Source organism: Amblyomma mixtum, chromosome 2 (assembly GCF_055824585.1).
Source record: "Amblyomma mixtum isolate Tamu chromosome 2, ASM5582458v1, whole genome shotgun sequence".
NCBI classification, from domain to species: domain Eukaryota; kingdom Metazoa; phylum Arthropoda; class Arachnida; order Ixodida; family Ixodidae; genus Amblyomma; species Amblyomma mixtum.
The window spans coordinates 215,853,550-215,914,497 of NC_143013.1; the positions used below are offsets into that span (position 1 = coordinate 215,853,550).

At 44.9% G+C, this 60,948-nt stretch overlaps 1 protein-coding gene across 3 annotated transcripts; it reads left to right on the plus strand.

The window, feature by feature from the left end:
- Positions 1–13,713: 13,713 nt before the first annotated feature.
- LOC149362549 (monocarboxylate transporter 12-like) lies at positions 13,714–60,217 on the plus strand. 3 transcript variants are annotated; one of them, XM_089573094.1, is made up of 6 exons: positions 13,715–14,078; positions 14,346–14,512; positions 47,415–47,658; positions 49,714–49,857; positions 54,217–55,068; positions 59,342–60,217. In XM_089573094.1, exons 2-6 carry the CDS (start codon positions 14,450–14,452, stop codon positions 59,830–59,832), a joined length of 1,794 nt encoding a protein of 597 aa, XP_089429220.1. In that variant the 5' UTR covers positions 13,715–14,078; positions 14,346–14,449; the 3' UTR covers positions 59,833–60,217. The 3 variants fall into 3 exon arrangements, with proteins under 3 accessions (XP_089429222.1, XP_089429220.1, XP_089429221.1); XM_089573095.1 differs by lacking the exon at positions 13,715–14,078 and adding an exon at positions 14,090–14,237; XM_089573096.1 differs by lacking the exon at positions 14,346–14,512 and having other exon boundaries at positions 13,714–14,078.
- Positions 60,218–60,948: the final 731 nt, after the last annotated feature.

Genomic DNA, 60,948 nt, shown 5'->3' on the forward strand with positions numbered 1-60,948 from the left:
TGTCTCTCATAGCCTGAGTCACTTTGGGACGTTAAACCCGAATAAACCATAAACCATGACTACTTGTTTTCTACTTGCCGCTGACTGCTCTAGAAGCGTTGTGTTTTGTGTATCTCTACAAGGTTTTGTATGCCGCTTGTGGGCGCGCTGAGCCACCGACGTCCTATGGAGATTGCTTTGATCCTGTTTGTGATGGAATTTGCTTTATGTGCTGCCAAGAACTAGAAATGGTTTTCATTCTACCTCACCGTATTCCCAAATTGCTTAGACAACGTTTATCCGAATGTTTTCATCTAAATGTGAGGATTGAAAGTGTCGTAATTGCTGACAAGAAAAAAATAGGTTCGCGAGTCCAGGCTCACCTGTTACCTGTTACAGATAAGCTTCAAGCTCTTCAAAGCCAAATCGGGGCTTTATATCAAGAGCTGGATGATCTTTCTTCGTTGTGACTTGATATGAATTGTCTCTACGGATTCCTGCTAAAATCGATCGACTTCTGGGACTGAGATACCAGGTGTCCCAGCTAAATGTAAGCAAGCTTTTAAAAAACACGGGGTGTCCTAGCCGTCTGAAACCAAATGAGGGTTGTTTAGAGTCGCGTGACCTAGTCTGCAGTATTTTTTTTGTTCTTCAAGGTTGACTAATTAGTTAAGCTTAATTAACTATCTTTTTAAATATTGACTTGAGGAACAAAGTGTCAATGGAAATGTTGTAGATTGCTTTGAGAAACAGCTTACTGAGACATTTGCAGCAAAGTAATATTTACGAAAATTAGTTTTTTTACCGGCCTTTAAGCATAGCCCGCACAATAAGAAAAAGCTTCCACATGACAACTGTGCCACTTCAACGTCCCAAGATGCGCCTTAAAGAATAAAATCCGTTTTTTCTGAAGTCCTCTCCTCGATGAGACTTTGGGTGCACATTGGGCAGAGAAGTGAGCGAGCAGCTGGTCACGTGACAACTTTCTTTTAAGGCCAATAAATGAAGCTACGTAAATCGTAACTTGACGGAAAGAGCACTACTAGCGGTTTTTCGGGGTGATATAAAACTTTTTCATGGACACTTTCATCCTGAAGTGAGTAATTAAAGAGTTAGTTAATTAAACCTAACTAATTAATTAATTTTGAAGAGCGAAAAAATACTCAAGACTAGGCCACGCGCCTATTAACAACCCTGAGTGAGTTTCACTGGACTAGGACACTTCGCCTTTTTAAAAGTTTGGTTACATTTAGCTGGGACACCTGGTATATTGTCGACAAGCTCTAGTAATCTGTGAGAGAGACACTGAACGGTATCGCATTCACGTCCTCCAAATACGACGACTTGCTCGTTAGGACAGAAGCAGGTAAAATAGAAATAAACAAGGCAAATCTGAGGTTTAGTCACTCAAGCTCACGATGTCAGTGCACGTTAAAGAACCCCAGGTGGTCGAAATTTCCGCAGCCCTCCACTACGGCGTCTCTCATAGCCTTAGTCGCTTTGGGACGTTAAACCCCATAAACCAAACCAAACCAAACTCAAGCTCAAATTGCCAACGTGCAGGAGTATGAACGAGATCCAAGCTTTGAAAGCTCAGGTGAATAAACAGGAGTTGTGCAATCGCCGTCCCAACATAGCAATCATGGTCTTCCTGCTACTGCTAAGGAATACTTGTGCGCTGTTGCGGCAGATCTTGCAAATGTTTTAGCATCAAAGCCTTCTGCAGCTCTGACATTCTTGCTATCCATCGCTTACCGCGCCAACATTGAAGCTAACTGATATGGAATATTTACTTATTATTAATGAAGTAAAATTTTGTAGTGACAACATCAACATCAGCACGGAGGTTGCTTCAGTTCACAGTGCAGCATTACAGGAAAACAATGCCTACCATTACTTTATTGGTGGCCAGTTGCGCTTTCCTTCTCTTTCGTCATGATCCAGACCTAACACTCGCCGGTCGGTGAAATACTGCCACTTTTGATAAATCCTGTAACTTTGTTCGGCTCGTGATGTATGCTTGAAATCATCGAAAAATTCGAACTATCTATTGAATTTGCGTGTGCGATGAAAATTCTTTACAAATCCAGTGAAAGCAAATTTTACGTCTGCCAACGCCACTCGTATCAAGTCATCTTTATTTCAACATCACAAGGATGCTAGGGGCGCAGCCAAAAAGCCTATTAAAGGCTTGACGAGGGGCTGCGCCCCGTACAGAAACTTGGTAACTTCGGCGTAAGAGTTGACTATGCAATGAAATATATTTTTAACAGAAACAACAGCGCGAAATGGCACTTTCACATAATGTTTAACTAAAGACTGTAGAAAAGGTGACATACGATTGCGGCAAAGAAGAAAAAACATACACGCAGTGTGGAAAACATATTTACAGAAATGCACACTTTCAGTGAGGTAATGAAAATAATAATAGTGTTATCTGCACATTATCACTATTGAATTGTGTTTAGAAGAAGAGGCAAGGTGTAACTAATGCTCTGCCGTCCGTAATTTGTTCGGGTTTGTGTAATGACGAAATGATTTTTTGTACGAGTGCTGTAATTGTGAGACTTGCGTTCAAGTCTGTAGGGCACCTTGAAGAAGATAGCTCTGTTTATGGCTGTAGTCCTGTAGCGCCTTAATAAGGTTTGTTTTTATTGCTGCGGGATTGGAATTATATTCAATTTACGAAAAATCGCTTCTGTTGGTGCGTCTCGAGAAACGTTGACGATGATTCTAAGGGCTCGTTTTTGTAATCTATGAAGCTTGCTAACAGTCGAAAAGGTGGTGGTACCCCAAACCAAAAAGCAGTATCCTATAAGAGAAGAAAATAGGGACTGAAAGATAATTTTTTTTACACATTGCGGTAAACAATACCGAAGCCTGGAAAGAATACCCACTACCTTAGCTATTTTGGTAATCGTAGTATCTATATGTTTATTCCATGATAAATGTTCATTGAAATCCACTCCAAGGCTTTTAAATTCCGAGACAAGCTCAATTTTTACCGAACCTAGCCACAGCGAATATCCCAGGAAATCAATGATCTTATTTCTGGGACGGAAAAGCATTGCTTTGGTTTTTTTGGTATTCATTTCCAAGGAGTTAATGGCTGTCCTTTCATGGAGGGAAAGCAAACACTGATTCGCCTGCCCAAAGAGATCATATGCATTAGTTGATTTAAAAAATAGGCTGGTGTCATCAGCATACATTATAAATGTGCATTGGCTATCTAGACTAGTAACATCATTCATGTAAAGATTAAATAGCAGTGGACCCAATATGCTGCCTTGAGGAACACCAGCTCGTAGAGGCCGTATATCGGAAAGCTGATTGTCAATCTTGAGCTGCTGACAACGAAAGGTTAAGTAAGATCGGATTAACTGAAGAAAGACGCCCCGAAAACCGTATATGTCTAGCTTGGCTATTAAAGTCTCATAGTTGATCCGGTCGAACGCTTTTGAAAAATCAACGAATATGCCCAGAACAAGCTCCCTCTTTTCAAATGATTCCAGTATTAATTCTTTCTGCACAAGAAGGGCGCTCTCTGTCGACCTGCCTTCTCTGAAACCGTGCTGACATGTAATTATTAGGTTGTGTTTTTTACTAAAGCTAGCAATACGTTTAAACATCACCTTTTCTAGACATTTTGAGAAAACGGGAAGTATCGATATTGGACGATAATTAGAGAGGTCGTTTCTGTCACCGCTTTTATAGATAACAGAAACCCTAGCCATTTGCATCCGCTTTGGAAATACTCCTTTTTCTAGGCAGATATTGAATATGTACTCTAATACTTGGCTGATAATATCAATGACATATTTAAAGGGTTGCACCTGGAAGCCGTCTATATCACGAGACCTGCTATTACGAAGGGTTGCGAAGTGACTTTGAATTTCATGCTTATTTGTCGGCGACAGATATTTTAGATATTCTGCAGAGCGTTGATCATGAGCACTCCTGACAAGTGGAACAAAGTGATCGTTGAAGCGATTGGCCAGCTGCCTTCCGGATAACGCGCAGTCGCCTATTGTGATCGATGTTACAAGTTTGGGGGTCTCTTTGAGGGTTTAAGATATTGTTAATTTCCTTCCAAACAAGATCGCTTCGTCTTAATGTATTGGAGTTGAATAGCTTATTCATGTAGTCTTTCTTTGCTTGGCGAAGAAATGATGTTACCTGGTTTCTGAAATTTTTAAAAGCTTTAAGGTCTTCGGGAGCTCTTGAAGAAAGGAAACGGCTGTAGAGTTTGTTTTTCTTTGTTATCATTTCGAGGCAGTCTCTGTTGATCCACGGTTTACGAGCTTTCCTTGGCTTTTTGCAGGTTCTTTCAGGAAAGCACTCTAAATATATGCTTGTAATTATCTTTATGAAACTATCGTACGCTAGATCTGGATCATTAATTTCGTACACGCACTTCCAAGACACTTCCTTAAGTTTGGCTCTGAATAGTTCTAAGGTATCTGGGTGTATCGTTTGGTATGTTTGAACTATTTGCTTCTTGCGTTGACGCTTGTTCACACGATCAGCAAAGAGAAAAATTGGTAAATGATCACTCAGTTGAGCACAGATTACACCAGATTGTGTGAATGTACACTGAACATTGGTGATAAAAACATCGATAGATGAGCCTGTATGCATTCTTGTTGGCTCCAAGATGACGTTTCGAAAACCGTTACAATCCAAAACCATATTTAATTCACGCTGTTCATGAGATGAAGTTAAAGAATCTATATTGATGTCGCCACCTAATATCAGGTTCAGCCCATTGTCAGTTATCCAGGACAAAAAATCGTCAAGCAACAAAAGAAAAGAAGACACCTTTCCACCGGGAGGACGGTAAACCACTGAAAACACATTTGAGCCACAGCTATAAGAAGGTATTTCATAGTCGTCCACTATCATGGAGAAACGAGAAATAACACAGCCATTAAAAGATTTGTTTAACGTTAACATCACACCACCTCCTTTCTTATTAACTCGATGCAGGGAAAATGTATTGCGATCTTGGAGGGTTAGAACTTCTTCATCGTCTCGATACCAAGTTTCTGTTATCATAATTACATCAAATGAGAATTTTAGCGACTTGAGAAAAGTAAAGACCTCATCTTCTTTGTTGCGTAATTACTGAGCATTCAAATGAAAGAAAGAAGTGACATTTTTGTTTTTCGAATGTAAATTTGAAACATCAGCGGGCAAGAAGAGCTGCGTGGCCATGATGAAGTGAAACAAAATCAACGGGAAACGTACTTTCCTTAAACTATTTTATCTAGGTCACCTACACAGGCAACGCGGATCGCATCGGACAATTCATCCTTTCTCGCAAAAATGCGTTCATTTCTTGGCCAGACGAATTTCCATTTTTTTCTCCTTTTTTCGAGTGACAGTCATTCCCAGCAGTTTTTTCAATGTGGGGCAAAGGTGCTCGTTAACATAAATTGCTGCACGAGTCCGGGACAGGCTGCCGTTTGAATCACCTTCGGAGTTAGAATTGCCATCGGCAACGCTTGCCTGTGCAACTGTTTCAAGGTGAAGACTGTCAGTGGTAATCTTTGATTGTCAGGCTTTATCAAGTACAGCATCACGCTTTGACCAATTTCGGTATTGTACGATAATGTTTGGGCATAGGTTATTCTTTGTCGGGACAGGATGACAAACTTCTATATCCTGCATTGTTATCGGTTTCTTGATAGCTTCGCCAACCTTCAGAAGTATCTCAGGCAGATGTTCGTTCTGATCGAAAGGAAGACCCTTGATTTCCACATTTTTTTGCCTTGAATATTGTTCAAGCTCAGTTAGGCGCTGTTCATAGCTAGTTAGCAGTTTTTTCAAAGAAACCTGCTCAGTGAACAGTGCTGCATTTTCAGCTTCCAGCGCCTTGTTCTTCTCTTTTAGAGCAGAGTATTCAGCCTTCAGATCATCAAACTGGGAGCTACAATATTCGACGCATGTAGTCAGTTCTCGATGGTCTTTGCGGAAATCTTTTTCGATTGCGCTTCGCAATGCAGCAATGCCCTTCTGAAATTCATCTCTCAGTTCATCCCGCAACTTTTCAAGTTCCCGCGGCATATTTTCAAACACACTTGACTCAAACGCACTTGGCAGCGGCAACAGCAACAAGCAAGATTATTGGGGCTAATAAACAGCAATAAATCAGACCTGTGAATAGCAGAAGATACGTATGAGCCAACAGCCTCTGTCGCCGCCGCCGCTACCAAGTGCTGGCTGGGGCTTGTTCCGGGGCTTTTATATCTTTTCTGGGGCCTGGCGGTGAAGCTTGGAAGCGTCGGTATTGCGCATGGCAGTTTCTCCAGCGATGCCAAAGCAGTCGGTCAGTCGGTGGGACAGGTGACAAGGTGCACAGCAGTGATCGACGATTCCTGTGAATAGCAGAAAATGCGTATGAGCCAACAGCCTCTGTCGCAGCCGCCGCTACCAAGTGCTGGCTGGGGCTTGTTCCGGGGCTTTTATATCTTTTCTGGGACCTGGCGGTGAAGCTTAGAAGCGTCGGTATTGCGCATGGCAGTTTCTTCAGCGATGCCAAAGCAGTCGGTCGGTCGGTGGGACAGGTGATAAGGTGCACAGCAGTGATCGACGATTCCTGTGAATAGCAGAAGATGCGTATGAGCCAACAGCCTCTGTCGCAGCCGCCGCTACCAAGTGCTGGCTGGGGCTTGTTCCGGGGCTTTTATATCTTTTCTGGGACCTGGCGGTGAAGCTTAGAAGCGTCGGTATTGCGCATGGCAGTTTCTTCAGCGATGCCAAAGCAGTCGGTCGGTCGGTGGGACAGGTGATAAGGTGCACAGCAGTGATCGACGATTCCTGTGAATAGCAGAAGATGCGTATGAGCCAACAGCCTCTGTCCCCGCCGCCGCTACCAAGTGCTGAATGAGCACTCTGGATGAGCAGCCAGCCTTTGTCCGCTCTTATAGGAAACGACCTAGGGCACCGCTGCAGATGTACGCCTAGTGGCAATATTCAGGATACTGAGTTTAGACATGATGAAATGATTCTAGCACCAAGACGTACAACACACTCTTGTGTTTTGGACGTTTTGGCCCTAGAATTATTTTATTATATCTGACAACCAAATAGTCCAGAAGCTAACTTTAAAGTGAGTGTAAAACTTCTCGAAATAAAGTAAATGCCTTCATTCGTGCGGCAAAGAATTCTTACAACAGAAACAGCTTGCATCAATCTGGTAATAATGCTAAGAAAACGTAGTCTCTGAAAAAAGAGGTGAGGGGCTCCTCCTGTTTAAATGCGGCTAATAATATTCAGACCAATTTTGATCTACATTTATCAACAGTCGTTACAATTTTAAATAATGCCAAGCACTTGTGTTGCACGGCTAATGCAATTAATCCAGTAATTTAATCCGCTTTTTTCTATCTGTGAAAATAACTTCACTGTTTGTTAGGAAGGTTCGACAGACATCAGTCGCCAAGAATTTATAAAATTCATATGTTTTATCTTTACAGGACTTTAGACACTTTGAAGAAGGTCTTATTACCAATCCTAACTGGAGTAACTGGAAGCGAAAGTTTTCCTGCGCGGTTAAAAACCGCTTTAGTTCACCCATTTCTTTAAAGTTGTGATGTTAGGAGTGTGAATAATTGTCGTCCTATTTCCATACTGCCTAATTTAGGGGAAGCTTAAGAAAAACTTATATTCTTAGTGATGAACAGCTCTTTTAGAAATCGGTGTGGTTTTCCAGGCGTCAATAGGGTTTAAAAAAACGTAAGTTATTGATGAGCCGCTATATATTTACATATTGGTGCGCACATCCGAGTGTACGGTTTCTTGGAAAAGCATGTTCTTAGTGACGAACAGCTTTATTTTCAAATCAGGGGCCTTCCGAGTATCAGTATGGTTTCGTAGTAAAAAGGAGCGCTTAAGCTAGATTACAAGAAATCAATGACCATTTAATTTCTTCACTTCAAGAAAATGTGGTAGCATGTGCACTTTTGAGATGCCAGAGAACCATTTGAAACGGTTTTCCATGTAATATTGCTAGATAAGCTCTACAATTCAGGTTTATGCCGCCGTTTTTATTTTTGTCTTTGGCTATTTCCTTCAAGATCGTTCCAAGCTTCTTTCTATTTCAAACATTTGCAGCTGGAATGTTTTTGTCAAAGCTGGTGTACCACAATGCTCCATATTGTCTCCTTTAATCATAATGAGTTCGTTATAAAATTCTCTAATGTGCTACCACCTTGAAACCTATTTCAATCTGCACATGATAGTGATTACGTCAGAAAATTAATGCACTAGTTAGATACGGATTTGACTGATATTGATCGTTCTAAATTAAAGCTAGTTTGCTTCCACAGACCATTAATGAGTGTATCACTTTTAGAACGAAAAGCCCTGCTTCTCCCCTGCTGAGCCTGAATATAATCTGGCTCTCAGATTCGACCTCTTAACCGGAGGCGTGCCGCTCGTGCAAAATCGTGTGCGTCGGGTTGCTCGATCTTCCTCTCACCTTCGTCGCCTCAGCTGCGCGCGTGGTAGTCATGTCCGCCGCTGCGCTGGCTGCTGCTCGGCCGCTCCTCCTCGCCAGTTGTGGCATGTGATGCCTCAGGTGACTCGCTCTTTTGCTTGTCAGTCCCGTATGCCACTGCGCCGATCGCCACTCTGAACGCTCGCTCTTGCACTTGTGGAACTTGGTGCATCATGTGATTTGCTCTCGCTGAAAAAATTTCCTATCGCTGAAGTCTTGAAACAATAAAAATGAACCAAGGACAAATCGTGTCTTAGAGGCTTAGCAGAGGTTTCGCTCTGTATATCTTGGCTCAGAATAGTTCAGCCACAGCCACTTTTTAAGCTCTTTCTTGAATACGTCTCAATGCTCCAAATCTTCTTTTCCTCCAATAAATTTCTGTGGTCCTGCAAAGTATTTAGGCATATGGTTGAAATCCGGTCTTTTTTTTTCATTCGCTTATCCTACAAATGTGCCAAAGCGCAGCAAAGGCCACGCGGGAGGGTCCTAGCTCGACAGCTGCAATGGTAATCACCACATCAAGGTAATGAAAATGTTGGCTAAACTACGTAAAGACCCAGCTATACAGGGTGTTTCACCTAAGACTTTCTGCAATTTTTAAAAATAAGCTATTTGAATTAGATGCGCGCTTTTTCTGGCATAGCATTGTCAGTGGTGTAGACATCATAATGCAGCTAAGCCGTGCTAACTAGCAGGCTTGTTAGTCAATTTTTAATAGTTAATTTTTAAACTATTACCGTTGGGCTCATTAATTATTGAGAGGCATGTAGCCCACCGTAAGTAATGTCCATATCCGTTTTTAGAATTTCGAGAACGCGATTATCCTCGGCGCTGTGGCCCAACAAATTTTGGCCATTTCGACGAGTTAGGTTCACTGGAGAGGTTGCTTTGCCTGCAAGCTTCTCAAACCGCATGTATTTTGGCGCGGTGTGGGCGAAATTTGTTGGGCCACAGCGCCGAGGATAATCGCGTTCTCGAAATTCTAAAAACGGATATGGACATTAATAACGGTGGACTGCATGCCTCTCAATAATTAAGGAGCCCAACGGTAATAGTTTAAAAGTTAACTATTAAATATTGGTTAACAAGCCTGCTAGTTAGCACGTCTTAGTTGAATAATGATGTACTACACCACTGACAATGCTATGCCAGAAAAAGCGCGCATCTAATTCAAATAGCTTATTTTTAAAAATTGCAGAAAGTCTTAGGTGAAACACCCTGTATAATCTGCGTTATGCACGGCTGGGCGTTGGCGGCAGCTGCTTGGCGCTCACGCTCGCTCTGCTCTTGCTCGAGCGCACCCCTCCTAACGAAGAACCTCGTCCGAGAGAGATGGCAGTTCCGAACGCGCCTTTCCCGGCACTCCCGCTGTTGCGAGGCCTTTGTCGCCCCTGTTCATCGGTCGAGTTTTGCCACCTATCGGCTTCTCGCTCGACAGCAAACACAAGTTGTTCGTTTCTACAGTGACGTTGAGAATCGTGAGCGCAACGACCTTCGTTCTGCATCACCCATAGCATTAAGGCATGGAAGCTACTGCGCCATCTACGTCTGCTGGTTTGTTCGTTTGTTGTATTGCTTCCCCGTCACCCGCAGAGGGAATCTTGGCTGGGCTCCCTCTCACTGAGAACTTTGGCTTCCGAGTTGCAGCCACTTGGAGAGAAACACAGATACACAGATTCGATTAGACCGGCTCACGTCGGAGATGGCCTTAGTGGTTCTGAGTGCCAGCGTCATGCGCTCTTCTTTCTCTGTATTCGCGACCGCGTCCAATATATTTCTCTCCTATTTCGTCTCTTCTTTCTCCCATCACAGTTCGCCTTTTCGTTTTTTCAGCTTTCCCTCTTGGACACTTTTCTTAGTTTCATTGGATGTACAGTACCCATGTGATGGATTACAGTGGACGCCGGAAAACGGCTCATGCCGTAAAAAAATCCTCAGCGGGCGGGATGGACCAACATTTGGACGGACGCCACAACCATTGCCTGCAAGCAAAAAATACACATAAAAGTTTCAGACAACTGATGGCATCGTTTTGAAAACTTTAGCGAAAGTGAATCCTGGAAGTAAAGAACTGCCCCCAGTCATAGCTGCTGAATGTATTGCAGGAGCAAAAAATTCATGTAACCCTGACGAAGCTGCCCGTTTTAAGTGCTGTTTGCTGAGAAAACACTGTGAAAAATCGGATCGTTGCAATGGCCGCAAGAAGCCCAAGCAACGCTTTACCTTGCTGTTTTGTTGGAACGCTGCAAGTACAAAGAAGTTGAAACCACTTGTGGACCGACGGTCTACGATACCACGGGGCTTCAAATGCGCGCGCTGGCTCCCAACTGTCTATTAGGCCAGCAAAAAAGTCTGGATGATGATGGACTTGTTTCTAGCATGACTGTTATATTTGGAGAAAACGATAGGTCTGCAAAACCGAACGATTTTTCTAGTTGTTAACTGTTGTGCCACACACAACCTAGTGCTAGACCTTGCTAATGTACTTTTCTTGCCACCGATTCGCATCTCCGTGCTGCAGCCGCTAGATCAAGGCATAATATGCTCTCACACGGCACGGTACTGCACAAGAATGCTGCAGCAAATTCTGCTAAACCTCGAGCAGAACGTTGAGCGGCCAACTGAGGTACTACATCATCGCTAAGCCATTGTAATGACTGCCTGTGCTTGCTAGAGCGTGCGTAATTGCTGGTTGAAGGCTGGATTTGTTACAGCACCTGATAGCGCCAGCGGTAGAACCTGACGTAAGTGTCGATGACAGCGACTCCTCCAGCCCTGGTGTACAGCTCCAGGAATCGCTCAAGTCATACGCCGCTTATTGCAACACTGCAGCGTATGTGACGACTGACGAATACGTCGTGGTTCACGCCGACGCGATGATCTCCTCGGAACTGTCAACTGATGAAATCTTCTAAAGGAATAAAATATGCAAGGGGAGCGGAGGTCCGCGAAGTTAGCAGTTATGAAGAGCCTTCAGGAGAAAGAAGAATTTTGAAGAAAGAGAGTAAGTATCGGCATTCGACGCACTGCAGCTGTGTCTTGCGTCGCTCCCGAGTTTCCGCGCGGGGTGTGACGTTGACATTGGTGTGATTAGGTTGGCTGCCGTTGCACATTTCATTAGACCTAGTGTCCAGATGGAAATTATAGAACTCTTTCAATAACTAATTCTTCCGTTCGCGTTAAATAAACGCTTACTTTTGCTCAATGTACTTAGCTTGCTCTTTCGCGTGCGATACGGTGAGCGACTTTTACAACGAAGTTACCTATAACATAAGAGTAACGCAAAACCAGGACGACGGACACAAGGGGAGAGAACACAAACCAACAACACAGGCGCCTGTGTTGTTGGTGTGTGTTCTCTCCCCTTGTGTCCGTCGTCCTAGTTTTCCGCTACTCTTATGTTATGGATCAATACTGACTTGCCCAAATTTCCACCCTGGTGAAAGTTACCTATGTAACAAAAGATTTTCAAGGTCTCTAGCGCTTCGTTATAAAGGCGCTTGACTGTATCCTGTTTTCTGGTTTACTTACTTTTAAAATTTTTCTTGACAGGAAAATCATCGCTTCTATTCTACGCAAGAAATATTTGTTTTCTAGAGCCATTCTGGGGAAAAATGTTATGAGGAACCGGTCTGTGGACTTTTTTTTCTATTATACTTAGTTCCCTTTGCCAGCTGGTAAGGTTCATTGAATCCTGAGAACTAAAAATAGGTGTTCACGTTTACAGGACTCTCTTAACCAATAGTACGGTAAAAATAAAAAATCATTACACAGTCTCGTTCATTCCGCATTGTTTTCCAGCGACGATTTTCGCAACAGAAAATGTTTGTGATTGTTGACCTTTCATAATTCCGCATAAAATCAACATAGATAATATTTGTCAGATAGGGCTCCCCAGTAGTACCCGTTTGCACCCTGCTAGCTTTATTAAAACGGTCAACTGATTTAAAAGATAGTTTTATTGAGTTAACACTAGGCATTCCAATCCGTCACTTAGCCCTGCTTTGTGAGGTCCCCCTGTCCACTGGTTTTTGGCAGCCCACCGTAGTTGCCCCTCTTAGATGGTGGATAGGGCTTGGTGGGCAGGCAAGAGACCTTGTGACCTCATCACAACCTGCCCACCGAGGCAGGTGGCAGATTATTAATTATTGACTGGTCCCGAGGTGTCAGCTGCAAACAACAACCTGGCTGTCACAAGCCTCTCTGATGGAATCGCATGCCATTGGAGGGCATTGCCGCATCACTTAATCGCTGCCCGACTGCTCCAGGACTGTATGAGGACCATCAATTCTCTACGAATGGTATATAGACAATTAAAATTCTAAATATATAGGCATTAACTACCAATCACAATCTCAACAACTTACATGCTCGAAGAATTGATCCGAATATCGGAATCGAAGAGAAAATCGAAGTGCTCACGCACTTGATTTGCATTTCGACTCACCTCGCTAAACGACCGGCCATTTTTTTCCCTTCTTCGTCCTGATGATCTCTAACGCTACGCGTATTTTTCACCACAGTCAAGATGAGCTCAAGTGATCGACAACGAAAGCCATATATGACCACTCGAGAACGCCAGAGAGAGGCCGAACAAGAAAAACCAAGGAATCGCGCTTAAAACATATGAAGTATTCAGATTGTATTAAGTTACATTTAGTTCCAGAGTATTGTATTCAGATGGTTCGCATCAGAGGCGCGTAAAGGCGAATTTGCCCACGCCTTCTATAATAATGCCTTTAAACGGTGAGTAAAGGGCTCGCATCGTTTTATAGAGATATGGAGCTTGTGTGGTACTGTGTATGCCCGACTACAGGGACAGAAAGCAGAAAACATGGCATCTTGACTTTCGTATCTTTGTTTCGCCAGAGTTATTATCATAGAAAGCCAGAATCGCCTTCGAGACAGTTGAGTGAAATTTAGGTCTCTTCTCGCTGCGTTTAGCATCATGCTAATCATGGCATAATTACGAAGGTAGGTCGTTGTTGCGACCAACATGTGAATATTTTGACCTTGCTCATTTGGCGCCCTGAGCCCTGCTAAGTCGCCCCTGAGAGTCTCCGCTCGCGATTTGGCTGCCAGCGTGCGGCGTCTCAACTTATCGTGTTTTGCTTCCATGAGTACCATACCGTTGTTTCGATAGGAAGAACAGCTGCAGCGCATCCCGTGCGGGCACGCAGTAGTTTCACCGCTGTGTCGCGTTTTTCAGCCCGAAAGCTTCGTCAGTTCCGGCTAAACAAGAGAGGCAGCACCTGGACGGCGTACAGGTATTGGAAGGCAGCAAAAACAAAAGAAAGCAGCATCCGAAAAATACATAACTTGAATCGCGCCGCATTTTCCAGATGTTGGATTACAAGTGGCACAGTGGATGCTTCAGAGTGGTTTGTAGTCGGGCGCTCACGTTGGAAGGAAACGCTCAGCAACGTAGCGGCAACGTTGCACAAGAAAGCTGCGTTTGGTTAGGAGTAGGCGTACCCACTACAGGATATTGCTGAGCATGCCAGAGCTAGCTGCCGCGTCATTCGCTGATAAAAGGACTCAGTACATCAGCTGACACCAGGTACTGCTGCCGGCGGTCTGCATCGGAAAAACGTCATTGGTAAGTAGGTTGCATTGTGGACGGTACTACTCTATGCGTGACTCGCTTTGCCTTGCCACTGAATGTGCTTCATTAACAAGAAGAGTGTTGTCAGACAAGCAAATGCTAATTCCCTCGACGAGGCATCCTAGGAGATAGAGTGAAACAAGAAGAAATAAGGTAACAGGGTGCAAAATTATTGCAAGCATTTTTGAGATATTGTCATAGCAAATTGTCAGGTATAACCTCTCTATTGACGTTTTTTTTTTTTGCGCGCGTTTGTTGCAGCCTTTTGATCTTTCAAAGATCTGCTCGGCTTGCTTCCAAACTGCGGGCTGAAAAACTCTGAAGCTCAACGCCACACAGTTGATTGTCATCGCAACACTGTGTATATGAGTTGCATTCAGCAGGAAGGGGGACTGTACGGTGGGCCAAAGAAAACTCATGGCGGAACAGTGAGTAGTGAACGTTTGCTTTGAAGGCTGTCTTAATCACAAAACGGCTTCTTGCGAACCTCCTGTCCGCTGTTGTATTTGTGCACTCGAAACACGGGCTGGAGTCGGAATGTAGGTGCTCCGCACGCGAGCAACGCAAGCAAATCTTGAAAACGCGCTAGGATTAAAAAAATAAATAAACGGCATAATAGATGGGGTGTACTCTGTTAGAACAAATTTATCAACTACTCATAGAGTTGTTTAATACAACGCGTGTATATTTTGAAGACAAATAATAATGAGTGTTCAGGATTCCCATCCCCATGCGCATAGAATGGTAATCAAAATGGGATAGAACGGGTATCACTGCAATCTCCACCGTCATAAAATGCCATGTGTACTAAAAGCAATACATCATGGAAAGGGTGCCATCGATTTTCCTTTGGAGAAAATGCCATGTGTACTAAAAGCAATACATCATGGAAAGGGTGCCATCGATTTTCCTTTGGAGACCCTGCACGCTTTACTAGCCGCGCATGTAATTCGATTATCTTCCTATCAAAGATGTCCCTAGGGAGACAGTGACAGCTCCGCTAGCAGTCCGGCGCATGTTATAAAATGTACCTTGCCGAAGAAAGGCACCTGGCGCAGTCGGTATTGCGTTGTCATTTTTATAAATTGAGCATTAACAGAGAAGCGCACATATGAAGTGTTATCAAAACGCTGTAGTGAAGGAGAAACCAATGCTCGAGGTGCAACAGATTCATTACACGATTGCTTGAATAAAGTGTAATTTTAAAATGCAGCTGATCAACGCTCGTCCTGTTGCCATGCATCCTGAGTGTACTTGACCGTCGGTGCGTAGTTATTCTAAACCGAAAGTTAGATTGCCTTTCTGGCACAAGCCATTATATCTCTGTCGTCAAGATGTCTTCCGATTGCCCGTATCTGTTGTGTAACGTCTTAACCTGGTATGAAGTTGCTACATATTGGTCAACAGAATCTTGTTCAAGTAAATATTCGGTATATCCATGGTGGCTTTATGGTATACTGCGGATGTAAGAATGCTACTGAAAATCTGTACCTTGTTATTTGAAGGAGCAGCACATAAAACAAGTTTATAGTGAATGTTACAGTGATATCTGTAGCTCGGGCGTCTATAAAGCAACCATACGTGCGCAGCTCAACGGTGGTTCCTTGCTTCACGAACCCAGAAGCATCGCGGTGCGGTAAGTGAGCGGATATAACTCTCTAAACGTCGCAAATATCCTACGGCGCCCTTTAGCGACAGTGTTACTGTCAGGAGTGTGACGCTGTAACGCTTAGTTAGGTGTATGATTTATATGAACGTTCTCAATATTACGATGCCTACCGGGTTACGTTCCGTTCTGCGGGAACCTCCGAACGGCGAGCAACCAAAAGTGCGAGTCAATATTGTGTACACTTCGTCGCTTCCCTAACAAATATTCCCAATTCATTGAGATAAAAAGTGGTGCCGGGCAGTTCCCTTTGATAACGCGAGCGAGAGATGCCATGCTATCTTTCATACACGCATGCGCTTCACAGAGGAAACAGGCGGAAAGAAAATTGTTTTTTTTTTCTTAGCACTGTGACAAGTTGAGGAAAAGTAAAGTACTAAAAGCTGAAATCAGCAAGTAGTAAAGAGCGCCTTGGTACTTGGAGGCAGGCGGACAGGAGAATATGAAATTATGTTCACTTATCATCGCGATACAAATGAAGATTGCAATGCCAAGCGCTCTGTCATCCTGATCTATCATAACGTTCTCTGTGCGGGCACATGGTCGGCATTACCGTACTGCCTGGACGCCGGAAAAAAAGAGTAAATTCGAAATGAAGCTGCTAAACTACTATGAAAACGTATTGAATTTCAGAGCGATCTGCGCACAGTCAATGATGGTATACACGGTTTCGTGAATCATTAGAAATAGAGCGAGGAAGCACGAAAAGTCGTAAATTTCGAACATGAATCAAATTTTATGCAGCTGCCGTCGCGGTGGCTCAGTAATTTTGGCACTCAGGTGCTGACTTAAAGTCGCGGGTTCGATCCGTGCCGCGGCAGTCGAATTTCGACGCAAGCAAAATTTCAGACGTTGTAGCATGTAAATGGCAGTCGTGTTGTTCTACTAAACAAGTGTTGTCTTCTGTCAGCAATCCTGCGGATTCGAAGCATTAGTTTAGCCCTAACGCTTACCTGTTCATTCTTGAAGAATGTAAACGTATTCATCATGTCAAAAAGATTAAATTTCAGATAAATATCTGCGCTTAACTATTCGGTTTTCAAAACTAACTATTTGTATTCAGTCTGTATTCGAAACCGGAGATATTCTTTCACTCCCAGATACAAGGCATCGACATCGTCATCGATACAGATAAGATAAATTGATGGATTTTATGTCCTAACTGTTTTGTACTATATATCTACGATTATTCGCAACATTCTTGTAGTATAATGAGCGTTTTGGTGACTGTGCGCCCGCTCTTCTCGAACGCTATTCAAACCGAAGTAGTTTTCTCAATCATCACGATATATTCGCAGGGCGTTTGCACAGAGGCTATAAGACGGTCATTTACCAGCAATAGGTGCTCCTGAGTTGTGAACTTGAAAGCTGGTTCAGAAATATTCTCGTATCTCGCATATCGTTGATCGTTAGACTTCGGAATACCGAATATTTTCTTCGACACGCCCCTTATAGGCTTCGATCATTTCTTCTGCTTAGACTTGGCTTGATAATGCGGCGTTGATCAGGGCGTCATTTCGCAGTGTCACATTATCGTCGTGTTCTCATTCTACCTCATCCGGCAAGGAGGAATAGAAACGCGAGAAAAGTTTTCCTTGGTTCAAGCGGTGAGATATCCGCTGTGTAGGTAATAAAACACCTGTAACACACGTGTGAGCACATTGTTGATGTGGGTCGTTCACCCGTCTAGCATGCTTGGGTACTTTGGATTGTCACAGCAGTAATGCTGCATTTATTGCTATTCTAGACTTATAACCTTGTCAAAATAGGCACGTAGAGCCCATATGAGCCGAAGCCAAATTTCTGCGCCGTTTCGGCGCTCCGTATCCGGCAGCTTTCTAGCAGCACACTTGTTCGGGGTCTGTCGTTGTCTGGATAGACCACATCCTTCCACGTGTATGCGTAGCCATGATGCATTTGTGCTCTCTTTCCCGTTTGCTAACAAAGGAAAGTACCCAACGATATATATAGCGAAGAGGGTCATTTTGCCGGCACATGGCTCAAGGTTATCACGGTGCTGTACAGTAGTTGTTAAGCTCTCTATGCAACTGCGACCTGATCGATGAGCAACTTGCATTTCGATGAGACTGTGTCACGTCGCTGCGTAAATTTCCTCCGGAAATAACGAAGCGTGCCAAGGGCAATGCGCATCGCAATGTACAGGTTCTGTTAGAAGCCCAGTCTGCATTGTTTGTTCGTGAGCTTTGCATTGATGCGTTTAAGAAATCTTCGGATCGCAATATTTCTGATACTTGAGGAGGAGTCTCATCCGAAATCTTGAGCACGCAGGTAGCTTCCATGCCGCCATAAGTTTCTCAGGCCACTGCTGAATAAGCAGACCCTGTTGCATGGGGACGTTTAAGCAACTCTGTGCATTTAAAACTGCCTGACTGAAGACAAAGCATATTGGCCATATGTTATAGCTTAAGGTCGTGCATAATTTCCCGAATGCACTAAAATGCCCCTCGAAGAGCAACTTATCAGCCGCGACGACAGAATGCGTAGTTGACAACACACAAGTAGGGGACTTCTGCAGCAGTGTTCGCGTGCGACACAACCTTGCGGCGGAAAGACGCGGAATGTTGGCTGGGTTGCACCATATGGAGCAAATAATGGGCAGGCGAAAGCGTGGCAATCGCAACGAAATGCGGCAAACAACAGTGACACCGTGCGTCACAGCGTGCAGCTACGCTGGCACTCTTCTTCATAGTTAGTTATTGTTCCTTCGTGGAATAAACGAGGGTATGAGTTGTGTCGCCTGTAGTTTTGTGATTCCGAAGCAGCTAAAGCTATCATGCGCGAAACGCGCGTATGTCGTACCGAAGTAAAGGCGGTCAGAGCTTAAGTTTGTTTTAAGTATTTGCTTCTTGTGCGGTGGATATCTAACACAAGAGATGTTTGCAAAACGTCACTCAAAGTTGTCTTTACCTCGGCAATATAAGAAATACGGGGCCATACACGACAAAACGAAGCATGTCAACATATCGATGACCAAAAGCAAGAATAAATCACATAAACGTGAATTCAAAGCACCTAAATGAGGGCAGTGGCCACGAAGGAGTATTTTTCAGAGCAATTTATGGCAACAGCTTAAGGAGTTTGTTTCATGATGAAATGGATGAAAGTAACACTGAGGAAGAAACTGAAGCTGAGCGTTCAATTTGAATCAAGATTTTTCAAGTGTTGTTGGTTCTAGCACGTATGTGTAGTATGTAATGAAATAAAGCAGTTTATAATATATTTCCCGAAAAATTATTACACTTTGACTATCATCTGTAAGGGTCGTATCGGAAAGATATAATAGTAGCTTGACGTAAAACGCGCTATTATTGCGGAAGCGCTCATACGCGAACCAACACCGACCAAGAATCTTGTCACCAACGTAATACCCAGAGAAACAGAAATAGAAATATCTCTCACGGGGAGTAGAACCCGCCACGGCGCGAACAGATCATTTTTGCAGCCCACTGCACGAGAGCACTAGGCAGTCGCCACGGTTTTTTTTATTGCATGATACTGATATCCTCTGAGTTACCGAATGCTTTACATGTGCACACATTATTACGCGATGCAGACACATTCTCGTGTCATCGTACACTGCACTCCACCAACACATTACAATTGCGGGAGACATACACATGCGTCAAGAACCGGCAACCATTCAGGCTGCCGGTCCTGCGCAGCATAAACCTACTGCCATAAGGCACACTGTTCCCTGAAAAGATATTTCAGTGAACGAGGTTATCCTGCGAGTCGATCCATTATGAGGCTCTTCGGCGGGTTAAAAAGACCAATCAGGTCGCACGGAGTCGCGGCATCTGCCAGGACAGGCAAGAACCTTATACTGTAAGGAGACTGTATACTGTATACTGTATACTGTCCTTTCTGATTGTCCACTGCTGAATGTCCCAGAGAAACACTGCATCACGGCAACAGGCAAAGCAATGAATTATCGCCTCTGGTTTGCCGCACAGGTGACAGTTCCCCGGCCGTACCATAAAAGTCCCCTTGGCGTGGATTTATGCATTGAGGGTAGATGGATTTTGCAGTAAAAAGATTTTTGCAAAAGATGGATTTTGCGGCAGGTGGAATTTACATTCGTTAAACTTGCTTCAGTAGACTAAAAGCCACAGAACCAATGTAATAGATTCTAGTCGTTTGAAGCAAGTTTAGCGAATGTATATTGAACCTGGCAGTGTTTGCGTACATTTGTAATGCAACAAAGACCAATGAATGAATGAATGAATGAACCTGCTGTGAAGTCCATCTTTTTTAAACCGCAAACTTTGACTCTACGCATCACGGTCTGGCTTCACACCAAGCGGACTTTTGTGCTACGGTCGGTGAACTGTTGAGGTAAGCCGCCGCCACTGTGGCTGTGTGGTTATGTCGCTTGGCTGCTGGCCCGGAAGACGCTGGTTCGATGCGGGCCGCGGCGGCCTAATTTCGGTGGAGGCGAAATTCTAGGGGCCCGTGTACTGTCCGTTGTCAATGCATGTTAAAGAACCCCAGGTGGTCGAAATTTCCGGAGCCCATCACTACGGTGTCCCTCATAGCCCGCATCGCTATGGGATGTTAAACCATCATAAACCATAAACGAATGTAAGGCTGCAATACATGATCGCAGGGAATAGAGATTCTATCAGTACTTTTGCGATCTGCCTCCTTGACACTTTAATTAAATATTCGAGTGAGAAGCGACCCGTCAGGAAATCAAAGTTGTCAGCAACCAGGAAACCCCTCCAAGCTCCCTCAAGGCCATGGCCAATCAAAGCAAACAGATAACGCAGACGACAACTCAGTGGAGTTTTAAGCAGCGCTAGTTGAAAGAGGTGGCTTGCAGCTTTGAAAAAGAATAACTATGAAACAAGCTGGTGTACAAACAAGTGAGCAGTCCAACTCCTCCAGACTCGAAAGAAAGGAACAAACTGTCTCGACGCATAAGCTCCTGCTGAGAGCGTCAAAAAAAGGTCAAGAATAGTCTGTGCAGCGCGTGTTTACCTTCTTTCTCGTGCAATGCATCACTTGCAACGCATGGACGAGCATTTTAACCACGAGGTTGAAAACTTCTGCCGGGGAAAATATCGAGATCTCCCGACGCATCCACGCCTGCGTTTGACACCTCACAGAAAGAATCTGTGACTGCGAATAGGACCTATTATTCTGGAACTGGTGAAGGGGAACCCCAAGATACAGTAGGGAAGCAGAGTCCCAGCGAATTGCACCAAAACAATTAGGCTCCGCACCCCAGTAACCCAACCAGAATCATTCAGGTTTTTTTTTTTTCAAATTTAGAGATGCCCCAGAGATCTGATATACTCTCACACGGTGCCATTGCCTTAAACGTAGGAACAGAATCTCCCGTGCAATGTTAATGATTGCCAGAACTAACAGTGGCGTCTTTTGGTAGGCCCAGAAACATCAAGAGGGCTCGCGCTTGCAAGTTTGTCTTGCCAACGTGCGCAAGTACAGGTGGAGAGTGCTGCAGTAAATCACAACATGGTATTCAAATCCAGCATCCTTCGTGCGGGTAAGCCACATGAATTCCCACCGAAAAAGAAAAGAGAGTTTGGTGGATTACAGTTATGGAGGAGAGTTATGGAGGATTACAGAAAGATTTCGGCTTCGGAAAAGGAATGGCTTTTCTCGTAAGGAACCACATCATAATTTGCACGTGTTACGTAAGACGACATGGTGTCCTCAAAGTGGCAGGGAAGGGAAGGAGAATGAACTTTGTTGAAGGCCAGCACTAAGGCCCAATGAAGAAGAGCGCTTGCTCTTCTAAGGCCCACTTGTAATCTGCCGAGCCCGAGTGAAAAAGCCAAGCACTCCACGGAGGAGCGGTGGAACACTGGTTAAGTGAAACTTACCAAGATTGCCGCCAAAGGTCAAACGAAACAATTGCTGCCACCCTTACTTGTCTTATCAGATATGCTGCCTAGAGGGAAATATATTCAACATATAGTGAAAACTTATGTGAGTGTGGCAGGAATTCGACAAGCACAATAAGGGCAAAGTTGAAGATCATTGATTTCAACCACTCTACTTCACTGTACCATAAACGGCACCATGTGAACTGCATTGAAAAGATGCTTGTTCATCTTCAGCTTTAGGTTTGGTTTATTGGGGTTTAACGTCCCAAAGCAACTCAGGCTATGATGGACGCCGTAGTGAAGGGCTCCGGAAATTTCGACCACCTGGGGTTCTTTAACGTTCACTGACATCGCACAGTACACCGGCCTCTAGAGTTTCTCCTCCATAAAAATTCTGCCGCCGCGGCCGGGATCGAACCCGTGTCTTTCGGGCCAGCAGCCGAGCGCCGTAACCACTGAGCCACCGCGGCGGACATCTTAAGCTTTAATAAATATGGACTACACACTGGACAAAGTTAATATCCAGCAGAGTAGGCAATTCCAAAGTCAGGCAGCTTTCAAATAGTTCCCAATATCCGGAGGAAAGGGTTCTTAGTATGCACCTGCGACCTCACTGACAGGAATCTTCATCGAACTTGTGGCTAATAAACAAGAGTTAAAACACGTGTACATTCGAGCCCACGGAATCTAGATGAGTGGTCACGAACTAGCTTTGTGCTCGTATCAAGAAGCGGCACTCTTCGGCTTACTGACCATTTACTTCGGAGTTCTACTTCTTTTCTTTTGTTATATTTAATGTTTTAGTTACCGAAAAATTCTGGCTTAGGCAGCTCAATTGATCAAAGGCTCAAGAAAAATGCATGTGTAGAAATCTGCGTTTAAAATTAAGCGTGGCTACACGAGCGAACACTTCTGCAAACGATTGCTCAAAATATTTTGCAGTGAGTAAAAAAAAATGAGGCACATTTTTCAGGCCGGAAACACGGGCGCAACTTCACTATGACTCCTTTGGTGAAAAATGTCGAAGCATTGGCGACTTCAGTATGCTGCGGCACGTGTTCCCACAGAATTCCCTCCCTACGATAATTTAAGGGTTCAGGCTCAGGCCGCGGAAAATAGGCTGCCCTGTCTGCACTCATTGCAGCAGTTGTAGCCGCGCTAGTTTCCTGGAATCCGTCCAGTGGTTCCCCTTTCACCGGTAGAGATTGCCGGAAAATATGGGGCATTCTTATCTTTTTGTTTCACTTTCCCGCTCGCTATCTGCGGGCAAGAACGCTGCGTTTCATGAGCCCCGCGGCTGCAGGTGCAACCAAGTGCACTTGCACTATTTTTCTTTGTGCCGCGGCGCTACCTAGAACTGAGTAAACCTAATGCGTGGTACACGCTGCTGGTTCTTGCGTAAACTTCCGCTTGATACAGCTGGTTCATGCGGTACTCTGCCGCGTCGTAAGCAAATGACTTTCCAATGGCAACGCCATCTAATGACGAAGTCAAAACACGCCATTTCCCCCTGTGCTCTTGAACTCACATCCTTAAAAAACAAACCAGCTTGAAAAAATTGCAAATATTTCTATAACCTATAATAGATGCTCACTGAGAGTCAATGAGGATATTACGTCTGATTTAATTCAGCTCACATTGCAAAGCTGAAATTAAGTATGAACTACGAGAATAAAGCTCGTGGTTTTAATGCGATAGTACTTAAGCTGTCCCCGAGGCGAAACGACTACGTTCTCTGCGAAGAAACTCATTGATTGGTGGAGAGAGTTGTGATTTCATCAAGCTCACGTGACAGGAAAGAACCATTAAATACGTGGCGCCAAATTTCAAAACCCATCACCACCGGACAAACTGGGAGGCTGCAGCAGTATCCATATCGCAACCACAGTGGGCAAGCGTATCAGGGTGCGTCAGAGTTGCAGGTTGAGATTATACGTAATAAATAAATAAATAAATAAATTGCAGCTTATATAGCCGCGTATGGGTATCGAATCAGCGGCGGCGCGAACAGCTGAGCTTCGCTGGCCACTGAATTAGCCCATTGCGCAGTCGCCGTACCTTTTTTCTTTACTGTATGGAAGTACAACACTGAGATGAGCCTTGCAGCCTAACTTAACGAGGCCTAACTTAACCAGCGTCCTGCTATCATTCTTCCAGCACGTAAAAATTCGGGGAGACATACATTAGCATCGAGTAAAAGTAGCCAGAGAGGAGATGTATCTTGCGCAACATATACCCCCCGCACCAAAGCACATTACTTCCAAAAAGAGACTTCGATGGAAGTGGCGGCTCTGCTCTGCGATCTATCATGCCACTCTTCCACGGGTTAAACAGCCCCAAACACACAATATAGATCAATTGGAACCTTAGAACCTTCCAGTGCAGGCAAAAATCTAATAGTATAGAGCTGATGTTGATGCGCATTTTCAGAGTCCACTAAAGAATTTCTCGCCCTACCTCCCCCCTCCCCCCCAAAAAAAAATAAAACGAAAAAGAACGTGGCACCCTGACAAAGCACAAAGCAATGGTCAATAGTATCTACTGCTGACACAGGCGGCAGTTCACTGACCACGGAACAATGGTTCGCTTAGCTCGAAGCCCCGTTTTGACAAGTAAAGGAGACGTTTAAAGTTTAAAAAAGAAAGTCTTTGCGGCCGATCGAACACAAATCCGTCGTACCTGCTTTAATAAACTTGCAGAGGAAGGAGAGGTAAGGCTGCCTTTGAAGGAAAAAACTTGCAGGAAAAAACATCTCAATCGCCGGAGCTTAACATACCGCATATTTAGCTGCCAGTCTCCCACGCTGTGCTTTGCATGTCGTCAGCTTCATGAACTTCCATCCGTTCGCAATGGATCCAGAGCGCATCGCTATCGCATTGCCTTCTTATTCAGGTCTTGCCCATCGCGGAAAAACAGGCGATTTCAGGGTGGTAGGTGGGAAGTTTTTTTTCACCTATTGAATTAAAAGATTTTCTTCATCTGAGCACATAGCAGTGCATGTAACAGAATTTTATTTTTATTTATATAAAGCAAAAACAATACACATTTTGTTTACGAAATAAAAAAAATCGACAAAATTTGGGAGCCTCGCATAGCACGTCACAAAAATATTAAAAACATCCAGTCAGAGAATAAAACGAGAATTAAAGAACTACAATATACGATTTCGGTGCTTAGACTAGGTTAAAAATTGCTATACAGAGATACAGAACTCTTCGTGCTCAATATTGCGGTCAGCAGAAAACCAATTCTTATAAGTACCAAGGCGGAAACCTGTGTGAAGATCTAACCTAGATTGCGCATGTCACTAGCACCATATTACCAGCTAACACAACCTTTGGTTTATTAAACCTTGTTTACGCAACGCACCGCCAGACGCTAAGCTTTTCCCATACAAGTCCTTGATTAGAACAACCCTAAAATAAACATCCACCGTCTGGAGCCCTAACAAAATCTATATAATAACTTCATTGGAGTCACTAAAGATTCAAGCCACTAGATTTATTTTTTCATACTATTCATGGACCGTCAACATATCATTTTTAAAAGCAAACTCCGGTTTCAAAAATCTACCTTGTCGTCGTCAAATTGCCGTTATCTGCTTGTTCCATAAGCTTTTTTTAACAAGTGACCGCTCTAAACCATAAAGCACCCAGTCAAAATAGCTGCCCTTTTTGTCATCTGCCACAAATATGTGAAACATAAACGCAACAATTCTATAGCATTATGCAACATTTACTTTCGGAGGCATTCGTTGTCACAGATGGCAGATACTAAATAAAACCACCGCTATCACTCAGTGGCTGTAGCGTTCGGCTGCTAATCCGAAGGATGCAGATTCGACCCCGGGAGTGGGGGCCGTATTCCGACTTCGGCGGAATGCAAGAACGCGCGTGGGCTGTGCGATGCCAGCGCACGTTGAAGAACCCCGGCTGGCCGACGTTAGTCTCGAGTGCTCTACTACGGCGCCCTTATAGACACCGTGTTGTTTTAACACGTTAAACCCCAAAATATTGCTACTATTATTACCAAACAAAGGATGCGTAAATTCTTACAGTTTTTTTCATAATCTGAACATTCTTTATTTCACCTGACGGAAATAAGCAAGGAAAGGCGGGCTTCTGGTAGCGTTAGAGATACACACATGCGAAATACGGAAAAGCGTGCGCTCGCTGCCTTGCGATTTTGATTACGCACAGAACGATGGTAATGCAATGAAATATAACTGCGATGATATGGCTTGCTGTTATACCAATGCGCTAAAATCTTTTGTGCTTAAAAAAAACAAACTTAGAGATCACTTGCGGTACCCGCATTGGAGAAATGCGTGATCATAAGTTTTCAAACTTCGGGCACGCTTTGTTTTCAAATTTTGCGCCTCGCGTTGACATCGCCAACACTTCTGGTCACGTGGTGGCGCACTTACGGCGTTTTAAAATTAGGCTCCACTTTTTCTCCGGCCCTGCCCACTTTTTAGACATTTTTCGCTCTAATTAATTAGACAATTAACCCACCTGAACTCCCCGATTTCCCGTACGAGATATTTTAATCCTCTATTCCATGGTACCATTGTTTTTCGCATAAACCCATTCGTTCTGAAGTAATTTTGCGGAAAAGCTCGTGATGTCATGTAACCGCAAACATAGCGATGCAATGCTTACGCATAAAAAATACGTAAGCCAGTAGCTAGCCGGCGGCTTCGTCCCGCTGTTCTGGTGTTCTGGACCTTTATTTCTGTGTCGGCCGGATTATATCTGACAATTGCTGAAGAACATTGGATTCTTGGTGGCCGAGACGAAAGGCTTATTTAAACGTGTTCACGTCCTTTCGTTTCACGCTTGGGAAACGGCGTAAGGGGGCATTTAAAGCAATTTACCTTGGCTACAGAGGCTGCAGGTGGGTGGACTTGAAGGTGGGTGAAAATGCATTTTTACTACTGAGTGTCCAGAAGTGTTCTCCCCCCCTACACACACACAAGGGAAGGAAGGCTATACTGCTAACGCTGTATAAAGTTAGGCAGCGGTTCAAATCTGCCGCACCGAGTTTCAAGTAGCGAAAGTTACACATAAACATGATTAAATATGGTTTATCTTTGGTACATCTTCTATTGTTTCTTAATCCTCCCCACCACTTGCGAGACGTTTATTCGTCTTCATTGAGTGGCTTGATGGGGACAAAGACTGATAGATGGTCAGTAGCGCACAGCTGTGGTTATATATACCCCCTACCTGACGTCACAACTGCGAATTGAATCACGTGACACAATGTGATTACCACGTAGCTTCCTTACTGCCTCTGGCTACAACTTGCAACGGCAAAATTATATACCAGAACTCAAGGTTAAAGGTCAGCGTCAAAGTTGAAGGGCAGACTTCAAGTTTAAAGGTGGTGCACTAAGTGGACCACTCATGGTTAGGCGTATGGGCACAGCAACAATACCAATGACTTATCTCGAGGTCACGTCAAGGTCATTCGGAAGCTTATGGTGAAATGCGTCTCGGCTATGTTAGTGTAGCTTTCGCTGCAAAAGAAGAGCTACCATACTCTAACCGCGAGTGATATACGAACTACGGCTCGAGACATCTCCAAATCATTCTCGACATTGACTGATACTATCCCTCTCCCCCTTGACCGATCCCCTTAGCCCCGCTAGCCTGAAATCGCTGGGGGTGGCAGAAAAGTGGGGAATAACAAACATCGTAATGGAATTAAGCGCGACCTAATGAAAATCAGTTTCCGCCACTGGCTGGAAGGCCTCCGTTGAGGTGCATCTACGGCCTCACTCTTCAGTTGCATCCGACTCTAATATTGGCGCAGCAGGGAAGCTTTGTTTACCGACGCCTTTTCCTAAGCTTTACCGACGGTTATTTCCTAAGCTCCTTTTTGTTGTTTTTGCGTGGAATTTCAGGAACCTCCCTGACCGTCCACGTGCCTTACTTGACGTGCTCGATTTCAAGGACCTCGGCACATGGCCTTACGCCACCATCATTCCCTTACACTGGCCGCACATCAAAATTCCGGAGGGCATATGTGAACAAAGGGCAACCAGTCAGAAGATTGAATCTGCACAGCATATACCTACTGAGCTAAATGCACTGTTCTCTGAACAGTGACTTCCATCAACGCGGCGGTTCTGCGTGTTTATCCATCATGTATCTGTTCAACACGCTAAACAGTCCTATTAACATGAAAATTTTACACAAAATTCCGGAGTCTTTTATCACTGTCAGAAATCGAATTGTGTAAGGCTTGAGCTCATATTCCTTTTTAACAGTCTTCTGAAGTATTTCCAAAAAGAACAGATCTTCACGACACAGCACAACACAAATCGCTTTATTGTTCAATATTTTCTATTCGCTCGCAAAGGTAGCAATTCATTGCTGATGGCACCAGCCGCCGAGGTGGCGAAGTGACTATGGGGCTGAGCTGCTGGCCGGAATGATGCGGGTTCGATCCCGGCCGCGGCGGTCGCATTTCGATGAACGCGAAAGGCTAGAGATCCTTGTACTGCGCGATGTCAGTGCACGTTGAAGAACACCATGTGGTCGAAATTATCCCGGGCCCTACACTGCGGCGTCTTTCATATCTTCAGTCGCTTTTAGACGTTAGACTTCATAGAATCAAAGAAAAACCGAACCGTTCCTGACTCAAACGGCCCCTTGATGTGAATACAAGTCTGCGTTCGTATAGTCCTCGTTTCAAGTCTAAAAAAGGATTCTGTGGCCTACTGAATCTACATCCGCTGAACTCACTTTAAAATATGGGGGTCAGGGAAGGCTAGGTAAGGCTGCAGCCCAGGGGTAGGCAAAATAATCAACAATAAGAAGCTTCGTCATCTGCCTTCTGGGATGCCACACAGGTAATCCTAACGAACATTGAGGAAACCGATTGTATCAGCACAAACTTTTCTCACGACCATGTCCAGAACAGACAGACAAACACTGCCAGGAAGGAGTTGTTTCTGGTTTTGAGAAATAATAACCACTGAAACAGGCTGGTCGGCAAAAAGTTGGACAGATTTACGAGACTTTGTCACGGGAGTAAAAAATTAATTTGATGTATAGGCTCAGTGTGATAGCCCCCCAGCAAAGTATTAAAAATTCTGTAAAGCGCATGTACCTTCTTCCCAGCAAAAGGCAGCACATGCCTCAGTGTCGCAAAGAAAAGTCTGAAAAAGAAGTAGCAAATTTTACACCGCGCCCACCTCTAGTGCTCCCAATGAATCCAAGCCTGCATTTTATCACATTCTGTTCATTAGTACAAAATAGAACAAATTTCTATCTTTTTACCGCGGACAGCAAATTAAAGTGGAAAAGTGAAAACATTACCCATTGAAGAAGTTTTTCAGTTTTTGTTTCGTGTACTGATCTGTCACAGGGAAGTAAACAGCATTACAAAATTCATCAAAACTGATCTACGCTCAGTATAATTTTTTGTCCTGAAGCCATTTTAACCGGTTCTACGAGAACGGAATGTCGCTTCTGAGCCAAATCTAGAACTGGACCCGAAAGGTGTGAAGCAGAACCCGAACCGAACCGGAAAAAATCGCGGTTCAACACTCTGGTCAATAATCACATGTTTTGTCGTTTGGGGCAAGCAGTTTCATTAAGCTCATCTCGTGAAAAAATGCTGGCTGGAGCTGAAAAAGTGCTTTCAAAACGCCAAACAGGAGAAGCTTGTGCGAACAAAAAATCAACTGTCCTAATAACACTTCTTTTTGAGATCAATCTAGTTGAAAAAGTACTGTGCGATGTCAGTGCACGTTAAAGAACCCCAGGTGGTCGAAATTTCCGGAGTCCTTCACTACGGCGTCTCTCATAGCCTTAGTCGCTTTGGGACGTTAAACCCCATAAACCAACCATAAACCAACCTAGTTGAAAAAGGAGGTGCTTTGAAAGGTCCATTATCTAATTAAAAATCATATGTACATGACTATCTATTTTTTCAGCGGAAGACAGTGGATTTAACAGGTCGCAATATCGGCCGATGTTTTAGGGGTTAAAATGCATATTTTTATCAACCGCAACGAATAAACCTATGAACGAAAAAGCCTTCGTACTGAGATATGCGAGACGCAACATCGCAAAGCCTTCGTACTGAGATATGCGAGATTAGTTGCCTATTATAGTGTATGCTACTGAACATAAACATTTGAACAGAATTATCTGTGTGGTAATTTTGATAACTAACCGTGAGCTTAAAGACGCAGCGAGCGGCCCCCGCAACCCCTGAATAAGAAGCGGGATAGGCGTTTAACTAAAATTTTGTTTGGAGATGTCTTGCTGCTTACTATAAATATGAGGTACTGAAAGCTGCTGGTTCCAGATGATAAACGCGATTCTTTGGTTTACTTTCACGGCAATTTTCTCTGACATCCCACTACCGCATAGAGGTTCTACACTGTTTACACTTCGGTTCGAAACAAGCTATAGGAAGAAAACAACGAATATGCGCAGTCCATGGAATTGACTTCACGAAAACACCTGTTGATTCCGATGATGCCTCCACAGTTTCACAAGCAGCAGCAAGCACCCATATGTTCTCCGAACAGGGACCAATGAGCCAGTCATGGCTATGTTGTTGCTATGTATAGCGGTGGGGCGACAGGAAGCGGCGAAACATAAAACTGGAGGCAACGGAATGGAATTTTTCTAGAGGAACACAGTCCCTAAGCATTGAAAGCTTTATTTCAGTGTCTCAGTCAGAAAATATCTCTTTGGCAATGCGTGGCTACCATGCCTTGAAAGATGTATTTTCACAGAATTCAAATTTAAATGAGGGAGGAAGGAGTAGGAAGAAACAAACTTTATTTGAGGCCAGCACTAAGTTAGGGAGAGTTACATGAGTAGTGAATTTGTTCTGTGTCTCCCTTGACCTCTGGACAATTGGGACAGTGAGCTGAGTCACGCCATTCGAAGTTTTAGAGCATTGGTGTGGTGAGGAGAGTGTTAGCTTGAACTTTGCGTACGACGTGTGCTTGTTACAAGTTCAGTAACGGGTAACCGAAGTACATTATAAGTTGTCCACTACTGTCGCGTTTTTTCTTGTGCAACTTAGCCCACTCGCCTCTTTGACCTCTCTTGTTCCAACGAATTACTTCGCTTCCTGTTCTTAGCGCTCTCCACTGGGAACTTCCCCTAGGATCAATTTCTACCAGTACTTTGCATTTTGTCCTTGTGCCTTCTTTCTTTTGATGTTGCCCTTGTCTTACGATAGTTTTGTCGGAGCTAAGGCGAGGAATAACCAGCGGTGACAGAGTTGGGGTTCGAACTGTTTTTTTTTTAATTGTGCTGCTCGCGCTGCGGCCTAGCCCAACTTCCGCCTTCTTGTCCGGTTCCGTTTGCCATGGCCTGCGAGCAGAGCACGGCGTAATGGTCGCTACATATTTTTCACCCTTCCTTACAACATTAAATGAGCTCTATCGTTGTCTACGTCTAGTTATTTGAACTAGTCTGAGCTCTGTACTCCACCTTTGTGCCTCGCGTAGACCTCCGGCTTGGAGGGGCTAGCCTGAAATAGAGCCGCGTGACATTGAGGCGTCGATTGGGGTGCATGTGAATAGCGCACGCAGATGTATTGATGATCTATAATAACGTTCCCGGCTATATCATTTTTCACTTTATCCGTGTGCTGTACCGTTTACAGCTGCTCTCTTGCGACTCCAAGGGCGTGTTTGTGTAGGTGTTTTGCCCTGTTCTGCACCTCAGGAGGGATGACCCTGCTGTCCAAATTTGCCGTGCTCGGCAGAGCCCGCTCTCCGCTGCATGCTTGCCTTATTTTAACTCCACGTGCGTTAGTTTTTATTTTAACCCAACGTGTGGCTCTTTATATCCTGACTACTGGATAACCTTCGTCGCATTGTGCTTAACATCGCCAGCAATACGTAGCAGTACCCTGTTTTTATTTCTTTTTTTGTGCACGTATATGTCTGCGCACGTGCGTTACTTTGAATTCACTCTTCAATGACTGCGGAATAATACCTCTGTTTGACATTGTGTTGCCCTGCGTTGTGGGAAGGCTTGAAATAGGCTTTTCCGGTTAAACAAACGAAGAGGCATCATCCGTACTGATTCGCACTGGTGAGACCTATATAAATGGCCCCGCTGCGGTGGCTCAGTGGTTACGGCGCTCGGCCACTCACCCGAAAGACGCGGGTACGACCCCGGCCGCGGCGGCCGAATTTCGATGGAGGTGAAATTTTAGAGGCCCGTGTGCTGTGCGATGTCAGTGCAGGTTAAAGAACCCCAGGGGGTCGAAATTTCCTGAGCCTTCCACTACGGCGTCCCTCATAGCCTGAGTAACTTTGGGTCGTAAAACCCCAATAAAACTGAAAAACAAACATGCATAATTGGAAAGACTTAGAGAAGAGTAAACAAAAAGTTTAGATATGCACGCTTCTCTGTGCCGGCGACGAGATTAGGGGAGGTAAACGGGGAGACAAAAATAGAAAATATAGAATCAAATGTTTCGATAAACTTATATTCAGCAATATGGGAAGCGTGCAGGTGTTTTAGGTGAGGCCACAAGGCAAAACAAGAACTTTGGAGTATTGAAGATGCTGCTTAGAACAAGAAAATGGGTTCATTGTGAATGTTATTGTGAGTAACATTTCCGAAAGCTCTGCTATTGCATACGTGTGGAATGTCTCTTATATGCCTGCGCAGGACACTGCATGTGAACACGCTTCAAAGATTTAATTTACCAACAGTAGTCACAGTAGGAACTTGGAGGCAGTCCGAAGTGATGCCAGTCAGTAAACACAGATTTCAGATAAGACTGAGGATACAGCGCCGTTCACTTGAAACGAAGTTTGACAGCAACATATGCATAAATTACAAATTAGCCGCTCTTCATTTAAAGCCTAATTAATGGGTGCTTTCTTCTTTGCACTGGATTCTTTGAATGCCTTAAAATTCAGGAGGAGGCACAGGAATAACGAGACGCAGGTGATTAATAATTACATGCATTAGAACCTAAAACCCAAGGTACATTAGAACCTAGAACTGAAATGTATTCCTTCCCAGAGCTAATAAGGTTCAAGTACAGTGAATTGCTGCCCAGACGGCTGAATAGCTGCAGCGCCAGACTGCCCCTTTATTCTGGAATCTCAGCCTCACAGCTTGCTAACACACTTCTTGACAAGTCCCGCATATAGCGCGCGCCGTTGAACGCCGGATTTGGGGGAAAATATAGGACTCCTTAGAGGGGATAGTGTGTGTGGCACGCAGCGTAAGGGCCCTTTTTAAATGCCATGAGCGGTGCCTCTAGAGGTGCCCCTGAAATCCCTCTCGCGGCCGATTCAGAAAACAGTGGCGGGTCCGCTGGCCGTGCTCCCCCGCATTGGCGCGCGTTTCCAGGCCTTGTTGCCGGCTGGTCGGGGCCACAGTGGTTCAAGTTAGTTGCTGACATTTCGTGTTTTCCAGTGAGGGCTATTTCTATAACTGCAGAAACAGAGGTAGAAATGGAATGGCCCTCAACGGGAATGGTCGCATCTTCAACGCTACTACAGTGTGGCAAGCCCAATGCGCATGTACGCTAAGTCCAACCGTGCGCCACCGATGGAATTTCTTGCCTATAAATCACCACACTAATGCGGAAACCTAACCTTTCGGTGCAGCTACCGAAGAGTTTTGACAAAACGGTGTGATGCTCGATGAAATTGTATTTGGTGGCTCCACCGTAGCCTGGTCAGCTATTGACGACTGATCAGTGGGCACAAAGGGGATGAGGGGAAAATGATTGTTTCGACGCTGCATTTATGGATCCGCCACCGGTTTGCTGATTTTGAAACCACTGCGATATGGCACCACTGCTAAATATAGTATGCAAGAGCACTTAGCAAAGCAGCTATAGCCCTTGTTTTCTTTTGAATCACCGCAGTAGCAATAAGACATAATATGAAAGCATCGTCATCTGACATAACTTTTAAAATATCCAGTTTTAGACAGTAACTTTTCTAAATCCAAACTACTGCACTACAAGTAATATTGTGGGCGTAATATATGCTGCAGCCTTGGTAACTCGGGGCCGCTTGATTGTAACCCAAAACAAAATACTAGTCATTAACAAAATTTAACAAAATTAACAAAATGTTAGCTTGAGATCATGCTCGTTTTCGTTACATATTTCGTGATTGACATTATATATGAAGGGGCGAACAAACCTGCAAAAGTAACCCACTTTGGCCGCTTGGCGGCTTCGGCGTTTCACCACCGATATAGCCCCATTAAACAGGAAGCTTTACAAAACGCAACCCTGTGGCACGCCCATTTAAACAGGGCGAGACGAGTAGAGAGCCCCTGAAACGCGAAGATGCACTGTGCGCCCGTTCAAAAAACCCTGGCCATAGCGCAACAGGCGCCCGCTCACTCGTGGCTACTGACCCCAAAGCCCTGGAAGGAAATGCTGACCACAGCGACCTCATTTTGACAGAAGCAGAATGCAAAAGCATTCCCGCGGTGTGCTATGTCAGTGGACGTTGAACAAACTCGGATAATCGAACTTAAGCCGGATTCCTCGGCTAAGCCATCCTTCACAGTCCACGTGAGGTTTTGGAATACTACACCTCACATAAATTAAGGCCACTTTTCCGTCAATAAAAATATTGAACAATTCACACATAAGAAAAAACAAACTAATCGAGATCGCTATATTTTTGGAGTATTATTAGTCCTCTGTACACAAAAGTGCTGCAAGCAAATAGGGCCAATATGAAGCTTCATGCTTCAGTAAACTTACTTTTTGAGCTGTGGAGCAGCGTCAGGTACCATTCCAATAATAGTGCACAGGTGGCGTTCTGAAGGCTATGTTAATGAAATCGCAAGGACATCTGCATGTTGCGAAAACGCTGCAGCCGTTTAACAGAGCGCACAGGAATGAGCCAGAAGCACATGCCACCGCACAGTACATTGCGCAGGTAAATAGGCAGCATTACACGCAGACATCCCATGTCGCCTATGGCAACCAATGGAGCTTGCCGTAATAGGAGTTGTGAACAATGCTTAACAGCGTAACACTCTTCGAGCATAAAATAAAACCGGGGTAGGGATAGACTAAAATCTATCACGTCACCAGAAAAGTTTCTTTTTTCGCGATATTTAACCAGGCTCTATTTAATGCAGCAGCTAAAGCCGTCTTTGTTATTAATATCAAGGTGTGTCGCAGAACTGCAGCTCAAAATTAGCAAATGCGCGGCACCGTAAGCGCGACGAGGAAAGTATTCGCGTCTTCGACAGTTCTCTTAGGTGATCATTGCTCTCCATGGTCGCTCATTGGCCGCTTCGTTCAAGTAGTGACCAATAGCAAAACAGGTCTGGTCCAGACGCCATAAAGAAAATTCGATTGATGCACAAGGAAAAATGTTTGCATCCTATGGTTTTGTTCTGTAGAAAAAAAGAACGCAAGTGGTCCAAAGTAACTGCGAGGCCTCTACAACACATATACTATTAACATTCAGGTCATACATAGAAGACCCGCGGTGAATTTTCACGTGCATCTGGAAGCTGAAACCCATGAAAGACTCATAATTCGCCTAGAAAAAGGCACGCATTTCCTAAAAATAAAAGAGTGGGGGCTAGTAGATGCTTCATAGTGGGGATATCACGCTAACTTATACAGATGCCGTATGCACAGCACAGGAACAGAGGAGGAGCTTCGTCTGTCCTTGTTCTATGTATGCGCTATCTGTATTGAGTTAACGCGATATCTCCACTTTGACGTATTTTCTCCTTCTTCCCAAAGTGACCACGTTTGGAATGTCGCCAACACTTAACAGGCGGAGCCGAAAATTGTTCCATCCTCCTAGAACCAAATAACTTTTCAAGTGCTAAGTGCTAAATTAATGAGCAGGTACGTTCGCTGCACAAAGTAATACAACCAAACCCAACAAACAGGCCGTCATACATGGACAAAATAATGCGCATACAGCACAGCATACCGATGCCATTTTGCAGCTGTTTTTCTTCGCCTAATACACGGTTTTGTCGAACGTTTTTGCTGGGATTTAGCCCCAGAACACTTCCTGTTTCGAAGAATTTGGACGGCCGCGATTTTCGAGCAAACAACGACCTCAGGCAAAAAGAAAGGCATTGAAAGCTCGCGTGTCACATACACCGGCGCATCATCAAACAATGCGCGGAATTTTTTTTTTCTGCGATCAGCGCCGTCAGCGCTTTTTCAAATGTTGTCAAAGCTACAAGCGTTGTCTGCACCGGCGCAAACATCGTCAAACGCGGCGCCATTGTTACCGGAAGAGACTTGGAGCTATTACTATCCTCAGCACCCTTGTTTGTTTAAAAACGTGAAAAACGTGTATATCCTTAATGTAATATGGCACGTTTCATTGGCCCGAAGCTCAAAGCTACACTGTGTATTCACCGACATGACCGCCTTAAGGAATTAGTGCCATTCAGTCATATATAGTGGTTTTCCGCTGTTTACCCAATTGAACAAAAGACTCATACAGACACGTAAGGCTTGGCTACAAAAGCTGTACTTCACTATATTGTCACCTGTAATTCGAAAAGAGAACCCATTAATATCGAAACGCTTACCTTTCGTGGAGCTAATGGCACACTTATGAAAATTATCATGCATCGATTCAAACTATAAAAGGTTTATTGTTACACATGGATTTTAGGCTGCGTAGTGAGAATGTGCACGTAGTCTCAGAGGACACAGCATAGAGTTCAAAGCTGAGTGTTGTTTCTGTCGCAGTAAAGTTTTGATGAATTAAAGTCATTGCAAGCATGATTAAAACATTTTCTCGAAACGTCACCGTTTATTTCGTCAACATTGGGACAAAGGCGGAGATGAGCAGGTTTTTACAACACGTTTGTAATATGCGAAATGCACAAAACCAGAAAGGTTGACAAACAAAAATCAGAGGGTTGATAGGTGGAGCACTTAAGCTGGCGACAGAGTAATGCAGAAGCTAATAAATGAAGTGAAAGGAGAACAAAGGCAAAATTTCTTTATAAAAACATCTCAACATCTCTGAAGCTTGCCGAAGTACTGCAGCACACTTTAATAAAAAAAAACTACAATGTGGCATCTTGGCATCAAAGCCTGTGATGCTCAAAAGCACATAGGAAAGACAAAAAAACTAATCAGTTGCTGTAAAAAAAATCGGCATAGGCGTCTCAGAGAGCATGAACGTGATGAAATATATTTTCCGAGGCGTAATACACCCTGTAAGGCTGCCACTTTATGCTCATGCTTAATTTCTCTATAAATGCATATTCTATATAGCTTACATAGTACTGGAACATATCTGGCAAGCACAACGCACAAACAGTGGAACCGTACAGTATAATGTGGTTACATTTTAGTTGTAAATCAAAGCAGCGGTTCCTTGTTTCCCTCTAACTGGTCCACACGTCCGCGTGCCTGCTGCGTCTGGATCATCACTGAATGAAAATAATTGCATATAATAGGATGGAAAAACAGCATTTTCTGAGCCCGTATTTAGATTAGTCGCGCGACGTCATCTGTTCTCTGGTCCTCAGAACTGTAGTAACAAGAGAATCAGTTTTTTCGTTAAGGTGTTCCCCACCAGAAATGTGAGGCGCATCTGCGGCGGATATTTCTGCAATTTGGCAAGCAAATAAGTTGAATGGGACACATCAACTTCACCTTAAGGTCATGACGCGATAACGTTAATATGTTAATATAGGTCCCTGGGAGTCATACCACTCCTGGCGTATTGGTGCAGCGGTTAAGCTACGCGCCACTGCTCTGCTATGGCAGGTGCTGCCACCGATAGGGCTTGTGCAACTCAGGTTGTTCTCCCCAGCAGCCTCTCGCGACCAATCATTAATTTAACTCCCACCTGCCAAGGCGGTCAGTTTGCTCACAATCCGGTGGGCACGTTGTGATGACGCCACAAGGTCACGTGACATAGGTATCAAACCTAAGCTGCTTATCGCGGGATTTGTCCGCATTTTCGGCAAGAACGGGAGTTTTAGCATTGCAGCATTAAAATCATCAAACTAATCATAAATACAAATCATAAAACTAATCAGCAGCAGGGGCTCAAGTCATGATAACACAACACACATTGAGGAACTGGTATCTGATGAACAATATTTTAGCCTTACGTTCGCATTAGCTCCATTCACTTGGAAGGAAAAAAATAATAATACGTTGCATGAAGAAATTTCGCGGCAATTTCAAGGCTATTACGCGACGATAGCTTTACTGCACCCTGCATCCCGTTCTCGTGACTGCGCTTGATCCAAAGCTAACCTGGACCATGTGAACATAGCTGTACACACTGTAAAGCGCCCTTTGTTCGACCCGCATGTCCCAGATGGCTCAAGCCTACAAGCTATTTTTTTGCTCAGCAGGCGAACTCCGGAGTTTTCGTTCGGTTTGGTTAATTAGTTAACTGGGGTTTAACGTCCCGACGCAACTCAGGCTATGAGGGGCGCCGTAGTGAAGGGCTCCGGAAATTTCAACCACCTGGGGTTCTTTAGCGTGCACTGACATAGCACAGTAGACGGGCCTCTAGAATTTCGCCTTCATCGAAATTCAGCCGCCGCGGCCGGGATCGAACCCGCGTTTTTCGGGTGGTAATTAGTGAATGATACCCAGTAAACGCGCAAACGCACTCAACGCGCACACTGCGCATGCGCAGTGCCCCCATGCGCAATCCTCAGGTAGTTTAACAACGGCGCATGCGCAATGACGAAGAGGGCAGCGACAGAGGCGGTTACAGGCGGTTAAACTTCGTCTTTAGGGTCAGCAGCCGAGCGCCGTAACCACTGAGCCACCGCGGTGGGAATTTTCGTTCCTGACAAAGACTACCGGGTTTAAATATAGAAAAGCACTTCTCCTAGCACACTGCTGTGAGGCAGAAACGCACATCAAACATGATATCCTTAATAACTAAATCACGATGACCAGGTGAGCATCGAGTGACGATTAAAAGTTTCGTTAGTGTAGCTGCTTGAGAGGCCACCTGACAGTAGGTATTTAAGAAAAATTCCTTACGCGTTTTGCAGGATATGCCATAAGTATAAATTTTTCCACGTTGATTAACATCCCCGCATCAGTGAAATACTTAAACAGGTGTGCTCAATCACTGAAACCTTATTTTCGCCTTGTATCAGCTTACGGTCGGAGCTTAATGATAACCACGGTTTCATTAAAGTTATGCTAACGCACCAAGATCAAATATAGGAATAACAAGGGCAAACTTTCAACGCCCAACAGTGCATGAAGGCCTTGTGCTAAGTGCAAAAGTGAGAGCAAATAATGGCGACGAGAAACCTGCGGCATTCCCCTGTTTTGTTTTTATTTTTAAAATTGTTTGAAATAACAAGTGCCTTGCTTACCGGTATAATGAAAATGGAATGCCACACAGTTCGCCTGTGTGCTTTTACTTTCAGCGCACTCTCTCTTTATCACATAGACAGCTGGATATTGCGGCAGGTTTCGGGTATTGCGCGACTTTCTGTGAAATGGGAACGCTGTATCGTTATTATTTCACTGGCGGCTATGACTCCCAGAGGCAATTTTCTACTCATGCGCTTTGGCCCCGGCAAACACAACTAGGAGCTTCAAATAAAAATCTAAAGGCAAATTCACCTGTGCTGCACACTCCTCACAATACGCGAAAATTTAACGGATAGCGTTCTGCCGAAAATCTGTCGTCGTCGTTGGCTTCGGCGTCATCTGCGCTGAACGAAAAATCTCCGGACAAGCTACTTTATGGGTGAGGGGGGGGAGCACCAGGTCACGTAACAATCTGCCCACCAGATATGTACCCAAGAGGCCACTGTGGCAGGTGGCAGTCAAATTAGTAATTGGCCGCAAGAGGTTGCTCGGGTAAGGTAGCAGCACTTGCCGTCGCAGGGCAGTGCCGCATCGCTTAACCCCTGCATCACTGAGCCAAGAGTGGCACACGGATTCCAAGTGACCTCTGAATGCAAAGCCGAGAGTGACGCATTCCGCATATACCGGTACTAACCCTTTAACGCTCTCGCGTTATGCCCTTAATGCTGAGCTCAATTATCGCCTCAATTTTTTTATTATCCTCAAATTATTCCATAAAAATTAGCGGATTTCTAGATCTAAAGAAGGCGCTAGACACCGCAGCGGACACGGGACAGAGAAAGAAGACGACACAGGGCGGTACTTGCAACTAAAATTTTATTTGAAACTTCATGGCTTTATAAAGACAGAGGCACGTGTGATCTTACAATCAGGTAAAAAAGATGAATGAAAAGCAACAGATAGCAACACCTAACTGACAACAATGCACAAGAAGATATGCGCGCCACAATGTACAGAAATCAGACTTTAAAACGTTATGCAATGCTCATCATGCGAGTCACAATCTACATAAATCAGAAGTGTTAAAAACCGTCGACCGCATGTGGAAGCAGAAAAACCACAAGACAAAGGAAGAAAAAGAACGTTAAAAGGAAGCCACCCAACCTGTTACCTATCAAGGAAACCCAGTTCTTTTTGGAGGACGGAAACCGAAGGCGAACTAACGCATTCATCCGGTTGCGAGCGCAAGATGGCAATGGCCTCCACAATCTCTCTCTCGAGCTGCCCCTTCCTTCTTCCAACAATCTGGGTCTGGCTGAACTGAGGGCAACAACACCGACACTTGCGGCAATGAACAGGCAGATTCGAACCCCCCGCCTCCCCCAAGGAACGTGCATGTTTTCTCAAGCGATCATTTAAGCACCTACCGGTTTGTCCAATATAAAATGGCCCACAACTGAGGGGGATCTTGTAGATTACCCCTGTTGCACATGCGACACGCTTATTTTCTTCCAAATGTTTCTTGCCGCAAGTTCCTCGAATCGAGTCCCCTTTTCCCACTAGATTGCATAATCTAGAGAGCTTACAGGGTGCCGAAAATACAATGTCGATGCCATATTTGCCTGAAATCTTTTTGAGATTATGTGAAACCCTGTGCAGGTAGGGAATGACTTCCACTTTTTTCTGGCCGGCTGGTTCTTGGGAAGCAACTTTTTTCTTTTTACTGAGCTTATTGGCCACTGTTTCAGCAACCGCAGTTATCAGAAACCTCGGGTACCCTGCCTTTTCCAGCCGCTCTACTTGAAGGAAAAAACTGGACTTCAACATATGAGTGCATGATTTTAAAACTGCGGATCTAAAACAGGAGGAGGCAATACCCCGCTTTGCCACCTTGGAGTGGGAGGAATCAAAAGGCAGCAATGCTTTCTTTGACCTAGGTTGGAAGGCCCAGCACACATGATCACTTCTGTTAAAAGATAACTTTAAATCTAGAAACTGAATAGATCCGTTTTGTGGAAGTTCTAGAGTGAATTTAAGAAATTGTGAACAGTTTGAGAATACACTTAAAATCTTGCCAGCTACTTCTGTCAAAGAGTCATGAGAAGAAAGTTTCAAAATAATTAAAAAGTCGTCTACATATCTGATGATCTTTGCTAAGAATGGTTGGGTTAGCTTGAGCTCGAGCACTCGACCTAGACGCGCAAGAAATATTTCACACAGCACTGGCGCGACACTGGAACCTATACAAATTCCTTTTCTCTGCACATACAATTTCTCGCCAAAGGAAACAAAAGTAGAATCAAGATAAAAAGAGAGCAGCTTCATAAAAGAATCAGGCGACACACCACAGGTATTCTGGAATCCAACCACGCCGGTAACGTCAATCAGTTCTCTTACTGTACTGAAAAGTTCATCGTGCGGAATCGAGTAAAACAACTCTTCCACGTCGACGGACAACGCACAGTTGGCACTTGGAACACCAGAATTCAATGCTGCAACCAAGGTGTCAGACCCAGCTATCTTGAAAGGATCCTCAGGCTTTAGTTGTCCCAAATGTGTTTTAAGGAACTTGCTGACATGGGCCTGCCAGCTTCCTCTTTCTGTAACTATAGCCCTGAATGGGCACAGATCTTTATGCGTCTTTGCCGTGAAGAAGATGCTCAGAACGTTCAAATCACATCCCAGCACCTGTTTTGATAGCTTCTGTAGGTTGAGTTTATCTGAAAGAGCCACTGCCCTGCTCTTAACTTTGGAAGGTTTTTGAGATACAGGCTTAAAGTTCTTACTCACAGCACTGATGGCTTTTTCTTGAAATAGGCTCTGCGGAAGTACGGTGAAGCCACCTTCCTTGTCAGCCTGGACAAGAGCGAGGTCATTCTCCCGGAAGTAGCAGGCAACTTCACGTAGAACTTTTGAGCTACCAGACTTCTTGGTGAAATTCTTTCGCAAGCTTTCGACGCTTTCTAAAAGGCAGGATGTCCTCTCCTCAGCCGGAGCCTTGTTGGCCACTCTGTGCACGGACGCTAGAAGGTCATACTTGTCCACCGATTGTTCCAAGCTGTACTTGGGGCCATGCTGTAATACGGCCTCCACTTCTGCAGGAACTTTCGCGTTGCCGAGGAAGGTAACTGGAACAACGCCCACTTCTTTCCCTTTGCCCTTCCTTGGGAGCTGGTGGCGCAAACGGTTCCAAAGGAATTCTGTCGACTGCTGCGTTGTGCGCCGAAAGTCCTGCCATCGCCTCCAACCAGACGATCCAAGACCAAAGCTTTCAAAGCACACATTTCGAAGCCAAGCGTTGAAGAATCCCACTTGCCTCCAGGGTTTCACATAATCTTTCACATTTCACATTTTCACATTTTCAATTTTTTTCACATTTCACAGGTTTCACATAATCTCAAAAAGATTTCAGGCAAATATGGCATCGACATTGTATTTTCGGCACCCTGTAAGCTCTCTAGATTATAAAATCTAGTGGGAAAAGGGGACTCGATTCGAGCAACTTGCGGCAAGAAACATTTGGAAGAAAATAAGCGTGTCGCATGTGCAACAGGGGTAATCTACAAGATCCCCCTCAGTTGTGGGCGTTTTTATATTGGACAAACCGGTAGGTGCTTAAATGATCGCTTGAGAGAACATGCGCGTTCCTTGGGGGAGGCGGGGGGTTCGAATCTGCCTGTTCATTGCCGCAAGTGTCGGGGTTGTTGCCCTCAGTTCAGCCAGACCCAGATTGTTGGAAGAAGGAAGGGGCAGCTCGAGAGAGAGATTGTGGAGGCCATTGCCATCTTGCGCTCGCAACCGGATGAATGCGTTAGTTCGCCTTCGGTTTCCATCCTCCAAAAAGAACTGGGTTTCCTTGACAGGTAACAGGTTGGGTGGCTTCCTTTTAACGTTCTTTTTCTTCCTTTGTCTTGTGGTTGTTCTGCTTCCACATGCGGTCGACGGTTTTTAACACTTCTGATTTATGTAGATTGTGACTCGCATGATGAGCATTGCATAACGTTTTAAAGTCTGATTTCTGTACATTGTGACGCGCATATCTTCCTGTGCATTGTTGTCAGTTAGGTGTTGCTATCTGTTGCTTTTCATTCATCTTTTTTACCTGATTGTAAGATCACACGTGCCTCTGTCTTTATAAAGCCATGAAGTTTCAAATAAAAATTTTAGTTGCAAGTACCGCCCTGTGTCGTCTTCTTTCTCTGTCCCGTGTCCGCTGCGGTGTCTAGCGCCTTCAAGTCTCACCAACTGGCCTACACATCTACCCTCCTAAATTCTAGATCTAAGGAGGGTACTGCCAGCGAGAGGCTTATTCACTGCGTAGCGCAGGTAACTGTAAATAACTGGAGGCATGGCAGGACACGTTAGGCCTTTTCGCACGTTTTCAGTCGCTGAGCTCTCACGGCACATAAGCGATCTGTAACCGGCACTGATTCTGTACCGCATGGTAGTCGTCCTTCCGTGGCAGCAAATATACACCGGTCCGCATGTCCTATACATGCGCACTGGTGTACATTGTAGTAAGAGAAGACCGGTGCAGCGGAAAAGGACACGGCAGGGAAGAAGAGGTACGTCGAACGCAATGACGCAATACACACAGCGGGCGCTTGGTTTCGAGAACACTGCAAGCGATATAAGCAGTGTGTACTGGCAACAGGTGGTCACGAACTAGAATGAGAAGCTGCTCGAGGCAAACAGCTACATCCCGATAAGCGTGCGCTTTAGGCGTTCGTGTTATCGGCTGCCGTAGTCAAGGGCGCGCTGCCACCTGCTACTGCTCGGCCGCGCATGAGCCGCTGTGTACTACTCCTTGTCGTGCTATATGAACGCAAGCCGTGGTTGGTGGGATGCGCGGCCTGCTTAAAATATGCACTGGAAATGCTCACGCGTTGTTATTACGAGGTGTGTTGCCTCATTGAAGAATTTGCGATATAAAAGGAGCCGCAGCTTCTGCTCGATTGACTCCGAAGTTCGAATCATATTGGTTATAGATAACAAGTTCGACGGCGTGCGCTGCCGCGTTTTTGTTCCCCCTGCGGTGGTTTCATAACTATACGCCGAAGTTCGTGACACAACAGACTCATCCCTCTCCCTTTGACAAGGTAGCTGAAGTTGTGAGAGAATTTTATGGAAAGCTTGACTGCACTTGGCGCCAAAATGAAAAGCGTTCAACATTTTGATGATATGAAGTTGATGATGTAGGTCATTTAGAGTTTAAAGTCTTGTAGCGTAAGTGCGTTCGAAGAATGTTTGTGATATTGGCAGTTTTCACGGAGTGTAACGCCGGGTTACAGTGGTGATGCGTGCGAACCAGAACGTGAAAAATGCGCGCATGCGAAACCGCGCCGTATGCTCCGTTGCGGCAGTGGTACGCCGCTACATGCACACGTTCTCATTCTTGTGTGCGTTTGTGCTGTAAAAACATATATCTCTAGAGATAATAAATAAATGTTTGCATTCTCTCTACATAGAACAGCCTCTAAGGTTCTTTGCACGAGTTTTCTGGGTCAAATTATCGAAAGACAGTGGGAATAAGAAGTGCCCAAACTGCAGTGCAACGTTTCAAGGACCACGATAGCGCTGTACATACCAGGCACCAAACGTACATTTTAAAAAGACTATTAGCCTTCACTTCAAAGGCCAGTGTAAGTTGAATGACACTGTTCACTAACATGAATTGCTGAGTCCACCTGGTGAACCGACACATCTTAGCTGCAATCTTTTTTTGGAGAGTGCCCTTTAATTTCAGGGCTTATGAGGAAATGTGTGGCTAGCGATATTTATTTGATTTATTTTTTTAAATTTATATAGCGCTTTGTTATCCACGGAAAGGTGAGGCGATGGTGATGCATATATTTTATTCCATTTCTTCGGTGCCGCTGTGGTGGCTCAGTGGTTAGGCTGCTCGGCTGCTGACCCGAAAGACGCGGGTTCGATCCCGGCCGCGGCAGTCAAATTTCCATGCAGGCGAAATTATACAGGCCAGTGTGCTGTGCGATGTCAGTGCACGTTAAAGAACCCCAGGTGGTCGAAATTTCCGGAGCTCTTCACTATGGGGTCCCTCATAGCCTGAGTTGCCTTGGGACGTTATACCCCCCAAATACCTGTAAACCAAACCATTCCGCCTCTGTCCACACTGTGAACAAGGGACACCTAGTGGTCCTGAAACGTTATGTTTTAAAGCCTTCATTTTTGTGAGTGCGCGTTTTCACAAATGATCAGGCGACTGTGGGAGCCGAATTTTCAGTCTTGTTATCTGCGCAGGCCGCTTGAAAATCGCTGTCTTGCTTACATACACTGCTACATAAAAAAAAAGGAATTGCGCTCCTAGTCTCGTCGTTCAACTATCTTCACTTAGACAGAAAATTAGCCGAATATAGAAACGTTCACGAGCGAGACAAATAGGTCACGCTCTCTTCATCGTCGGTGTCACTTATTTTCATTTTTCTACTAATCGTGCGCCCGGAGCATCCGGGTGCACCTACACGTGGATCATTTAAACGTGCCAGAGAGCGATTCCTTGCTTTGCTCTTGTTTATTCCCTTGCACTCTCATGGATCGAAAAGCCATTTGGTTTACAGGACGTTGTTACCATCGGCGCAGATTCGCGAATTTCACTCTAATTTTTAAAACCATGTGGACTATACTCATGTTCTAAACAGAACTACCATCCCTATAACACTCTAATATTGTACAGATTGAGGTACCCCTCCAGATCTAGAAATTCGGCGATAGCGAGCCAGGGCAGAGCCACCGGCTCCAGCGAGTGGCGATTCACCCACATACGTGTGCTACGCTTTTACCAATGCTTCAATGGAGGCTAGTTTTGACGAAGCTCTTGATAAACATCGCTGTGGGGTTACACCAAGCTCAACACAAGTGCAACAATACCAGTGGTACATATCCACCGAAATTCCAAATGTTTTTTTTTTATTTTGTCAAACGCAATCGACAAAGCTGTGCCAGCAAGAGAACATAAAAAATGGCTACGAGAACAACAACGGCGGCTGCTGAATGCTGGCGCGCATTATATCAGCAGAGAAGCACGGTATTTTGAAAGAAGGACTAGTAGGTTTAAAGCGTAGCTTGCCTCCTCATTTAAAACGTGAAAGTTTCCTTTTGTTATGTCGTTTTAAAATAGTTGCAAATTGCTGGTAAAAAATAACCTTTCAATTACGCTCATCTATGGCTCTGTAGTTGTAGAGCCATACATGCAGCTTCGCGATGCAGTGACAGAGAGATACACATTTAAGCATATTCCCAGATATAAGCTACCCTATGAAGAACAAAACCCTGCTTTCAGTCCAGTGAAGGATAGTTTTAACCACGTCAGCTGTTAACTTGCCTGAGAACACCTGTTTTATTGTTTTGTTTTTTACTGAAAATCTATTCGACATATTTCAGTATTTTTCCTTCTTTATGCTTCGAAAGTCACTTGGTTATCATGAAATAGTTGCACCCACGCGTCATCAGCAAATAGGAAGTAAATAGAATCTACTAATTACTATATCTTGTGTATATGAATGAAATCCCCGGCCGATAACGGGCATGAGACAGCACAAAGTCCTTGCACAGCTGCTCTGCAGTTCGACTCTTTCAAGCCATGTTTTATGACTTCACTCTGTAAGAGACAATGGTTAGAGCACCAGCATGTAGGCCGACTGTACCCGTCCAGTGTTGCTGGCGAATAAATGACAGCATGGCCTCGCACCACGCTGGGATCTGCAGAATCTTAATTCATCTTCAATCGTTCTCTCTTTCGCTCTTTTCATTCCCCCCCCCCCCCCCCCCCCCCTTCAAAGGTCGGTAGCCATCCCTGCGTTGCCTGGTTAACCTTCTTGCCTTTCTTTTCTCCTGTCTTTCGCTGTTTGCCTCAATTGTGCAAGCGCCGCCGGCGAGACCACGCCAATCTCGTTGCTGTCGAAAGCTTTTTTTTTTATATAGCTAAACGGAAACGTTCGTGGTTGGGACTTTTGTTTCATGGCCCCGCTGGCTTGAGCTGCTCGCTGTGTCTTGTTGATCAGCCATTTTTGGTAGGGTCGGTCTGAATTGAGAAAGCCGGTCTACCACTCCTACGGCGTTTCGTCTGTGATATCGGGTGTGACTGCCCTGTGTTGGCTGGCCAAGAGCATGTTGTAGAGGCCAGACTGCTCGCACCAGTGTGGGCAGTCTGGGCTGTGCTTCCCACGGTTCGAAACTGCCACTTCCTTGGGCGTAATAAAAGAGTCCGTCTTCTCTCTTTTCTGTCAGATTTCTTCCTTCTTTTATATGCTTCTGTGAGTGGCTGGATGCGGTGATCTTTTTCGTCTGTAGGCGGGAAAGATATGAGCTTAGGTTTGCGGTGACGCCTAATAGTTGGCGTGTCTGTGCGCCGGAGCTCTGGAAAGTAGATCGGGAGCTAGGAGATGGACACTATTGTGGACGTAGAAATGTGTTTCTGACGGCTCCTAGAAAAACCGGCGCTTTTTTTTTCTTTCAATTTTCTTGCCGCCCTCTGCTTCCTATGTGTCCTAACAGGCGCCAGGCGAGTGTGCGGGAGATGAAACGGGTGCTTGCGATGACCCCCCTGAAGGTGACGAGTCGACGGAACTTCGCTCGCACTGGCACGTGATCCTCATAGCGGCCCTGATGGATTTCGGACAGTCGGCTGTGTTCCGATCGTCGGGATTCATATATGTCGCCCTCATGGACCACTTCGATGTTGACCACGGAGCAGCATCTTGGCCTGTCAGCGTACTGGGCACAGTCGTGGACGCGGGAGGTAAGGTCGCGTTTGGTGTGAGTGAGCTTAAATGCTTGAACCCACCACTGCGCGAGTACTTTTTGTAATTGTACAAACGCATAACACCGAGAAATAGAGCTAACACAAAAAGTTCTGGGCTTCCTGTTTGTCTTTTCAAAAATGGAGAAAGAGAACGTTTCTATATGTTTTATGATAGCTGCGTCTGTCACAAAAAAATGCCTACCGAAACTGGCAGCGGCTAAACTAGACTGCCCGCTATATTGGTTCGAAGTTTTCGCTTAAAGAACATTGTAGAGGCTAAAACCTCGCCTATAATAAAGATACCCACGTGAGCGCATAGCCACCGGTGTACCCTGAGACTGGCCTCCTTGCATTTTCTCCTCTTCCTCTTCCTCCTCCTGCCCAGCGTTTCATTGCAAAAAAAGTGAACGTGCTTGTTAGCGTGTATGAGAGTAACGAAGCCCCGAAGAGAAAACGATGCGTACACTCGACGCCAGCGCTCTCCGGAATTGGGTCACCTAAAATTACATCCATTGTTAAACTTCAGCGCGAACAAGTGAAGGCGAAAGAATACACAAACGAGTGCTATGTGTGCATTCACCTTTCTTTTATCCTCGTCTATTTGCTCTTATACCTACGAAGCCTCTTTATCACGAACTTCAGCACCCTCTCAAATAAATTTACGACATTGTGAAGAAAACAAGATCGATTGATAAGCTTTAACGTTCTGACGTTTTAGTTGCCAATGCTGTTATCTGAAAACACTACCAAAGGTTCAGTGTGCGTTGCGTGCACTGTCAAGGAGGAAGACCACGAATATTATTCGTAACCTTAATGAAACACGCAACAAGATGAACTCATGCGGCCATGGCCCTAAAGCGCCTGTTGCAAGGAACATTTTAGATAACATGGCGGTTTCCCGGCCGCCAAAGCAGTGGCATTTAGTAACAGCAGGCAGACAACGGGAAGTGTTGCATCGTGGAGAAACTTCATATTAGGGGCAGAAGCCAGATAGTGGGCTGCAATTGTTCAAGCTTGAATGTGCATGTCAAAACACACGAAAAGCTACTTTACACAAGTCATCTTGTTTTCACTAACCAGAGCCAAGAATATCGGAACCATGATGAACGCACTCAATGCGCGATCAGAGGAAGTTTTTTTTACTTACAGAGAGGATTTTTAATTTGCAGCCATTTGCATTTCTTGCGGAAAGCGATAGTGACGGCATTATGGAAACCTTCACAAAGTAGTTTTGTGAGATTTTTCAGGCAACACAAGGCATCTGTTCGACCCAATCTTTCATGATTGCTTATCTGACCGCACAGGAGGCTTCTTACACCTCACACTTTAGCCAAACCTCAGGAAAATTACATAGGTTGGCTATATTCTTAGTTTCCTGTGTTTAGAAATTTTGTAACTAAATTATGATTTGGAAAGGCAACCTTATGTAAAATCGTATATCGTCCTAAACTGCTTATTTCGAAAAAAAGAATCTGCTATATTCAGGAAGCACTTGATTACTTCTTGAATGCCCTTTTTTTCGATACTCGGCTGCATGGACAATGAAGTCACGAAACTGGAGGTTACTGCCCGCGCTAAGCTGGGCCTAGTCCCATCGATGGGGCACATCTAAACCGATCGCTTATTTCCCCGCATACACGGACGTGAAATTCACCATTAGAAGCTACTGCCTTGTCTCGTTTCCGGCTTAATAATAAAAACGACCAGCTCCAGTTTGATCGTGAGTGAAGGCCCTCAAATAGGCACCCGCAAGTTAAAAGTCACAATTACCCCTCCACATTCAAACTCGCAGCCATCATGTCTAATAGAAGAAAAACGTCATTCTTCTTCGGAAGGTGACGAGGATTATTTTATATGTTAGTGGCATCCGTGTGATTGGTTGTTGTGCGAGGGTATTGTAAGAGGCTACCAGATGGCGTCCAAAGTTATTGAATCTACGCTAGGAAGATCGGAAAATGTGAAGTTCCACATTGTCTACTTTTTCCGGAAATAGAGGCCTGCGACTTTTTTCCTTCCGATTTTAATTTCAATTGTGCAACCCTTTATTCGCAGGTATTCTAGCTGGCCCGCTGTGCCAGTGGTTCGGCGCTGGTCCTACGCTTAAAGCGGGAGCACTCGTCACTGCAGTGGGAGTGATGGCTTCGGTGTTGGCGCCAAACATTGCCTGGATGACCGTCACGCTAGGAGTTATCCACGGTGAGAAGCCATTGAAGCGCAAGGTTCCGGAGCGTTCTATAACAATTGCCGCATATGGAGTGTGTTCATGTCATGGCAGTGCACAACGTGCATTTTTTCATGTCATGTCGCGAAGTGAGCAACATTCGGATTATGACACCTGATCCTGACAGTACACGACTTGGAAGAAGTCTGTGGAGCGGTTGTGGTGAAAAATTCTCATGTTTTTAAGCATGAAATGCTTTTAGCTCCCGTTGTCGGCATTGTGGTGACGTCACGCCGAGACCGAGAGCCATCATCCGGGCACTCAATTCCACTCATCCGTGCTCTGAATTCCACTCATCCGGGCTCTGAATCGAGAACATCCGGGCACCGTACGAGACTTAACGAGATTCAACGAGACTCTCTAAGCCCTCCTACGGGACCGGCATACAAGCGCCGGTTGCTCTCCAAACGAGTCACAAAAAATAACTGCTGCCAGTGTCTTCTCAATGTTTATCAAGATATCAGTCGAGCTGTGCATTTGATAATCCACGGAATTACAATTTCCGATTTCTAATAACGCGTGGAAAAAGCACATACATGCCACAATACACTTCGTTGTCATACGTGATCTGTTAGGGCGCTTTGAGAGAAGGCCGCTTAGAGAAAGAGGGCGAGAAGGGCTTTCGGCGGAAAACTTTCGCTCCCTCCCCAAGGATGGCGCTGCGGTCCCACATTCACGCATGTAAAAGACCGGCCGCTTGGCCTTCATGCCCTTTCCCCCTCTGGCAGGCAGATGTATACACGCTCGCGGAGTATTCGAATGCGCTGCATATACATTCTTGTCAGGCCTGCGTCTCGTCGTGTCCGCGTACGCTTCTGCATCGTCCTGGATTTCAATGCCGCCACCGTCGCAGCTGCTTAAGCCAAGCAATGGAGCCTACGTTAGGCCTGTAAACATTTCATGCTTACTCTACTCTCGGTTACGGGAGAGGCGAAATTTTTTTCTTTAGTCAAGGGCAAGTTGTTCAAGTAAGTATTGAAGGACAGTCACAGAAGACAAAATGAAAAGTCGAAAAAAAGCAATGCGCGCCAAAACCTTCGAGTAATTTTTTATTTTCATGTTAATGTTGGTCCTTACCTATATTCATTTCAACCTTTCTTCATTTCGTGCGCTATAGAAGCTTCATTTAGCAATGGGCTACCAACTCCCCAGACTTGTTCTCTTCTCTTGTAGTTCTGATTGATAATGCCGTTAGGCACGCCGTTTTTAACGGTTTAACAAAGCCATTTCTGGGTCATGAAATTGGGGTTTGTAAAGGAATGGGTGCCGAGCATGTGTTCTTAGGTGCTTTCTAAATTTTTATTTAATGAATTGGTGATTTTTGAAAGTCAGAATTGCTGCACAATTAAATATAGCTCGTTTCTTAGGCTAACTTGTAAATATTTAGGATAGATAAAATTAAGGTCCTACATCACTATATAGAAGGTAAATCTATACGGACATTCGAAATAACTGCATCCTTCGTTAGCGTGTGCCCGTTGAAGATTTGAATGGAGGGCGACATTTTGTAGTAAATTAGCTTACAGCGTGCAGTGTGCTTCTTTAGAATTACGCGCTATGAGCTTGTTTTAAGAAATACAGCGGAAGCTGCTGCTTGTGCACCACTCTCAGGTCTTCATATTATTTCGCAGGCATGACCGAAACATTTTTGCAACTTACCCTTGTTACACACGGTATTTCAGGCGAAATGTATGGAAATCACAGTCTTGCAACCAATCACCGTTTGTGGTCATAAGTGAGAAACGTCAATGTTTAAAAAAATTTTCATTTTTTTCCTAGCAGTGACAACTCAGCCACCGTTTTTTGGTTCAGTCAGCGTCACACCTATCTTCCGTTAAAAGCTGTTGGCTCAATATCAGAAAGTCAGGCACGCAGAGAGTTTCAAGCGCGCACAACTGTTTAGAAACTGTGCACCGTCTTTTCGAAAGAAATAATTACATCTTACACCAGGAAGCGATTGTTTCAAACACACCAAAATATGTCAAGGATGTATAGTAATGATAATACTTTTATCGACAATGATGACGACAGAATACATGTTCAGGCCTACCAAAGTCATTGCTGGTTTGAGCGGGAGCGCCTGGCACGCAGGCCCCTAGAATGGGGCTGCAGTATTTTCAAATAAATAAATAAATAAAAACTTTTCACAGTACACTACAGCACAACGATTATACTGGGTCAATGACGGGAACTTTTCCTGAAGCACGGGAACAGAGCAACGTGTGGCGATAAACTTTTTATAATAATACGAGACACTAGCACATGTCTATCAGGCTGCTATGGTACAGCGGGAATTGCACCTGAAAAAACATAGCCGCCGCGGTGGCTCAGTGGTTCTGGCTCTCGGCACCAGACCCGAAAGACACGGGTTCAATCTCGGCCGGGGCGATCGAATCTCTATAGAGGCGAAATTCTAGAGGCCCGCGCACTGTGCGATATCAGCGCACGTTAAAGAACCCCCGATGGTCTAAATTATTCGCAGCCCTCCACTACGGTATCCCTCATAGCCTGAGGTTCTTTGGGACGTTATACTCCATTAAACAAACCGAGCCAAACGCGCAAACATATGGAATACAGGTAAACCAAAACGTTTTATAAACATTAGAACACAATTACGCTTTGAATAACTGAAACGACTTATTATTTTCTTAAAATTCTATTTAGTTTTTGTACAGAAGGTGCTGGGGTTTAAATATTTCATGTGAGTTGGTGCGTAATGGTCGTATTTTCTAATTCCATACCTTACACACGAGGCATGATACGGCGCGAAGGCTTTTACAGACTGTTACTTAACCATTGTGGCTCTTCCAAGAAAGGTTTTTGTCAAGATTCAAGCCTAGATACTTTACTACACATGAATACCGTAGCGGTCTGCAAGAGCATGGTGAGCAGTCAGAAGAATGCAGAGCGAGAGGGTAGTGAAGGTTTATTCACCGCAAAAGCATTACGGAAGCAGAATAGTGGTGCCTTAGATACATTTATATTAATTACGTTAGTTCGAAACCAGTCGATCGCTTTTGTAGCAGCATACTGAAAAGGCGCAATCAGATTATCAGCGCACAAGACATTTTGTCAACTCATCACACAAATCTTCCAGAACGGTTTGAGAGCTTTTCTCTTGCCGGAAACCGCATTGATTAGGCGGAAAAACTCTGATTGTCTAGAAAGCCTACCATCGTTGACAATAAATGTTTTTCGAGTATTTTAGAAGTATAAGGCAGAATTGAAATCGCATGGCAATTTTCAGTCCTTACACGAACAACTTGTACAGAGTGGCATAACTATAGCTGTTTCCAGTTTTACGGGAATATCACCATTTGAAATTATGTGATTGAGCATTCCTAGCAAACATCTTGAATTTATTGAAATGCTCTACACGAATCGGTGAAGGAAGTGCCGTGAATTCCAGGGGGATTATCACATTTTTAACTGAAAACAATACACCTTAGGACTTCGTGAGAAATTGAAGGAAAATGTGCTTATTCACTGATGGTCTGTCGCAAAGTGCAAAAAACCTGCCTGTGAGTTTGCATTGCTAATTAGAAGTAGTTGCTAAACTGATAAGCAGTGCTGTATCAGCCGCTGGATACATTCGAGGTAAATTAACTCTATATTTGCTCGAATACAAATACCTCTGGAGCTGTTAATTAACGACCATGTTCTGTGGCTGCTGTAACTAGCGGCTTTCACTTTACCTTGAAACTCTATTCTTTATTCTTGAATTACTTAAATTTCCATAGTCCAACAATTCGGGGCTTGCTTATACTGAGTGCGAAGTAAGTGCTCTTTTATAGATGCCAGTTTATCAGACCGCTTGCAATCTAAGTTACGTTGTTTGATATGTATTGTTATTGTATAAATCATCAACAAACTTATTAAGCGAAACAAACAAAGATTATGAAACATCAAAGCACTTCGTTTTCGGCTAGCAGATTTTTTCAGAATGGGCTACAAGTGTAGCTCAATAAGCACTTATGCAAACGAACTCTCGTTGTTGATATATTTCTGTACATAATAAAACATTTGTCCAGGTTTACACGTGCACGGCTTCAAAATTAGGGTTCTTAAGCTTTTTAACCGTTCTCCTTAATAGTATAGTTTCTGTAAAAATGTAAATTGTAACGAATGTAATGAAAATATCCGCACTACGTAAAATGTTGAATATGATAAATCTCAATATTCTTGAAAGCTCATGTAAACGCGCACACATCTCTACCGTGAGAGAGTGTGGAAGTAGTGAACATTTCGTAAACATCTTCGACGAAAATGCCATTTTTGTGAAGGCTAGGGCCTCTTTCATCGAGGTAATAAACAATGACTCGATATCCACGCAGGTGCGGGAGCCGGCACCGTCAGCATGACGATGCAAGTATTTCTCAGCATGTGCTTCGTGAAGTACCGTGGAACTGCTCACGGCATCATGTTCATGGGCTCAATACTATCGTCCCTGGCAGTTCCGTCCGTCCTTTACTGCCTGGAGAGCACGTACGGGTTCGACGGCTGTCTGCTAATTTTCGGTGGCCTACTCTTACACCTCGTTCCGATCAGCTTCCTTCTGCGCGCCAGACGACCACCAGTTACCTCTCCTCGACAGGACCGCAAGGGGAGGACTTCAGACAACGACCGAGACGTCAACTTAAATATCGAAAGCAAGGAAGGTGCCAAGTGCGATTCCTCCTCTAGGTCGCCAAGTACCAAAGAGAGACCGAGCGTACTTGAGAGCGCCGCAGTTGTCCTGCGGCTTCCAATGTTTTACGTAATTTTGGTCACGTGGACTGTGATGTGCTACAATGAAGACATATTTCTCACAACAATCGTGGACTTTGCCGTTGACAAAGGTGTTTCAAAGAAGTGGGCCGTGCCTTTGCTTTCGTATTTATCTTTCACGGACGCCGTAGGACGCATCGGCCTTCCGCTGCTTGCAGATCGCAGAATCGTCCGCCGAAGCACCCTGGTGGGCTGGAATGCCATCCTCACGGCGGCCTCCATCGCCATTCTGCCGCAGGCAAATTCTTACGCATTTATAGTAATCGCCACTCTGCTTGCTGCGTGTTTCAATGGATGCGGCATGACAATGCATGGCGTGCTCATGGCGGATTATATTGGAATGGATCACTTGCCGGTGGGCTATGGTGTAGCCGGAATTCTCGTTGTTCCGCTGCTGCTCATCAAGCCTGTTCTTATAGGTAAGACGCCCATTTATGTTATTTTAGAAGGGTTCATACGTCATTCAAGACGTCGGAAGTTTCGCGCATACCCTAAAGAAAGCAATAAAGCAAATATAAGTACCATTATGAGGTACAGGGTCGGTCAAAAGTTCCCAGGCCAAAGGGTCTGCTTTCAAGTGGCGTATACTGCCACTTACGATAGCATCGAAGACATCAAGGTTCTCAGAGGTGAGAATAGTACTTCTACTATCCTCTACAGAGATTTTTGGCTCCAGGGGTGTCGTAGCTGCCAAATTATAGCGCTCTAAAGCAGACCCTGTGGCCTGGGAAGTTTTGGACGACCCTGTACACATAAAGCCAAATATCATGCTGCTCTAGTTTCTCAAATTTCTCCAATGTTTCTCCAAATTTCGCAGAATGCGTATGAGAAGAAGGAATACATGCGCACGTCCTGTCGTTATATGCTCTTTGCACCGGCGTGCGTCGCCGTTGCACTCACCTTTGGGGCAGAAATTGAAGACTAACGAAAGGGGTTCCAGTTAATGGCAACGCAGCGAGCTATGGAAATGAAAATCATAGCTGTAGCCTTCAGACACAAGTAGAAGGCAGAGTGGTTTAGCGAAGAAACGCGGGTTATTGACATTCTAGTCGAAATCAAGAGCGAAAAATTGCCTTCGGCAAGGCATGTAATGCGAAGGCAAGACAACAGACGGTCATTTAGGGTAGCGGACTGGATTACACGAGAAGGCAAGCCTAGAAGGGGCGGCAGAATGTTAGGTGAGCGCATAAGATTAAGAAGTTTGCAGGAATAAGATGACCGTAGCTGGCAGAAGACAGGGTTGTTTGGAGATATATTGGAGCGACACTTGTCCTGAAGTGGGCGTAGTCTGGCTGCTGCTGCTGATAATAATGTGTTGCGCTTTAGTGTCATTAAAAAAATACACCTTAAGAAGGCCAGCATAGATCATTCAGAGAACAGAAGACCTTCTTTGTAGAAGGAAAACTGTAAAGATACTCGAGTAACACTTCTTGCTGGGCTAGTTGGTGCATTATTCTTCGTACAAAAGCTAGCGCAAAACACAACACACACAAGAAAGGTAGACAGGACAACGCGCTGCATTGGAAAGATACTCGAGTAACACTTGTTGCTGGGCTAGTTGGTGCATTATTCTTCGTACAAAAGCTAGCGCAAAACACGACACACACAAGAAATGTAGACAGGACAACGCGCTGTATTGGAAAGATACTCGAGTAACACTTGTTGCTGGGCTAGTTGGTGCATTATTCTTCGTACAAAAGCTAGCGCGAAACACGACACACAAAAGAAAGGTAGACAGGACAACGCGCTGTATTGGAGAGATACTCGAGTAACACTTGTTGCTGGGCTAGTTGGCGCTGTCCTGTCTACCTTTCTTGTGTGTGTCGTGTTTTGCGCAAGCTTTTGTACGAAGAAAAATACTGTAAATTCGAGAACAGTTTCCCCCCGAACACTTTCTTGCATTGAATGGGTAATAATATTTTGGCAAGAATTTGGGCTGCTTGGGTCTCGTAAGCTGTTGGTATAGAGCAATATTAAACAGAACAAGGTCACTCAGATCGTCTTGTGCAATGGTAGAGTTTATTTCTAGCGTGCTTGGATTTATAACGCTTAAACCACACGAACATGAAAAAGACAAAATTTCGCAAACACACTTATGACTGCTTACCTGTGGCAGTGGTGGTGGTGATGGTGGTGGTGGTGACATTTTTATTCGAACATCCTTTCTGTTAGGCGTTCAGTACATCCTGGGCCAAGGCGACGAGGGCACGTTGCAGTCTCAGATCCAGGGAAGCGAGCCAGATGGGCCACGGTGGGGGTGGGGGGAAAGGATAGGCGGGGGACTGGAAGGCTGCATGGCACTGTGTAAGGCAGTGTTCTATGTCTGCATATGTGTGTGGACAGTTTGGGCACTGACGTGTGGAAGTGTACCGGTATAGGTAAAGTTTGGCTGGTGTATGTAGGAGATTAAACTGTATTCGGCGAAGAATGCGAGCTTCACGGATCGATAAGGATGGGTGCGGTGGTGGTAAATCAGCTAAATCCAATTTTTTCTGCGCGTAGTATTCGTCGACAGTACGTTTGTAAGCCCTGACCGCGTGCTCCGCGGGTGGGCTCGTCCATGGGATCCCCGGCGCCCGGTGTATAGTTTTGCAGGCAAGCTGATGAGCCAGCTCATTGCCTGGGATGCCGATGTGACCGGGGATCCACCGAAGGGTCACCGTTCGTGGGCTTAATGCTAAGAGGGCGGTATCTAAGGCCGATCGAGTAGGGAAAGGGAGGGCTTTTTCATGGAAGGCACGCAGAGCTGCCTGCGAGTCTGTATAAACACGTGTTGGGGGGCGGGGGGTAGGGTGGCAAAGTGTGCGATGGCATCGGCGATCCCGTGTATTTCTAGGGCGAGCGTGGAGGGTGGGGAGGTGTATGGACCGGTTGTGTGAGTGCTGGTTGTAGAGAGGGAAGGGTGGAGGAAGAAGGCTGCTGTGGAGCCCGCGGTTTCCGTGAGACAGGCGTCTGTGTAGGCCACCGCCGTAGCGTCCAAAGGTGGCTTGTGGTTGTATGCGTATGCCTGGCGGTGACCTGCGTGTGTGTGTGCGGACATGTTGCGTGGAATGGGTACGAGGCGGAGGTTAGGGGGATAGATCGGAGACTGCGGTGGGTCTGGGAAAGAGATGGGTGTGTAGGGAGTCTGGGAAAGTATCCACCGTCCAGCTGGTGTACTGGACAGGCGGATGATTTGTCTCTCCCGGTGCAGGTTAAGGAGGTTTTGAAGAGGGTGGAAGAGGCCGGTTCTGCGAATGAGAACGCTTTAGTTTTTACGCGGCCGAGTTTCCTAGATTAAAGGTATCTCTGCGAGATGGTTCGTCTGGCTGGTTTGCGGTGCACGATGAACGGCACACGTTGGAAAGTTCGAGGTGCACACAGCCATTCTAGTCAAGGCTAAGCGCGCTACTGGAGGAGCAGATGGCGTCGCCCTGTGGAGAGCAGCGGCAACGCCCCTTCGAGGCCAAGCGCGTTACAGCGCGCTGTATAAATGAGAGGCCGCGGTGAGAGAGTGCCTGGAGTGCGGGTGATCCCATCGTGGCTCCGACTTAGGAGATCCGTCAGATGACGTAGAAACATGCGCGGCGCTTTTCCTCCTAAATTTAACAGAAATCTATTTTTTCAGTGAAGAATTCCTTTCTTAGCTATATTCGTTGGACTTCGTACTTACATATTTAATATCCTGTTTAACTAGAATTTAGCTATCAATAAGCTATTCATTCTGTGAAAAGGTCCTTGTTAACAACTGTGTGCATCTGATGGTCGCTCCTTTTAACAACAGCGTTAAGATCCAAGGAGAGTGTTTTGAAGCAACACAAACATGTTCCAAGAATAACAAACCCTTTTCAATCGTACTCTACGTCCTGTCCATTGGGCAAAAAATTGCGCCTAACTGGCCACTCAGTCCAGAAAAATCAAAATTGGTAATTGTCGATTACCTTTCCCCTGGTCACTTTTGTGTGCTCATGACCGCCGGTGGCGTAGCCTAACAGTATAAAAATCAGAATTCAGAAAGAGCAAGGTAATTTTTTTGTGTTTTAATGAAACACGCTTGTACTTCTTCCTTCTCAGTACAAACAGGGATAGTCTGCATGCCCTAATAACTGCCCTCGCAGAGGCATTCAGGCATATATTTCGCGTACTAAGTGTTGTCTTTTTTTGTGTTCTAACGTTGCAAGACCGCGCTTTTAAAAATGGGCGTATCTCTACATGCCTACTTGCCTGGGTGCGAAGTCTGCGCGGCTTTTTTTCTTTCGCTGTCGGGTTATAAAACGGCGAAGGGTTCTGACGTCTAGAATGCGTACGCGACCAAACTGATTCGAGTACAAAAGAAAATATAAAAATAAGTTGTACTTGAGCGGACGTGCACAGGCGGTCTATTGATATTTTTAATGTAGCACTCTTATGATATATTAGTGAAAATGAAATCCACTAATCTTCAATCATCTCGAATTAGATGCTTCCGTACTGCTATTGCTGTGCCAGTTGCTACGAGCTCGTTTCATTTGAGGCTCACAGCGCTTTGAAAACACGGCTTATACGTGTTACTTACACACATTATCTTTTCTGTTTTAGTTGGTCATCAATGACACTATCCATAATTATTTCCTGAAGTGTAGTTCATGATGCCCCTGTAGCTGTGAACTTTTTCGTTACATTAAGCCGAAACTCGGTTTCACGCCATTTATTTTTCTTTAATTTTACATGCAGGTTACTTCAGGGACGTACTTGGCTCATACGACGACCTATACCGGCTGCTCGGAGCAATGCAGGTGGTCCTGTTTTTCATGTGGCTGGTAATTTCGTACCTAGAGCGTCGACGAAATTCTTCGTGGAGCAAGCCTACGAAAGATGAGCCGGACACTGCAGAGCGAAAAGATTCATACTTTGTGTCGACCATTGAAAGTCCTCCTTGTCCACCGACGCCTCCCCCCAAGTTTCCAGTACGAAAGAACGGCAACGGCTTCGCGCCGCCACCGAGAAGTAATCAAGAAGACGTCGATTGTGTGATGAGCAAAACCTCGGATCCCGTCTCCTGCTCCGATGCAATAAGTCGTCGTGGCCGGACCGTTGAAAATAGTGATAGATTAGTACTTGCGAAGGTTGCCAACAAACGGCAGCCAGTGTGCACAACAGGAGTGTCGAACTACGGCAGCGTAATTGATTTTAACAGCGAGCGAAAGATTGTGGGCGGTTCTTGAGTGGATGTCACATTAAAGACTCTGTAGATTTAATGCGCTGTGTGGTTACAAGGATGAAACGAGACAACAGCTCTACGTGGAACACTACTGTGAGTCGCATACAGTCGTTATATTGCTTCGTCCTTGCAACCACTCAGGACATTCGAGTTGGGACCAACGCAATGCCAGCCAGCCTCTTCGCCTTGTCATATTACAGGCTCTGACACCGCTTATCCTTTTTCTTGACACGGCATAGAGCTACATTGCTCTGGTGTAGGCACAAGTTGATGTTCTGTACGTGTATGCGTGTAGTACGGTGACTTCTCAGTTTGTACTATTCAAATAGAGCTTTGCTTTTAGATGAAATATATATTTGGAGAAATAAACGAGCCGTTGGCAACAATGGCACTGAAAGAAAGCTTTCTTTACTTCCTTTAGTCCTCATTTTTGCTTCATTTTCATCGAAGGACGAAATAGACACACCCGCCACACTTTCACCTTTCATTTAACCCAGCTTAAAATGCCAACAGCGATTGTTAACACCCAAATAGTTATGAAAATGACCTCGCTTTGTTGTGAAAATCGCTGCATGCTTTGTCGAATACTGGCCAGCAGCATCAAAGACATTTAAAGCTGTGCAGCCGTCATAAGCGCACTCATTAATGTCTCTTTCTTTCTCTCTCTCTCTCTCTCGCATTTGCGCACGAAGGCAACTGAAAGTTTTTAGCGGCCAGAGTGAGCTACGCACCCATTTGGCCGCTGCTCGTAGCCCAGATCGCACCCGCTTGGAGTAAAGCGGCACAGGCAGTTGACTTTTTTTACCTCTCTCTTTGGACGACCGACTCCATGTGTACTGTGCATTGTGCCGTGCGCCCGTGTTTTTATCCTTCTTTAACTGAGATCATGACGCGCGCCCGACCTTCATATATGATAAAATGTAAATAGATTAGTTATGCAGTGTGTCTCTCCCCCTAATCTTTTCTCACTGTCCCCTCACCTCATTCATTTCGTTTCTGCAGCCTCTCTTCTATCCCTTTATTTTCGGTGCCCCAGCTCACGTGGTTCCCGTAGCGATGGCAGGTGCCGGGGCCAGCAAAAATATTTTCGTTCGTTTTATTATTGTAATAAACGCCCCTA

Coding starts and splice junctions, on each gene's coding strand:
- LOC149362549 (XM_089573094.1), top strand. CDS start 14,450: ATGAGTTGCATTCAGCAGGAAGGGGGACTGTACGGTGGGCCAAAGAAA. Junction 14,513..47,414: donor AGAAAACTCATGGCGGAACA/GTGAGTAGTGAA, acceptor GTGTCCTAACAG/GCGCCAGGCGAGTGTGCGGG. Junction 47,659..49,713: donor CACAGTCGTGGACGCGGGAG/GTAAGGTCGCGT, acceptor CTTTATTCGCAG/GTATTCTAGCTGGCCCGCTG.